Raw genomic sequence first — 72,089 nt, 5'->3', positions numbered from 1 at the left:
ACAAAGCAGTTGCTTCTACCATAAAGCTATTAACAATTCCGTTCATTCTGCAGATTCAGTAATGTAACTGTGTCGATTTTTCTACCAATTAGAACCTCTTCCTTTTACTTCAAATGCTAAAATAAACACACATATTACAAACTGTTTCATTACAACCACCATTAAATAGAAAAAAATGTCTGTTCTACATAATTAAGGAACAGACAGGGTACTCAAGGGTAGAAGAGAAAATGTAATCATTTGCATTGGCTTAAATAAAAGATAAAATCAAGCTATTAGAATCATAAAACAGTTGGTCCTATGTGTCTTAGCCAATGTGTGTGAAAGATAATGTTGGAAACTCACATGTTGGTCACGATTTCAGTAATCCTACTTGCGACCAAGATAGTATATGAAAATAAAATCTCAGTAATTTTTTCCTGTGTTCACATAAGGTCGCAAACATTTTTGCGGCTACTTAAAAAGATGTTATAAATTCCTTGAAAGCAGTCAGCAATGAATTATTACAGCACTGTTACCATGTCTTTAACAACAGAACACAAAAGCAGGACAATGATGATGTCATTCAAATAGAATTACGATGGGTACACGTGCATAAAACAACGCAAAACGCTAGTTTTATGAAATTGTTGTGAAAATTTTAGTACAGGAAGCAATTAACTGTTGATGGTGCACTATAAATGATAACTTCAATTAACGTTTCGAATCCACACGAACCACAATAATTGACATAAATCGAAGATTAGTACACTATTATTGCAGATAAAATTCAATTGCTGAAATCCTTTCATGCATATTTTATGTCTTTGAAAAGTCTTTGTACTCATTACAATAATTTTTAAACTTAATTAAGTTACTGATAGTGATAAAAACAACATTTAACTGTATGTTTCGTGTCAACGTAAGCCACAGCCCTCCACTGACTCATTTGTCCTAATAGTGCTATTCCGACATACCCTGTCGGACAGAACCTCTGGTAGTGGTGTTCGAAAATCGTTCGTGGAAACGTTAGTGTCAATGAAATTTTGGACCAGGCATGGAGGTGTGCTCAGATAATGTAATGGGTAAACCACCCGCTAACGATAAGTAGGAAATTGCGTTCGAGTCTGTGGCTTTAGCTACACCTGGGATCGATAAAAATGATTTTCAGTGAAATTCGCCAACAGCCATTCAATGTGACATGGCACAAATCCGCTTTGTGGATTTTATCAACGTAATGTGATAATGAATTTAATGGCTGAAGTCGGTTTCAGGTCTCTGGTCCCGAAGATCACTTGTGCTATCACGTTTCTGTAACCATATGCAATGTAAATATTGATAAATCAAAACATGTCTTTACAGCTCAGTATTTATTTCATAAACAACTGCTACCAACATACATTTAGTTGGTATCCACAGAACTAGGAAGTATTACAGGTTTGCATGATGTACCACAGCTTGATTTCTCTCAATAATTCGTTTAACGAGAGGGAAGTGAGGTCATAAAAACTAAATATAGAAGTATATTTAACAATAGAATTAAGTTGCTTGAAGGCCAGCTCTATTTTCGTTTATACTAGTATTAATGTAAAAGAGTTTTTCTGTTGTATATTAAAATTGTGTGAATCTAAAGGCTTAGCCTAAACGATTCATTGGGTTTCAAAGCACTGTTTATTTGCAACTATACAACACACAGAGACGGGTGATACATGGAAAGATAGATACATCCACCATGTTTTTGATACATTCTACAAATATTCAATATGTGCATCCTTGGTCACCTGACAAATATCCCAATGTTCCACACATACTTTCACTAGCATGTCTCCGCCAACGTCGGTCGCAGCATCAAAACTTTATTCTTAACATAATCCAAGAGGAAGAAATCACATCGCGTGAAATCAGGCTGAACTGTAGCGGGGGGAGGGGGAGGGAGGGGGCATAGCAACAGAGGAACATCACACAGACCAGCGCGCTCTGTCAAGCGATGTGGAAGATCTCTGTTGACAAAGGCATGGACAGTTGTGCTCCACTGAGGTGAAGCTCCGTCCTGTTGATGGATGGAAGTCGAGAAGTCAGCAGTCAGTTGTGGCAACAACCACAACAGCAGCATATCCAGGTGCACGGAATTTGTCGCCATCTGCTCTATGAAGGAAAAGGGGCCACACATCTTTGTCTAAATTGTGGCACAGAGGACATTCACTTCTGGTGAATCCCTTCCCAACTGCACATCGCCATGCAACAACACAGTACACCACATTCTAACATTGTGACAACTCACGTTTCCTGACAGATGGAAAGTCGCCTTGACGCTGAACATCGATGTCCTCGCAGTCGCCATCATCTTCCATAGCTTGCTACATTTGGGTACAAAACTACATTTGGCAGGCATAATCATCTAGGGTCAGCTGTTGTAACAGTTGCAAATGGAAGGGTTTGAAAGGCAAACCACCGCAAAACATTCTAAACGGTTTTCGGCGGAATGCCCAGTTGACAGCTTGCATAAGTGGTTGATTTTTGTGGGCTACACACAAAGCCCTGTTCACACATTCCATCATTTCCTCTGGAACTCACAGTCGCCATATGCTTTTTCCTTTACACAGACAACCAGTATCACGAAACTGGCGAAACCAACGCAAAATGCACTGGTGACCAGGTGTAGCTTTTCTACTCGTATATTTGCGTATGAATACACGCTTTTAAACTTGGTGAGTGTTTCTATCTTTTCATGTATCGTCTATCTTTGTATGCCATATACTTGTCAGTAAACAGTGCTTTGAAACCTAATGAATCATTTAGGCTGACTCCGTATTTAATGTGGTAGTGACCATACCAGAGACGACTATAATTTTTACACAGATGTCTGCGATCTTAGCAAAATAAAATCGGGGAAATTTTTGCGAATCTTAAAACGACTGGGAATTTGTGTATAAAATGTCTCATCTTAAAGGCATATTTACGCTGATTCAAAAAATGGTGATAGATTTTGCGAGGCTGTAATATTTCCAAAGATAATTTAGTATTAAGTTTATATTTTAGTAATATTGACTCCGTTGATGTGTTTCGAATATAGTTGTATTTGTACAGCTGTCCATGCAGCTTCAACGCGATACCACAGTTCATCGAGAGTAGTGACTGGCGTATTGTGACGAGCCAATTGCTCGGCCACCATTGACCAGACGTTTCTAATTGTTGAGAGATCTGGAGAATGTGCTCGCCAGGGCAGCAGTCGAACATTTTCAGTATCCAGAAAGGCCCGTACAGGACCTGCAACATGCGGTGGTGCACTATCCTGCTGAAATGTAGGGTTTCGCAGGAATCGAATGAAGGGTAGAGTCACGGGTCGTAACACATCTGAAATGTAACGTCCACTGTTCAAAGTGCTGTCATTGCGAACAAGAGGTGACCGAGACGTGTAACCAATGGCACCCCATACCATTACGCCAGGTGATACGCCAGTATGGCGATGACGAATACACGCTTTCTATGTGCGTTCACCGCCATGTCACCAACAGGGATCCGACCATCACGATGCTGTGAACAGAACATGGATTCACCCGAAAAAATGGCGTTTCGCCATTCGTGCACCCAGGTTCGTCTTTGAGTACACAATTGCAGGTGCTCCTGTCTGTGATGCAGCGTCAAGGGTAACCGCAGCCATGGTCTCCGAGATGATAGTCCATACTGCTGAGAACATCGTCGAACTGTTGGTGCAGATGGTTGTTGTCTTGCAAACTTCCCCATCTGTTGACTCAGCCATGCGGATAAGATGCCTGTCATCTCGACTGCTAGTGACACAAGGCCGTTGGGATCCAGCAAGGCGTTCCGTATTACCGTCCTGAACCCACCGATTCCATATTCTGCTAAGAGTCATTGGATCTCGATCAACGCGAGCAGCAATGTCGCGATACGATAAACCGCAATCGCGATAGGCTACAATCCGATCTTTATCGAAGTCAGAAACGTGATGGTACGCATTTCTCCTCCTTACACGAGGCATCAAAACAACGTTTCACCGGGCAACGCCGGTTGAGCTGCTGTTTGTGTATGAGAAATCGGTTGGAAACTTTCCTCATGGCAGCACGTTGTAGGTGCCGCCACCGGCGCCAACTTTGTGAGAATGCTGAAAAGCTAAACATTTGCATATCACAGCATCTTCTTCCTGTCGGTTAAATTTCGCGTCTGTAGCACGTCATCTTCGTGGTGTAGCAATTTTAATGGCCAGTAATGTAACTCCCCTCAGAGAATATTGTTTCTATGTGTTACAACATACTTAATATACATTTTATATCTGGGTATATTTCCGGCACCGCCTTCGACGGACACTTCAACGGGGAAAAGAGGTGTAAGAGTATAGTGGCATCAGAAGTAACATCCACTAAACAGTGAAAAGTTGTTCATCGAGTATAAATTTAGATCTAAATGAACATAAACGATGACTAGTTCTTTTCATTCCAATAACTGAGTAAAACATCTCTAAAGTCTTTAAAAACAATCTATTGGGCGAACTGTTCCTGATAAATCAAACTTGCAAAAATTCTTACACTTAATTAGAGAACTTTCCACAGGTACACACTTACCTGTACATGAACCAGACTCCAAAAGACTGCCACACTATATTCCGATAAATTTCTTTCAGCCCTTCGGCATGTTTGGCTTCTAGATCTTCATGCTCAGCAATACATCGCACCTGCACCTGAAATAATCCGTCTTCTAGGGATGATTCAACTTCCGCGCACTGCTCCTCTAGCTTATATTGTCTGCTACTACAGTCGTCGCTAGCCTTTTGTTACAATGAATCACCATCACTTGAATCCAAACATACAGTCTTCTTACACTTTCTCTACCTTTTGTTCTAGCTTACAACCTCAAGAAATAACACTTCTATTATATTCCTTAGTGAGTGAGCATTTGTTTTAGTTAAGATCATTTTTAAGAACAGTAAACATGGGATACACACTTCGAAACAATTGGTTCATACTTCAGAATAACTGCTCTGAGTCTTATTGTAATGCTAGAAAACATTCGGTGCAAAGTTTCCAAGACTTACTGCAACATAATGTTATTACGTACTCGCACTGCCTACTCTAAGTACCTAGACATCTGACACTGTTTGTGCATCAGTTTTCAATTACAGCTGAGCACTAAACTCAAATACAGACCCACACTTCCCTTCAAAATTATCGATTATTATACAGAGTCCGCCAGAAAAATGAATACACCCTTTGTCAGGTTCTGTCGAGAGATCGATATTGTTGTTCGATTTGAGTCATGAGTATGTTTAGTACGGTCTTTGGCTCAACAGAAGTTAGTACTTTCATCTCGGTATTCAGAAAACACAATGGTTCGGGCACGCTTGACATTCGAGTAACGAAAATGTATTGTGAAGTGGTTTTTCAAGTTTGATAATGCCGTTGAAGTGCAACGTCAATGGAGACGGGAGTTTGAAACAGAACTACCAACCTGCTTAACAATTAAACGTGTCACTGTCAAGTTTTAATTGCATAGGACGATTTGCGATATCCACAAAGGAAGATCAGGAAGACAGCATACAGCTACAAGTCCTGCTTCGGCGGCTCTCGTGTTGGAAACGTTTGTTAATTTTTCACAAAAGTCTGCTACGCAATGTGCACATGAAGTGGGGGTTAGCAGTACTAGTCCAGAATGAGATTTTCACTCTGCAGCGGAGTGTGCGCTCATGTGAAACATCCTGGCAGATTAAAACTGTGTGCCAGGCCGAGACTCGAACTCGGGACCTTTTGCGTTTAACGGGCAAGTCCTCTAGCAACTGAGCTACCCAAGCACGACTCACGCCCCGTCCTCACAGCTTCACTTCTGCCAGTACTTCGTCTCCCACCTTCCAAACTTTACAGAAGCTCTCCTGCGAACATCGCAGAACTAGCACTCCTGAAAGAAAGGATATTGCGGAGACATGGCTTAGCCAGAGCCTGGCAGAAGTGAAGCTGTGAGGATGGGGCGTGAGTCGTGCTTGGGTAGCTCAGTTGGTAGAGCACTTGCCTGAGAAAGGCAAAGGCCCCGAGTTCGAGTCTTGGTGCGGCACACAGTTTTAATCTGCCGGGAAGTTTCATAGCAGTACCAATGTACGAAGAATTCTGAAATCTGCAAAGTGGAAAGTTTACATTCCACGATTACTGCACGCGATTAATGATGACGATCGTGATCGCCGAATGTAATATTGCGAAGGGCATCAGCAAATGGTGATTAATGAGGAACAATTTGTGACAAAGAAGAGTGGAGTGACAAGGCACAATTTAAACTTAATGGAACCGTGAAACGGCATAACAGTTTGTACTGGGCACTGGAAAATCCCCATGTTTATGTGGATAAAACAGTCTATCTACCAGGGGTTCACGTGTGGTGTGGACTATCATCTAGAGGCTTAGCAGGACCCTTTTTCTTTTATGCTACTGACACTGGAAAAGGGTACCTGGAAATGTTATGCACCTCAATTTTGCCGGGTATACGTGCGCTTTATGGAGCTGATGAAGTGGTCTTCTACCAACAGGTCGGTGCACCACCACACTACCACCTAGCTGTACGAGCTTTCCTAGATGACAATTTTCCGGGGCACTGGATTGGACAATGAGGGCCCATTGAGTTCACGGTCGCCAGATCTAACACCTATGGACTTGTGGGAAACTGTGAAAGATAACGTCTATTGACACAAGCAACGCATGCAGGAGGAACTTCGTCAGGGGATTACAGCTACATGTGCAGCGGTTTCCACAGTAAAATTGACTGACGTAGTTGCCGCGACCGCTCATCGTTCTGTTATTGCGTATAGCCGCCAGCGGTGAACATTTTGAACATTTAAAGTAACCATGTGCTAAACTAAAGGTTATACAACATGTGCGATCAATTATTATATGTAAAATAAACACATAAGTAATAATTTTCCTTTCTTACAGTGGGTATACATTTTTCTGGCGGACTCGATATTTTGGGATTTTCCGCAAAGCTCGATAGCAGCTCGGTTTTCGAATCATCGTCATATCATAATTCGGCAGATATTTTTTTTTTTTTTTTTTTTTTTTTTGAACGGAGAAAACCATTTGATTAACAATTACATAAAAAGTCTTAGTTTTTACCTTAGACCTTATTCCGGGCGCGATTTTACATCATCCTTACCCATATCCTCCACGCCGTACTCTGACAGCTTACATACGACTGCAGTGCTATGTACTCTGGCCAGAGAGTTTCGCTTTTGTTCTGAAGCTGCTAGACTTCTGCGATGCCGCTACTCTTCTCTAAAAATCTTGCGTACAAGTACATTAATACCGTGCTTCCAAAAATTAGGTCACTACTCTGAAACTCCAAACAAACAAAAGCCATTATTACTTTATTTTGCAGGGCGCATGTGCTAAAATTATGACATTGCAGGATTTGTCTTTGTTCTTGATAGCAGAAGTATTTGTTCATTAACACGCGGACATATAAGAATTTCAAATTCTTAGCAGAAATATTGGCAACTGTCATCGGTTGATGGCTAAACGTTCGTCCGCTTATGATACTTCCATTTTACCGTTAAAAAATACTTTCTCAAATGCGACTGTGTTTCACGTACAGAATACTGTTTCAGACTCTTGCTACAATTCATAATAAAGAAACTAACATTCCAGTCATTCTGCATTTTCACTTTTCTCCCCCACTCGAGATACAACGTGAATTCTATTGTAGTTGCTTCCAACGTTACGAATTTCCAGAACATAAGAAAAAAAACACGAACCTCATTCTACCAAAATCACGAAGTTAACAATATATAATTATCACAGATAATTCTGTACAAGGAGTAAACAGCTAATTTACGCAACGGAGAGCTCATCTGAATAAAATTACTTCTATGGTACGTAGACTACAATAAATTGTTGTTCCTTCTCCATTGTTAATGAAATCTAAAAAGGCGCTTAGATTAAATATTTATGAATAATTAAAATTTTCCCATACCAAGCGTTATGGTCTTCGAACTTTGACTTGAAGAGATGTAATCAGCTTGAAATTATCCTTTCCATTTGTCATTGGATCTGATCAAATTTCGGGGAATTTTAGATTCGTGAGCAAAATCATTTCAACCTGGATCACAGTACACTGTGATTTTAGTGTGACCGAACGATCTTGCACAATGATTTATCAAAATAGGTGTAATCTCATGCATCTGTACGACCACTCCAATTTAAGTAGATCGCAGTTTTTCCACATATCATCCACAGTTCCGTCATCTACTTCTGAGTTTACAGCTACGTCTACATAACTACTCTGCAGTTCACAGTTTGGTGTCTAGCAGACGATTCATCGAATCACCTTCAAACTATCTCTCTGCCGTTCCACTCTCGAACAGTGTCCGGGGAATACGAATACTTAAAACTTTCCAAGCGAGCTCTGATTTCTCTTACTTCATTACAATGATCATTTCTCCCTATGTAGGCGAGCACCAACTTAGCTGGGGACTGAAATTTCATGAGAAGATCATGCCGCAACGAAAAACGCCTTTCTTTTAATGATTTCCAGGTCAACTCGCCTGTTATATCCGTGACATTGTTTCTCCTATTTCGCGATAACGCAAAACGAGCTACCATTCTTTGAACACTTTCAGCGTATACCGTCAATTTAATCTGCTGCGGATTCCACACCGCGTAGCAGAAGGGGATTGACAAGTGTGATGTTGGTAGTCTCTTTAGCAGACCTGTTGCATCTTCTAAATGTTGTGCCAATAAAGCGCAGTCATTGGTTCACTTAACCCACAACATTATCTATGTCATCGTTCTGGTTTAAGTTAGTAGTAAGTGTAATCCCTTAGATCTCATAACTAATGAGGAGGTTGTTGTTGTTGTGGTCTTCAGTTCTGAGACTGGTTTGATGCAGCTCTTCATGCTGCTCTATCCTGTGCAAGCTTCTTCATCTCCCAGTACCTACTGCAGCCTACATCCTTCTGAATCTGCTTAGTGTATTCATCTCTTGGTCTTCCTCTACGATTTTTACTCTCCACTCTGCCCTCCAATACTAAATTGGTGATCCCTGGATGTCTCAGAACATGTCCTACCAAACGATTCCTTCCTCTAGTCAAATTGTGCCACAAACTCCTCTTCTCCCCAATTCTATTCAATACCTCCTCATTAGTTATGTGATCTACCCATCTAATCTTCAGCATTCTTCTGTAGCACCACATTTCGAAAGCTTCTATTCTCTTCTTGTCCACGTTTCACTTCCATACATAGCTACACTCCATACAAATACTTTCAGAAATGACTTCCTGACACTTAAATCTATACTCGACGTTAATAAATTTTTCTTCTTCAGAAACGCTTTCCTTGCCATTGCCAGTCTACATTTTATATCCTCTCTACTCCGACCATCATCAGTTATTTTGCTCCCCAAATAGCAAAACTCCTCAAATATATTAAGTGTCTCATTTCCTAATCTAATTCCCTCGGCATCACCCGACTTAATTCGAGGTATTGAATAGAATTGGGGAGAAGAGGAGTTTGTGGCACAACTTAACTCGAAGAAGGGATCGGTTGGTAGGACATGTTGTGAGGCATCAAGAGATCACAAATTTAGCATTGGAGGGCAGCGCGGAGGGTAAAAATTGTAGAGGGAGACCAAGAGATGAATACACTAAGCAGATTCAGAAGGATGTAGACTGCAGCACGTACTGGGAAACGAAGCAGCTTGCACAGGATATAGTAGCATGGAGAGCTGCATTAAACCAGTCTCAGGACTGAAGAACACAACAACAACAATATTTGAATCTCGATGGATTTTACAAAGCACGAATGTATTCTCATTTCTGAAAGAGTTTTGATTATTATCTACGACTTTGATTGCGCCAAAAGAGGAAAATCCCAGCCTGTTTTGTTTGAGTGGCGTTATCTGTTGTGTCAGCACATATGCGGCACACAGCCGGGGAACGAATTAGCGCGGCTAACAGATGGCACAGGTGCTTCGTCATCGTTCTCTCCACCTGCACGACTTGCAGTAATGGACGCGGTGTACAACTAGAGTACCGTCTGCAAAACCTACTTTTCGATTGCGCAAGAACATGTAACATAGTTTGCAATAAGCTAGTATCTTGTCAGTTCGACATAATATAGAGGTGCAGAGGAATTTTAACACCCTCAAAACAAATATCACACATACCGAGTTCATTTGTTTGAGATGTTTCTAAAATAATGTTACTTTGCACTTGCAACATTAAACCTGTGGAAGTGTTTCGATGCACTACTACGTCTGAAATTGCTGTGCTGTTCGGCTGACGTTTCGTTATGTCCGCTAAAGCTTCCTAACCGTTTATCGCAAATTCGTGGTTGGATCCTTTGTAAACGGCCGACCTCCTTTCCTACTCTCCACGAATATGCGCACCAAAGTGCTCTGTCACCTAACGACCTCGCCGCCTGCCGGACGTTAAAATATAATCACATTTCTTCTTTAAGTCATGTTCCGATTGCAGATGTTCATGGGGAAATGAGAACGGGTACTCACTTAGCGAGATCTTGACTACCCGACACCAACACGCTACATGTATCAACAGCTGGACCTAGTGTCAAAGGCACAAGGAGAGTTCTGCCGCCTCCTACCCATAATAGGGCAAGAGAAACCAAACTACATCTACATGATTACTCTGCAGTTCACTGTTAAGTTCCTGTCAGAGGGTTCACCGAACCACATTTAAGCTATTTTTCTACCGTTCCACTTTTGAACGGCGTGCGGGAAAAACGAACATTTAAATCTTTCCGTATGAACTCTGATTTTTCTTATTTTATTACGATAATCATTTCTGCCTATTTAGATGGGTACCAACAAAACATTTTCAAACTCTGAGGAGAGAGTTGGAAACTGAAATTTCGTGGGAGGATCCTGCCACAACGAAAAACGACTTTGTTTTAATGATTGCTATTTCGATTCGCGTATCATACCCGTGGCACTCTCTCCCCTGTTTCGCGACAGTACGAAACGAGCTGCCATTGTTTGAACTTTTTCGATGTGCTCCGTCCCTGCTACCCGATGCGGATCCCACGCTGCTCGGCAATACTCCAGAAGACAAGCGTAGTGTTAAGCAGTCTCTTTGGTAGACCTGTTGCATTTCGTAAGTGTTCTGCCAATAATTTGCAGTCTTTGGTTTACTTTCCCCACAACGTTATCTACGTGATCGTTTCAATTTAAGTTATTTGTAACTGTACTCGCTAAGTTACTTCAATTTACAGCCTTTAGATTTGTGTGACTTATCGTGTAACCGGAATTTAACAGATTTCTTTAGCACTCACGTGGATGATTTCACGTTTTCATTATTTAGAGGCAGTAGCCAGTTTCCGCGCTAGCAAAGATCTTGTTTAAATCATTTTGCAATTAGTTTTGACCATTTGATGGGTTGACAAGACTGCAAATGACAGCATCATCTGCAAACAATCTAAGAGAGCTGCTCAGACTGTCTCCTAAATAGTGTATGTAGATCAGGAACAGCAGACGGCCTATAACACTTCTTTGGAAAACAACAGGTATCACTTCTGTTTTACTGGATGATTTTTCGTCATATACCACAAATTGTAACCTTTCTGAGTGCAAATCACAAATCCTGTCGCGTAACTGAGACGATACTCCGTAGGTATGCGGTCTGACAAGAAGTCTTTTCTGAGAAACGGTGTTAAAAGCCCTCTGGAAATCTAAAAATACGAAGTCAATTTGACACCCCATGTCGATAGCACTCATTACATAGTGAGAATAAAGAGCTAGTTGTGTTTCACGTGAACGATGTTTACTGAATCCGTTCTGACTAGCCGGCCGCGATGGTCGAGCGGTTCTAGGCGCTTCAGTCCGGAACCGCGCGACTGCTACAGTCGCGGGTTCGAATCCTGCCTCGGGCATGGATTTGTGTGCTGTCCATAGGTTAGTTCGGTTTAAGGAGTTCTAAGTTCTAGGGGACAGATGACCTCAGATGGTAAGTCCCATAGTGCTCGGAGCCATTTGAACCATTCGTTCTATTTGTCAATAAACCTCTTTCTTCGAGGTAAGTAATAATATTCGAACACAGCATATGTTCCAAAATCCTACTGCAAATCAACGCTGGTGATATGGATCTGCAATTCAATGGATTACTTCCTTTTTTGGGTATTGGTGGGACTTGTGCAACTTACCAGTCTGTGGATACGGAACTTCCTACGAGCGAGCGGTCGTGTGTGATTGCTAAGTATGGAGCTCTTGTGTCAGCGTACTCTGAAAGAAACCTGATTCGTGTAAAATTTGGTTAGCATGCTTTGCGTTCATTAAGTGACTTGAGCAACTTCGCTACACCGACGACATCTACTAAGTTACTCATGTTGGCAGTTGTAGGATGTTTGACATTAGAGCGGATTATTACAACCGTGGATACCCGCGGTCAGCAACACCCGCTGATCACCGTTATCCAGAAATTATGGTTCGTAGCAGGAGACTGCAGTACAACTGCGCACTGCCTGTTTTAGGAAACGGGATGGGCTGTGCAAAGTGTCCATGGTTGATACTATAGCAATGTGTAGTAGCCTAATAACCTGTTATCAGTGTTATTCTACGTGTAACTAATGTTCATAGTGCGTTTTAGCGGCAGAACGCATGCCTTGTACCTTAATTCACATACAGGTTTAGAGTGCAGTATTACGGTAATTCGCCTCCATCTCTTCTGTGGCATCCGCCGAGAGGTCGGATATAGACTTGTCTTCTGTGGGCTCGTGTCAATTTATAGTTTATGTTTTGGGTATTACCAGGATAATACGCCAAATACGTGTGCTAAACCCTCAGTATCAAACGTATTGCAACCCTGGGAAAGCCACTGTGGGGGCTGTCGTATGAATTCCATATTATCATACACACACTGGTTAAATGCTCACCATTCAGGAAGAGTAAGCACATTGCAGAAAATACCGTTCTCTTGCAACACAACTAGTTCTTTATTCTCATGAAGAAATGGGTGCTATCGACAGGGGATCTCAAATTGATAGCATATTTTTAGATAGGTTTTTGACACCGTGCCTCAGAAGAGAATTCTAATCCAATTGCGTACCTATGGAGTACCGTCTCATTTGTGCGAGTGGCTTCGTGATTTTCTGTGAGAATGGTCACGTTTCGCAGTAATCGGTGGAAAGTGCTACAGTAAAACATAAGCAATATCTGGCATTCCCCAAGCTAGTGTTATAGGTCCTTTGTTGTTCCTTATCTACATAAATGATTTAAGAGACAATGTGAGTAGCGCTCTTAGATAGTGTGCACATGAAGTACTCATTTACCGTCCAGTAAAGTCATCAGAAGATCAAAACCAATTGCAAAGTGCTTTAGAGAAGGAATTTGTGTGGTGTGAAAAGTGGCAATTGACACTAAATAATGAAAAGTGTGAGGTCACCCTCACGAGTACCTGCTAAAAGGAATTCGTTACTTTTCGGTTACACGATAAACGACACAAATCTGAAGGCCGTGAATTCAAGTAAATACTTAGGGAGTACAATTACGAATAACTTAAGCTAGAACGATAACATAGACAATGTTGTGGGGAAGGCGAACCAAAGACTGTGATTTACTGATACATCATTTAGAAGATGCAATAGAAGCCTACATCTCACTTGTGCGTTCTGTGCTAGAGTACTGCTGTGCGGTGTGGACATCGAAAAAATTCGAAGGGCAGCTCGTTTTTTACTGTCGCGAAATAGGGGAGAGTGTGTTATGGGTAAGATACACGAACCAGTGGTGGCAATCATTAAAACGAAGGCATTATTTGTTCCGGCGAAATTTTTTTCACGAAATTTAAATTACCAACTTTCTCCTCCGAATGCAAAAACATCTTGTTGACGCCCACCTACATAAGGAGATTATCGCAATGAAACAAGAGGAATCAGAGCTCTCAGGGCAAGATTTTCGTTTTCTTTTTGCCCACGCGCTGTTCGAGAATGGAACGGCAGAGAAGTAGTGTGAAAGTGGTTCGATGTACCCTCTGCCAGGTGCTTAGTTGCCAGTTGCATGGTAGTCACGTGAATATAGACGTAGATTACTATGAGAACCATTTCCGATGAAATTAAGTCCACATCGACTCACTGGTTTTAATCTGTAGATCAACTTACTAGGAGCTGCGAGAAAGCCTCGTTTCTTCTCGTTCGCCTACGGTAGCCGTTAAAAACTGGTTTTAGAATTGAAAAACCCGTCAAATACTAAATCCGTTATAATAATAAATGAAAAGCACCAGTTTGCTTTTGTTCTACAATATTACTTTTATTGCTAACCGGTTCTCGGCTTACAAGGCCATCTTCAGACATTTACTTGTAAGCCGAAAACCGGTTAGCAATAAAAGTAATATTGTAGAACAAAAGCAAACTGGTGCTTTTCATTTATTATTATAATGTTGTTATACCAAGAACCGACGGAAGATTCTGTTAATATGACTAAATCCGTTCTATAATCGTGTTCTTAGTGGCAAAGAATCTCAAAGCTAAAGATACCAATTGCGAAATTTGTACTGTATACTTACGGAATCTCGTCGTCAACGGCTTCCTTAACAAGGCACAGCCTACTGCCTTTACCCAACTGTTTTTCTATTCCGCTTGTAGTTCAGGATCTAGGTGAATTCTACGACTTGTCATTCTCATGAGGTGTTGTCTCCAATTTTCATGATACTTTTGAATCTTTTTAGTGCTGAAAATATATAATTCTGTCCAGATGTCTTCATTTATACATAACTATGTCTCTTCACGTGCAGCCCTTCGTCCTCCCGAGGCGGAATTCTATTGTATTTTTTCTTAATTTTTTGGTAACGCCGTTTTCGCTTCCGTAGGATAAGACAGGAGCCGCCATCACTTCATAAATTTCTTGGTGATCTCTTATTGTAGTTTATGGCTCATACTCTGCTAACTGTACCACTGGGAACTTGAAATCTGTTATTTTCAATATTGGAGTCAAAATCAAAACGTAAGTTGCAGCCCATGTAAGAGAGTCGAGAGACTTGTTCTGAAACTGAATTATCTAAAACAGTTTTTGATCTGACTGTATATTTCCCTTGCATTGCCAATACTTTCGTTTTATTACCATGAATTTTAAATTGCTTGCATATTTCTTTCAGCTGGTATACTGATCATTGTACGTCTTTCTCATTGTTGTGAATGATAACGATAACATCAGCAAACAGAAGAACATTTGTGATCTTAATTCCCTTGTTTGTATTACATTTTCATTTACAAAGAGTGAAGTCACTATATATATCAGAATGAATAGTAGATGTCACGTCCTTTCTTACATCTTCGTTAATACCTATTTCTTCTAATACATACCTACCTATGTTTGTTACAAAGCGTGTATTTTTAAAGACTTTTCACTACCTCTGTTAGGTGATAAAGGTTATCCACATTCAGGGGCAATCTTCCTTTGGCTATCATGACTGACGTGGTCGAAAGTCTGCTCAAGTCCAAAATGGCCATATGTGTTTCTCGATTAACATCACTGTGTTTTTCTAAAATCTTCTTAATTACAAAATGAATGTACGATATGATATAAATCAATTTCGTTTCCCAGAAATAACAGCTTCTGTAATATTTTTCTTGTGGTCATTAACTATCGTTGAGTATAGCTAGTAGCCAGAGTTCAGAAGAATGACGCCACGATAGTTTCAGTAGATATGTTGTGCATCATTGCTGTCCTTTGTGTAGGAGTGATAACACGGATGTTCACGGCGCTGACAGAAGTTGAAGGTGGGCTGTGCTATTTGCCATGACGATTTTCTGGAAGTTTTGGCCCTAAATGTGAATGAAGTTACGAATTTGATAAATGTATTCAGTCTCCGTAATATCGATAAAATCATATTCTTTGTAAGACTGTGTTTGACACCGGCGATGTCGGTCAGAGAAGTTAACTTTGCTTTGTCAGAGTACGTCGGATAACAGCAGTAGCAGAGTGTGTTGAACAGTCTGGCAAAGTATTTGATTTGAAAAGGATGGAAGCTGGTCTGCTGTGTTGTGGAGGCAGCATTATTCAAAAAGGATTTTGTAATAATATGTTTTAAGGAAAGATAGTGAGAAAATGAAATTATATTGATGAAAGAATGATAAAAGTCAACTTTTAAGGTAATTTAGTTTTTTATATTTGTAACTGTGTAGCTTCTTGTTGCTAGAACATTGCGTATGGTTGAAGTTTGCTGTAGAAATTTTGTAACAGAGCATATGGTCCTGTCTTATAGTTGAAACAAGTGTCAGGGGAGGCAATAGTACACAGGGGAGTTATTAAGAAATATTTTGCTAACTTGTCTAGACGTGAGGACCTTACGAGAAGGTGTATTGTTGTTGTAGCTTAATGAAGCAGAGCTAAACTTGTAGCCTTTCTTCTCATTTAACAGTAGTTAAGATTAATTTCCCATTTTCATTTATGCTACGGTCGCAGGTTCGAATCCTGCCTCGGGCGTGGATGTGTGTGATGTCCTTAGGTTAGTTAGGTTTAAGTAGTTCTAAGTTCTAGGGGACTGATGACCACAGATGTTAAGTCCCATAGTGCTCAGAGCCATTTGAACCATTTTCATTTACTTGCTCAATCGCATTGCACATCGCGAACTGTGTATTGACAAGCGGTTATGAAAAATGGCAATATACTATCTTGCACTGCACATAGCAAGTACGATTAATGAAATTTGATTTTTAACAGTCACACCATTATTCCTAGTAGCAACAAGTTGCGGAGCAGATGAGTGTTCGGTGCCCACAGGTAGGCCAATAAATTTAAGTACCACCAAAGTTCATGTTCCAATGTAAGGCACGGTGTTTGCCAGAGTGTATTTGTGAAAATAATATCAGTATCACTTCAGAAGTTTTGCACCAGTAAAAGATCTTGTGAATTTTCATGCAGTTTTATCAGAAAGTCTGATGCATTAATTTTTATGTTAATTTGCTGTTTAATTACAATAACAGTACCAGTACAGTGATTTTTTGTAAGACTAACGATAAAGATTAGTAATATTCAGGGCCAACATTTTTAAATGAGTAATTTTGTTTTGGACTGAGATGGCGTATGTAAATTTCATTGAAAACGGATTGCCCTCTCACAGACCAATTGTTTGATGTACGGGCTAGTGTGTATCTTGCATCGTGTAGCGAGATCCTGAAATTTCCCTTTAAAAATAAATTTTCACATAGTTACGAGCTTCACATTGACGAACACAAGGTTGAAAAAATAAGTTGCTTCCAAAAGTGAGCGTCCGTTTTCCGTGACCAACGAAATGATGAGGAAAACTATCCAAACAATTCGTGGTAACCGTCTTTTCAGGATGTATCATTAGTTGGACAACTACTTGCATGGTTCTCGGATTGTAAGTAATTTGGTACCAATAGTTCTGTGCTCGTTGGGTTAACAGTCATGTGATAGAATTATATTCAGAGGGAGTTAAGTAACTCATGAAGAGATATGATAAATCCTTAAATCTGACTGGTGATTATGTAGAGAAGCAATGCAAACACCTATAGTAAATCCCCACTAATTCCTTCCCTTCCCGACAAAAAAATAAATAAATAAAAAATTGAAACGTATGTGAATTCCTAAGGGACCAAACTGCTGAGGTCATCGGTCCCTAGACTTACACATTGCTTAAACTATCTTACACCACACACACGCATGCGGGAGGACCCGAACCTCCGCGGTAGGGGCCGCGCAATCCGTGACATGGCGCCTCAAACCGCGCGGCCACTCCGCGCTGCTTCCCTTCCCCTCCTATTCACCTGTAGGCCGGAAAGGTTCCGGATGGTAAAACCATGAAAACATTGGTATAGGTTTAAATGTTGATGCGCCACTTAATAATCGTTCTTCTGTTTACACTCTTGAAATAGCTAACTAATTCGTATGAGCATGAAGATTTATTACGTAACTGTCTACAGATGTCCATTCTGAGTGGAGATTTAATTAACACTCAATCTTTTTCCAAACATGTTTAAACATCTGATGACTCGTGACTTCATCTACTCCGAGGCTCCCCTTAAATCCAAGCGCCGTGCCCCGCTCAAGAAGTGCCTCAAACGAACAACAATGCAACACAAAACAAATGTTTGACGATATAAAAATGTCCTTTGCATTAAAATTACTCTGTCATGTATTTTTTAAACATCATTAACACTATTATAATATTCGCTGTAGAAACTTTTTTTTATCATTTATATACGGCGACGAGGGTTCTAACTAATAAAAAAATTAATTCTTTTTAATTTTACTATTCACGCTTAAATATTGTACATGGTGGGAGATTATTATTACTTTTATATAGCTATAACAATGAAATCCTACACGAAGCTGAAATGCGATCGTACTGCACCTTTTGTTCATAAATTGTTATCAAGAATACTTTCTTTCGTATGAAATGCTAATGACATAAAACACTGTAATACTCCATAATTTACAACGTAAAAAGTCTTAAACTTAAGAAAAGAGGGGCCACTGCCTACAGAAACTTCATAAGCCTAATGATTACGCGACTAATCCAGAATTAAATTTCGCAAAAAAATTCTGTATCTTCACAGGCTGACAATGAATAACATACGTATCTGTGTTGCGTACAGGGACACAACAATTTAGAAACCTGCTCAGTTTGCTTTCTCAAGCTTACATAATGAGTTACGCTAAATTCTATCTCTTTGATCGCTTAAAAGGGTATTAAAATGCGGTAGTGTATACATCAAGTTTGTTAAATGTTTGAATTTGCTTTGCAAACTTCAACGCATTTAATCCAGTCGCACATTTTTGTGATATCATTACATATCTTCTGAACTCTGGCTACTAGCTATACTCAACGATAGTTAATGACCACAAGACAAATATTACAGACTAAAAATACACGCTTTGTAACAAACATAGGTAGGGATTTATTAGAAGAAATAGTTATTAACGAAGGTGAAAGAAAAGGACGCGGCAATCTGCTATTCAGTCTGTTATTTACAGTGACTTCACTCTTTGTAAATGAAAATGTAATATAAACAAAGGAATTAAGATTACAAATGTTCTTCTGTTTGCTGATGATATCATTATCATTCAGAAGAATGAGAAAGACGCATAATCTTACGTTTCAACTTAACTACTACGTCCACGGTTTGTTAGGTTCATTATTACATCTGCAGATAACTATTTTAGAAAACATTTATGTGATCCCGACTTTCTACAATTCGGACTAGGACTGGCCCCAATTATACAAGTTTCGCTGTAGTTTTAAGACTTTTCTACTATTTAGTAGATACAATTTCAATATTTCATTTATATCTGTAGCCACTTTCTGGGTTACTCTCGTATTATGTAAACACCAAGCATGGTCTGGAGCACGCCAGAAATCACTGAGGTACGAATTACCAAGCAAAACTTGGTTTAATCTGAATAGAGTTGAAATTCCAGACGTATTTCCCGAAACAAATGGGAAAAGTTCGCACCCGCTGGACATGGCTTCGGCTGTGGACAGATCAGAAGACACGTTGTGAACACGTGGCTCACGCTTCGCCTTGAGCTTTCAGTATATCATTATAATGCGGGTTCGAGTCAGCACGGATGACAGAAAAACTAGAACTGTCCAAATCACGGAAGTTTTTACCGGAATCTACTGTTTGCTGTATTAACAAAGCATTTGAAGGCACGCCGTATTACTTACATCCTTATTCACCGGAAAGTGGCAACATGCTTGCAGAATTACACTTGAGACACACCGCAGTTCCTACCACATGCTGCCAGTTCTCTTGCGGGAAATTGTCGTCCAGTTCGTTCTATTTCTGTCTTTCAGTCAGTTTTTCTTGACGACGGTTTTCGTTTTCCGGAGAGTCTGAACACCGGTACGTTGAAACGGATTCTGTCCCGCATACTGCAAAAGCAGATGGTCGTATTTTAGTTCGTCTATCGCCTCGTTTTCGCTCGCTTCCTCTATCAAAAAACACTTGTCACTATTGCGTTGTCACTTGGTTGCTCAGATTCCGGTTCATTGGCATCTCTATTTAACCAGCAGCGGATGTTCCGTCATCTTAACAGCCAGAAATTTGTATTCTAAACGAATATATTCTTCCTAATCATAACAAAATACCTTAAGGCTAGTTCTATATTTGTTCAAAAATTGCGGATGATTCTCAAGCCCGATTATCCACAGCCAGATAATCGGGAGCTTGTCTTGCAACACACTTTCTCAGTGTAAAATACGACACCATGCTGACCCTTTTCGTGATTGTTTCTTACACTGATCTTAGACTACATTCAGTTTTTATTTATTTATTTATTTATTGTTTACACACACGTCTATTTGTAGTTAACTGTGTTCAATCACGTACAGTGAGGTGACAAAAGTCATGGGATAGCGAGCTGTACATATATACAGGATGAGTCACCTAACGTTACCGCTGGATGTATTTCGTAAACCACATCAAATACTGACGAACCGATTCCACAGACCGAACGTGAGGAGAGGGGCTAGTGTAATTGTTTAATACAAACCATACAAAAATGCACGGAAGTATGATTTTTAACACAAACCTACGTTTTTTTAAATGGAACCCCGTTAGTTTTGTTAGCACATCTGAACATATAAACAAATACGTAATCAGTGCCGTTTGTTGCATTGTAAAATGTTAATTACATCCGGAGATATTGTAACCTAAAGTTGACGCTTGAGTACCACTCCTCCGCTGTTCGATCGTGTGTATCGGAGAGCACTGCAACATACATCGCGTTTCTACAGAATGATCTGCCAACGTTGCTCGAAAATGTCCCACTGGAAACGCGTCGACGTATGTGGTATCAGCATGATGGTGCACCTGCACATTCCGCAATTAACACTAGGCTGACCCTTGACAGGATGTTCGACGGGCGTTTCATAGGACGTGGAGGACGCATAAATTGGCCAGCCCATTCTCCTGATCTTACACCTCTGGACTTCTTTCTGTGGGGTACGTTGAAGGAGAATGTGTACCGTGATGTGCCTACAACCCCAGAGGATATGAAACAACGTATTGTCGCAGCCTGCGGCGACATTACACCAGATGTACCGTGGCGTGTACGACATTCATGACGCCAGAGATTGGAATTGTGTGCAGCAAATGACGGCCACCACATTGAACATCTATTGGCCTGACATGTCGGGACACACTCTATTCCACTCCGTAATTGAACACGGAAACCACGTGTGTATGTGTACCTCACCCCTCATGGTAATGTACATGTGCGTCAGTGAAAAAGACCAATAAAAAGGTGTTAGCATGTGGACGTAATGTGCTGTTCTAGTCTCTTCTGTACCTAAGGTCCATCACCGTTCCCTTTGGATCCCTACGTAATTCGGCGCTCTCCGATACACACGATCGAACAGCGGAGGAGTGGTACTCAAGCGTCAACTTTAGGTTACAATATCTCCGGATGTAATTAACATTTTACAATGCAACAAACGGCACTGATTACGTATTTGTTTATATGTTCAGATGTGCTAACAAAACTAACGGGGTTCCATTTAAAAAAACGTAGGTTTGTGTAAAAAAACGTACTTCCGTGCATTTCTGTATGGTTTGTATTAAACAATTACACTAGCCCCTCTCCTCACATTCGGTCTGTGGAATCGGTTCGTCAGTATTTGATGTGGTTTACGAAATTATCCAGCGGTAACCTTAGGTGACTCACCCTGTATATGTTCATATCCGTGTGAATCCCATAGGGGGATAGGACGACATATACAGACGGCGGTAGTATCGTGTACACAAGGTATAAAAGGGCAGTGCAATGATGGAGCTGTCATTTATACTCAGATGGTTCATGTGGAAAGGATTCCGGCTTGATTATGACCACGCGATGGGAATTAAAAGGCGTTGAAACCGAAATCGTCGTTAGAGCTAGACACATGGGGCATCGATAGGGATTTCAGTATTCCTAGATCCACAGTTTCAAGAATGTGGCGATATGACCAAATTTCAGTTATCACCCGTCAGCACAGACAACGCAGTGGCCTTCACGTAACGACCGAGAGCAGCTGCATTCGTGTGGAGCTTTCAGTGCTAACAGATAACCAGCACTACGTGAAATAACCACAGACATCAATGTGGCAAGTACGACAAACATGTCTGTTAGGACAGTGAGGCGAAATTTGGCGTTAATAGGCCATGGCAGCAGACAACCGACGCTTGTGCCTTTGCTAACAGCACGACAATGTTTCCAATAGCTCTGAGCACTATGGGACTTAACTTCTGAGGTCATCAGTCTCATAGAACTTATAACTACTTAAACCTAACTAACCTAAGGACATCACACACATCCATGCCCGAGGCAGGATTCGAACCTGCGGCCGTAGCACGACAATGCCTGCAGCACCTCTCCTGGGCTCGTGACCATATCGGCAAGACGGCTGGAGAAGCGTGACCTGGTCGTACGAGTCCAGATTTCAGTTGGTGAGAGCTGCCGGTAGGATTCAAGTGTCGCGCAGAGTGCATGAAGCCCTGAATTCAAGTCGTGAACAAGGTACGTGCAAGTTGGTGGTGGTTCCATAATGGTGTGGGCTGTGTTTACATTGAACTGAAACGGACATTGACTTGGAACGGTTACGTTCGCCTACCTAGAGACCATTTTCAGCCATTCATGAAGTTTGTGTTCCCAAACAACGATGGAATTTTTATGGACGACAATGCGCCATGCCACCGGGCCACAGTTGTTCGCGATTGGTCTGAAGAATATTCTGGACAATTCAATCGTATGATTTGGCGACCCAGATCGCCCGACATGAATCGCATCGAACATTAATGGGATATAAGCAAGAGCTCGGTTCGTGCACAAAATCCTGCACCAGCAACACCTTCAGCATTCTGGACGGCTATAGAGGCGGCATGGCGCAGTATTTCTGCAGGGGACTTCCAACGGCTTATTGAGTCCGTGCCACGATGAGTTGCCGGCCGGCAATAGGAGGTCCTACACCGTATTGAAAGGTATCCTGTGACTTTTGTCACCTCAGTGCAAATCCCGCTGACTTTAGTGTAATTATTGTCTATGAATAAAAGTATCATTTCTGTTCGTCTCATTGCGTATTTCTTTCATTTACCATCCGTACTGTACTGTAGCAACACTTTGTGAAGAGTTGCCCCAGAATTTGGCGAGAGTACGAGGTGCATTCAAGTTCTAAGGCCTCTGATTTTTTTTCTCCGGACTGGAAAGAGATAGAAACATGCGCATTGTTTTAAAATGAGGCCGCGTTCATTGTCAATATGTCCCAGAGATGGCAGCACCGTATGGCAGATGGAATTTTACCGCCAGTGGCGAGAATGAGAACTGTTTTAAATACTTAAAATGGCGGCGTTTTCCTTACTTGAACAGCGTGCAATCATTCGTTTTCTGAATTTGCGTGGTGTGAAACCAATTGAAATTCATCGACAGTTGAAGGAGACATGTGGTGATGGAGTTATGGATGTGTCGAAAGTGCGTTCGTGAGTGCGACAGTTTAATGAAGGCAGAACATCGTGTGACAACAAACTGAAACAACCTCGGGCTTGCACAAGCCGGTCTGATGACATGATCGCGAAAGTGGACAGAATTGTTTTGGGGGATCGCCGAATGACTGTTGATCAGATCGCCTCCAGAGTTGGCATTTCTGTGGGTTCTGTACACACAATCCTGCATGACGACCTGAAAATGCGAAAAGTGTCATCCAGGTGGGTGCCACGAATGCTGACGGACGACCACACGGCTGCCCGTGTGGCATGTTGCCAAGCAATGTTGACGCGCAACGACAGCACGAATGGGACTTTCTTTTTGTCGGTAGTGACAATGGATGAGACGTGGATGCCATTTTTCAATCCAGAAACAAAGCGCCAGTCAGCTCAATGGAAGCACACAGATTCACCGCCACCAAAAAAATTTCGGGTAACCGCCAGTGCTGAAAAAATGATGGTGTCCATGTTCTGGGACAGCGAGGGCATAATCCTTACCCATTGCGTTCCAAAGGGCACTACGGTAATAGGTGCATCCTACGAAAATGTTTTGAAGAACAAATTCCTTCCTGCACTGCAACAAAAACGTCCAGGAAGGGATGCGCGTGTGCTGTTTCACCGAGACAACGCACCCGCACATCGAGCTAACGTTACGCAACAGTTTCTTCGTGATAACAACTTTGAAGTGATGTCTCATGCTCCCTACTCACCTGACCTGGCTCCTAGTGACTTTTGGCTTTTTCCAACAATGAAAGACACTCTCCGTGGCCGCACATTCACCAGCCGTGCTGCCATTGCCTCAGCGATTTTCCAGTAGTCAAAACAGACTCCTAAAGAAGCCTTCGCCGCTGCCATGGAATCATGGCGTCAGCGTTGTGAAAAATATGTACGTCTGTAGGGCGATTACGTCGAGAAGTAACGCCAGTTTTATCGATTTCCGGTGAATAGTTAATTAGAAAACAAATCGGAGGCCTTAGAACTTGAATGCACCTCGTACATTTGTAGAGAGAACTAGCTATTAATTTACACAACAAACGGATGTTAAATTGCAAGACAGTGGTGGAATTTGCATCTCATCGCCTCTCAGACCCACAGTGATTCAGCACCGTGAGTCTGACGACCTTCCATCTGGGACCCAATACAGATAGCGATGACAACGCGCCAAGGCCTCGCGGCGCGGCCCCGTTATATAAGCGGCGTGCAGCGACCGCGCTTGCAGTAGGACACCGGCAGCCATGGTGAAGGCGCGCAAGATCGTGATCGCCCGCGTGTTCCAGGGAGAGCCGCGGCTCCAAGACTTCCGCATCGAGGAGGAGGACCTGCCGGCTCTCCGCGATGGCCAGATACTCGCCGAGGCAGTCTACATCAGCGTCGATCCCTACCAGAGGGCGTACAAGAACATGCACCACGTCGGCAACACCATGATCGGCTCGCAGGTGAAGTTGCTGTCATATGCCTCCGTTGCTAACCAATTCTAATTAACTCGCACTAATTACTGTCCTGACAGAAGAACACCATTGCGAATGACAAAATTATTACAGGTACGCCATATTGAAGAACACAAGTCCACACACACACGCTCACAAATAACATCACTGACTTTCCATTGGCACCCCCTGTTTCTGTTCACCACCGATGCAAAAATAAAATAAAAACGATTTGCTGTGCTGAAGTCAATGAATCAATTTACTTTTGGGTAATGACAGATGATAAAACTTTGCAAAAAATGTCGTACATGAACGAGTTCAATTTTTTGAAAGATAAAAGCCTTTTCAGGCGTTTTGACAGACACTCGTATTTCACTTTTTTTTTTTTTTTTTATTACTTGATTTAAGTTTGGAAATTTGTGGTAAGCTCCTACGCGACCAAATTTCTGAGGCCATCGGTCCCTAGGCTTACAAACTACTTAATCTAACTTAACCTAACCTACGCTAAGGACAAACACAAACACCCATGCCCGAGGAAGGACTCAAACCTTCGACGGGGGCAGCGGCGCGAACCGTGGCAGATTTAAGTTGCTTACAGGCGATGATGAATGAGAATAATATTATCACATGCTTATTTCTAATAAGTAACAAAGCTGAAGTAATCAGATCGATACGGAAACTGCTTTGTGAGTTGGTATTAATCTCAAATGATAACATTATGAATAATTAGTTTGTTGGTGTACGCCTTTTTTTATTTACTTGATCATAAAATGATAGACATAAATCTATCGTTAACTGAATGCGATTTTGCCGTGGTCCTTTAGTTACGCTCAATTTTATATTCTCCTTCTTCTGTCCTTCAAGGCTGAGTCGTTTGTGCCTCTTCCGGCTTCACCTTTTACTGCCACCTCTTTCTGGGCCATCGTACGTCCCTTCTTCCTCTTGGCTGGTACAGCGTGGCCACTCATTCTTTGTTGGTGATGTTAGCATACAGTTTTATTTTGTTCAGTCTTTTCATTAGCGTTATAAATATTTAGTTCGTTCCTAACAACTTCATTTCTTATGCGGTCTTCACTGGGAACAACTCTCACTTCCCTAAAAAAAATCTCATTTCTGATGCTTGTGGTTTGCTTTTATCTCGTTTTTAAGGATCCATGACTCTCTTCCCTACAACAGTACACGATCAATTCATATGTCGTTAAGTAAACCATCAGTCTCACTGTATAAGAAAGTTGCCATTACTGTTTTACTGTAAAAGTCATCTTGTTGTGAACTGCTACTTATCACACACATTAATTCGACATTTACACATGTTTATGGTCTATAAGAAATATCCAAATTCCGTGTGTTTAGAAAAATAGGAATAGTCTGACTTGTATTTATGTTATTCTTGATATTGTTGACAACTGGCAAGTGTGTTATACGACCTTAAGTCAACAGTTACTTTATGTAATACCAATCGCTGTGACTAACTGACACTAGTTCAATCACTCCTTGTCCATCGACATATTTCATAAGCTTTATGTAACAAGAAAAATTTAATTTCTCTGAACCGACATCTTGCATTTTCCTAGAAGACGTGTTGTCAACAGAATCATATCACTCTTTTGAATACATAGCAGTTGAAAAGAGTACAGCAGGCCTTCGGTTCAAGGTTTAGTTTCTTCTAACTTACACTACAGCTTTCAGCCGCTTGTGCAAACGCAGAAGAGTATTAATTGATGTGATATCTACGTATAAAAAGCATTGTTAGATCACTAATTCACCTGAAGACGAATGGAACGACAGGTATCAATGACCTGGGGGGGGGGGGATATTTTTGGGTTCTGGAGAAATGTAGGATCATACGAGAAAATTTATCTGGGCAGATAGATTCAAAAACGGCAAAACAATATTTATAGCATTTCTATATTTAGAAAAAAACAATGACATTGTTGACTGGGATACACTCTTTGGAATTAAAAAGTTATAGAAAATAAAACACGGGGAGGAAAATGTATTTAGATTGCACAGTAACCAGACTGCAGCTGCCAAGAAGAATACGAAAAGGAAATCAGTAACTGCCTCTCCATCATATTACAGTCAGTACACTGAACAAGCAATGAAGGAAACTCAGGAGAAATTCGGAAAGCAAATTAAAGTTGAAGCAGAACAAATAAAAACGCGTCAGTTCTCTTGACAGCATTGCAGTTCTACCAAACAGTGCAAAAAACTTGGAAGATTATTTGAACAAATGGATAGTGTCTTCAAAAGAAGTTGTAAGATGAATATCAACAATAGCAAAGCAAAGGTAACGAAGTGTAGTGGAATTAAATCAGGCGATGATGAGGGAATTAGATTATGAAACAAGATACTAGAAGTAGTAGACGACTTTTACTATTTGGACAGCAAAATAAATTACGATGGCAGAAGTAACGAGAATATGAAATGTATACTAGCAGTAGCAATGAAATCTTTTCTAAAAATAAGAAATAGGGAGTGGAAACAGTTGTCGGGTGTGAGGTCGAATGTCGTTGTGAATTTCGACAATATTTCATCAAACGCAACCGAATGACATCTTCAGATGCGACTAATACATTGCTGAATAATGAATGTTATCACTGTCATAACTCAGCAGTGAGTTCGACGCACCTGCAGATGTCGATCAGCTGCGTCAATGAAACATTGTGCCTATTTCACAACGACAGTCGACCTCTCTTCCGACAACCTTTCCTACTAATCCGTCGGGTAAGCCTCAAGCAAAGCAAGAAAAACGTTAATACCGTGTACAAATTTGAAAGTCAGAATGTCTTCCACGACAGTATTTGCTGGATTGTAGTAACCTTATCTGTAATCGATTCGTGTAGAATAAACAGAGCAGACATGAATAGAATAATGTCGGATGTTACGGAGAATGCTTAACATTAGATGAGTAGACTGGATAACTGATGAAGAGAAACTGAATCGTGTTGAGCAGAAAAAAGTGCATGAGCAAAACTTAACTGTAAGATTGGATCATGAGGCATCAAGCAATAGTCAGTTTGGTAATTCGGAGAAGTGTGTTGCTACAAATTGTAGAGGGCGGCCAGTGTTCGGCTATGGAGTTTCATGCGGACAAAGCTTGCATTAGGTATGCAGAGATGATGAGAGTTAATCAGAAGGTCTAACAGATACAGACGCATCAAATCAGTCTTTGGAATGAAGACCCCGAAACAGCATATCATTAAATATTACTGTGTTGGCAGACTATATTTTACCATACACTACAGTGTGACGTTAATATTACGAATGTAAATCGATGGAAAGCACTGTGTGATAACTATTGAACTGTATGAAATGAAATCGTCATTACTTCTGAACGGTTTGCGTTAGCACGTTCAAACTGTACGGTTGGCCGCAGGGCACGGTGGGAATTAGTACTCAGATGCATGGTTTGGTTTAGCGAAGAAGCGCACTTTCATTTGGATGGGTTCGTCAATAAGGAACATTGGCGCATTTGGGGAACTGAGAATCCACAATGCGCGATCGAGAAGTCTCTTCACCCTCAACAGTTGACTGTGCGATATTCCTTGATGCCAAGGTGACTACCGAACAGTACGTGAAGGTTTTGGAGATGATTTCGTCCCCATTACCCAAAGTGACCCTGATTTAGACAAGATGTGGGTCATGCAAGACAGAGCTCGATCCCATCGAAGAAGGAGAGTGTTTGACGTCCTCGAGGAGCAGTTTGGGGACCGCATTCTGCCTTTGGGATGTATAGGGGCCACTGGCATGAGCCTCGATTGGCCGCCATATTCTCGGGATCTGAATACATGCGATTCCTTTTTGTGGGGCTATATTAAAGACAAGGTGTATAGCAATAACCCCAAAACTATTGCTGAGCTGAAAACAGCTATTCCAGAGGCCATCGACAAGATCAATGTTCCGACACTTCAGCAGGTCATGCAGAATTTCGCTATTCGTCTGTGCCGCATCAACGCCAATGAAGGCAGTCTTATCGAACATGTCATAACCTATATCCGAATATATGTAGTAACGTTTAAATGTTGAATAAGGTGTGTGCACGCTGTAGTTTGTAACTAAATTACGTTTTTTCATATAGTTCAATAATTCTCACGCTGTAATTCCTTTCTGTTATGCAGTCTGCAGTAGATCTTTCTCGAGCGCTTTGTAGAGGACTTGGGTGGCAAGAAATCAACAAGTGATTGAGAACTCTGAAGAAACTTTCAAACGCCAAGATCGCTAGTAAAGCTGATACAATGTCCGGAACATATAAAATGATCAATAAGTCACGCCTAAGACAGTAACAAATTATCAGCATTTGGCTGTGATTTCAGTTACATTCAGACTGCGTGCCACCTGTTTTATAGCATCCACACTATCATGAAACTCACAGGTTATTATATAAGTCACAAGTAACAACTAAAAGCAAGGTTATTCTACTAAAAGAGGCATTATAACTTTCAACGTCATACGCCATCTGTTGACCGACGTTCGTACTTCGTTCTGAGAGTCTTGTGTCTCAGGCTATCGATGTATAAACTGTCTATGGTCGAAGAAGTGGTCCACGTATTCTAAACACAAACTCGAACTGTAGTGCATGGCAAATTGTGTTATTCTCAACATCCACCATTAATATATTCACACTTGTTTCAATACTAAAAAATTGAAAGCCTGAGGAAGAATACATTTAATCCATACTTGCTATAGACTGTTTCGTTGGGGCAAAATTTTCTCTGTGCACAGTCGTGTCCAGTTCTCAAGTAACTTTTGTTTATCGTGTAGTAAAACTTATGTAGTAGTCCTGTCCATTATCTGAGAAACGTTTTCTGACTTTACCTTGCAGTTTTAGATTTTTTGATGAAAAGTGCGATAAACGTAGCAAATTGGGTGAACGTAAACATCAGGCTACACTGTAGGTCAATCTTTTACCACAACTTTTATTTGCCATTTTCATTCGTTAGCTCCGCCAATTCACAAGCAAACTATCGCCTTCCAACCTAATCCAAACATCAGGCTACACTAGAGATCAGTCTGTCTCAGTCTGTCATTACAACCAAGATTTTGTGGAGTTCTAATATCACACTCTAGCCTGTCAGCAACAACTGAGGATGAATGGTTCTAAATACGAGTATTAACAATATCATATCACCTAACATTTTGTCTCGTCGGTTATCGAAAACGCTAACGTTAGGTCTAAACAAGTAATCGCCTTTACAAGCGAGAACATATGGCTTCCGTCACGTTGTTACAATCCACCTGGCTAGGTATACCAGTTAGCAACGCACTTGTCAGTGACTGTTAGTCCTTACAAGTTACTAATCACAATGTAATAGGTCAGACGATAGCAACAGAAATATTTTAATGTTGGTGGATTGTGGAGGGATGTGTTTTGGTCTTCAGTCCTGAGACTGGTTTGATGCAGCTCACCATGCTACTCTATCGTGTGCAAGCTTCTTCGTCTCCCAGTACCTACTGCAACCTACATCCTCCTGAATCTGCTTAGTGTATTCATCTCTTGGTGTCACTCTACGATATTTACCCTCCACGCTACCCTCCAATACTAAATTGGTGATGCCTTGATGCCTCAGAACATGTCCTGCCAACCGATCCCTTCTTCTAGTCAAGTTGTGCCACAAACTCATCTTCTCCCCAATTCTATTCAATACCTCCTCATTAGTTATGTGATCTACCCATCTAATCTTCAGCATTCTTCTGTAGCACCACATTTCGAAATCTTCTATTCTCTTCTTGTCTAAACTATTTATCGTCCACTCCACGTTTCACTTCCATTGTGGAGGGATACAGGTTGTGAATTCGCAAAACCGTAACAAAACACTACTAAAAATACCAGTTATTGCAATTAACAGAAATCACAAAGAGAAGTGTGTTAATCTCTGCCCACAGGTGGCCCGCATCGTGGAGAGCCGTGCGGCGGGCTTCCCAGTGGGGCGGTACGTGGTCGGCTACTGGGGGTGGCGCGACCGCACCGTGGCCGACGTGGGGCCGGATGCGCCCTACTTCATGTCGCCGGTCATGCTGGTGCCAGACCTGGGGGAGCTGCCCCTCTCCCTCTCTCTGGGGGTGCTGGGCATGCCCGGAATCACGGCCTACTTTGGACTGCTGGAGATCTGCAAGCCTAAGGAGGGAGAGGTCGCCGTAGTCAGTGGGGCAGCAGGTGCTGTGGGGTCCATAGTCGGGCAGATAGCGCGCCTCAAGGGGTGCAAAGTAATTGGTTTCGCGGGATCAGACGCTAAGGTAAGACACCGCTTCCATTTGGGATTCCTGCACATATGACGCTGTTGTGTGCGTTCTGTAAGACCTTTTGTTGATGTTCATCTTATATTCTCCCTTCAAGACACTGTCCATTCCGTTCAACTGCTCTTCCAAGTCCTTTGCTGTCTCTGACAAAATTACAATGTCATCGGCGAACCTTAAAGTTTTTATTTCTTCTCCATGGATTTTAATACCTACTCCGATTTTTTCTTTTGTTTCCTTTACTGCTTGCTCAATATACAAATTGAATAACATGTGGGAGAGGCCATAACGGGCGGAATTAGCAGCACACCAACCGCTGGAATGGAAGCCATGCTGGATATGCCTCCACTTCACCTTTGGGTTAAGATGGAGGCAGCAGCTGGGGCATACAGACTTAAAACTGGACAAAACTGGGTCTCATTCAGATATCCAGAATCACACACTAACGTAGTGAGTGAGGTAAATATAGGTATGGCCAGGGAAATGCCCGCCGACTATATAATAACTCCGAACTGCTTCGACAAGCCTTACAACATAATAATTGGAAGTAGGGAGCAGTGGAAGAAAACAGTTCGACACCATACGAGGGACATTGTTTGGTTCACCGATGGGTCGAAAACAGATCAAGGCGTCGGGGCAGGGCTGTACGGGGTTCTACCAAGACTGGAGAGCAGCATCTCCCTAGGGAAGCTGGCCTCTGTATTCCAAGCCGAAATTACTGCAATTAGGGCATGTGAGGAGGAGAATATGAGTAGGTGCTACAATGACCGTAGCATCTACATCTATTCAGACAGCCAGGCAGCCCTGAAATCATTGGCAGCTCCTGCAACAAGATCTAAGATTGTTGCAGATTGCCACAGGGTTTTGGTGGAGCTAGGGGGAAGCAATAGAGTGTACCTAGTGTGGGGTCCCTGGCCACTCAGGGATCTGTGGCAATGAACAAGCCGATAGATTGGCTAGGATGGGGGCAACAACTCCATTTATTGGACTGGAACCTGTATTGAAAATCACCAAGGCTTTGGTCAAATTAGAACTACTGAAGTGGCTTAGGAAACAGCACGTAGGATATTGGACCAAGGTCCATAAACAAAAACATGGTAAGATAATGATGCCCAAGCCATGTTTTAAAGGAAGTTCTGTAATCCTGGGATTGAACAGGAAAGAGATCAAACTCATGACTGGACTGATGACCGGCCATGGGAACCTCAAAAAACACCTACACACAATGAGTATAATGGAAGAGGACCCTAAATGTAGGATCTGTGATGAGGGTGAAGAAACTGCATCACACCTAATCTTTGAATGCATGGCATTAGAGAGTAAAAGATACAGAATCTTCGGGACAACTAGACCTGAAGAAATTGTGTCTAGCAAAAAACCGGTAGAGGGACTCTTTGCACTATTTAAGGGCACTGGTTGGCTTTACTAGATAGACAGGGAGCGGTACCGCACGATAAACCTAGTTTCGGTGCGGGCAGTGGCGGGTTAGACCTAAGCTGTTTTAGCTCTCCTGTTAAAATCAATCAATCAATCTTCTTTCGTTTCGGTTCTTGAGGAAGAATGGGATGGCGTTTCTTCACAAACACACACCTCACTAAAAGTGTCCCTAGGAGGTTTCAAGCTGTCATAAAGGCGGAGGGTGGACACCTCCAATATTAATGTCCATTAATAGGTATCTGGATGCTTTTGATCAGATGTTTAAGGTCGCACCTCCATTCAACGAGATTATGTTGGCTATTTTCAAAAAATTGTATGATGTGTCACTCGTACAAAAGCATATTGTTTGGTTGGCCGGTATAAAGAGAGCTTGAGAGATGAAGTGTCGTATTTGTATTACTATCGGTGAATATACATATGAAAAATAAGAAAAAGAGAATGAAACTGGCCATGCGTTCACAGCCTCCACTCTTCTCTGGAGACGTCTCAAGGATAGATGTTGATGAGCAGTACTCACGTGTCTTCACTCCGTACTGTACTGATGAACCATAAACCGTTTGCACTCAGTCTCTCAAGCACAACAGCTAATTTTAAAGCTCGAAATCTCATTCTTCACGAATATTCTAACCACTTACTATCTGGTCGAGTCTTGGCGCATTATCATTGTTTCCAGGCCACAGTGTAACACTGACCCGCTAAGGACAGTAGAAAAAAATGACTAGTTATGTTTCATTAACGATAATTACGTAAGTAAATTCAGAAAAATTACACTCTGTGGTTGTTTCAAAACCCCGACAGACAGTTCATTGTACGTACTCATCGCAGGCTTGACTTATGTCACAGTACTCGTACTTCTGCTGTGTCTGTGTGTTCTTGCACTGCAAACGTCTACTGTAAACGGGAGATCTTATGTTTATTACTGTCTTTCTTTGAAATTAAAATATCGACAAAAATATACAAAATAGAAATGTAATACAGAACGGGGAAGCATGCAGCGACGCAATATTTTTTCTGCATTAATCATCTGATCTCATCGCCACCTATACGAAATTTTTGGGGGTAATATAAACAAAAGTGGTTAGTTACAAGGATGTACCGGAATCTGTTGTTAGCTATTGAATAGAGCGTCGAGTAACAAATCCAGAAGTTGTCATCTTGAGGTTGAAGCTCTTCTGTCTGTGTTCGTTTACAAACAAATAATAGATGTATACAGAGCTCTCTATAATGGAAGTGTGTTCCCCGCCCTCAAAGAACTATCGGACAACACCGACCTATAAGCTCCTCCTCCCCCCACCCCTTTCCCTTACACACACATCTTTTTAAAGAAAATACATAGAAATAAATGAAAATAAAATAAATAATTAGATAAAAAACTAAGTAAATAAATAAAACACACACCCATTCACACACACAAAAACACACACACACACACACACACACACACACACACATACACACACACACATGCATGCACACACACAAATCTTCCAAATAGAACTAGTTAATGTTAGGTAGACCATAACATCCCAGGCGTAAAATTTCGAAGTAAATAACTTTTCCACATTAAGATCTATATGGTGGCAAAAGACAAGCCGCGAAAGAAAACAAGTGCAATAAAAAAAAAACATAAAAACCCAGGAAAACCACTGCATATAAACAATACTTTGTGTTTCAAATTTGTAAATACTGTCTTCAAAACCCAAATTTATATGTTTACAAGTACATAGTAAAGAGCAATATTTCCTGTTTAATAGAAATAAAATAAAGGCCCACTGATGATTCTCAATATTCAGCGAAACATATGTGGTAAACAGAAGAAAAGGTAAAACTGGGTGTTTATGAAGGTGGACCCCCTCCAAAAACTAATCTATTCAGAAGTTAATAAAGGAAGAATGTAGTTGAAATAATAAGACACTAAACAACGCAGTTTTACCATTCCAGTAAAAATGAAAAGCAAGGCAAAAACTATTGTATGATAAACATATGCCACCATAATCAGATATCATATAAAGCTGCAGAGGAGAAGTGCTAATTATGACCTATTTGTAGCAAAAATTGTGTCGTTCATCTGGAATGATTTGGAAAAACGAGTGAAAATCCGAATCAGGAGCCGGCCGAAGTGGCCGTGCGGTTAAAGGCACTGCAGTCTGGAACCGCAAGACCGCTGCGGTCGCAGGTTCGAATCCTGCCTCGGGCATGGATGTTTGTGATGTCCTTAGGTTAGTTAGGATTAACTAGTTCTAAGTTCTAGGGGACTAATGACCTCAGCAGTTGAGTCCCATAGTGCTCAGAGCCAGCCAGCCGAATCAGGAGTGGATGTCATTATAGTAATTAGCTGTAACTTATTTACACAATGTGAAAACGTCCTCTTGTAGCAATATAACTGGCCTCTCTTCCGCAGGTGAAGTGGCTGAAAGAGGAGTTGGGATTCCATCACGCATTTAACTACAAGACGAATGACGTCACAGAGGCGCTGAAGCAGGTGGCACCTGACGGCGTCGACGTGTACTTCGACAACGTGGGCGGCGAGATGAGCAGCGCAATCATCAACAGCATGCGAGAGTACGGTCGCATCTCCGTGTGCGGCGCGATATCTGGATACAACGAGTCTAATCTCCCGAAGGCTACCATCATCCAGCACGCAGCCATATTCAAGCAGCTCCGCATGGAGGGATTCATGTACATCCGATGGCACGACCGCTGGGGAGAGGGCATCGGACAGCTGATGCAGTGGATCAGGGAGGGGAAAATCAAGTACCACGAGACTGTTACCGACGGCTTCCAGAACACTCCCAAAGCCTTTGTTGGCATGCTGCAAGGAGAGAACCTAGGGAAAGCTGTTGTTAAAGTCTGAAGCGTGAAGCATACTTCCGTACTAGATTTGGGTGCATGAGCGGGGCCAAAGACAATTTGTTACAGTATTTTGTGCAGTGAATTACAAAGTGTAGCTGGATGACTGGGACAGAATATTCTTTCAGAATTTGTTTGTGCTTTCACTTTTGTAAACTAAAAAGAAATAAATTTTATAGAAAACCTTTTGTGTGTTGTGTCCATTATTTAACTCCACAGTCAGATTATATGTCCCAGCACGTAGTTGTCGCAAAAACAACATAACTTAAGTGCTACACACCAACAACTATAAGAGCATGAAACGATAGAAAATATTCATGTAGCTGGTTAATGTTTGTGTTCTTAAGTAATAGAACCCAAATATGAAGTCCTCGACAGAGAGTGTTCATCAGAGACAAGGGTACCGTCAGGAGTGCCCCAGGGTAGTGTGATAGGACCGTTATTATTTTCTATACACATAAGTGATGTGGCGGACAGGGTGGGGAGCAATTTACAGTTGTTTGCTGATTATACAGTGTGTAAGGTAAGTTGCCGTGGTCGAAACACTATAGAATGAAACAAGATGACTTACAAAAATTTCTACTAGGTGTGATGAATGGCAGCTAGCTCTGAATGTAGATAAATGTAAGTTAATACGAAGGAGTAGGAAGAACAAACCTGTAATGTTCGGATGCAGCGTTAGCAGTGTCCATCTTGACACTGTGACATCTTTTAAATACCTGGGCGTAACTTGCAAAGCGATATGAAATGGAACGCACATATGAGGATTGTGGTAGGAAAGGATAATGGTCGACTTCAGCTTAGTGGGAGAATTGTGGTGAAGTGTTAATGCGACCTATTCTTGAGTACTGCTAGCGTGTTTGGGATTCCCACCAGGCCGAATCAAAGTCAGGCCGCTAGATGTGTTACTGGTGGGCTCGAACAACACGCAAGTTCTATGGATGTGCTTTGGGAACTCAAGTCGGAATCCCTGGAGGGAAGGCGACGTTCTTTTCGGGGAACACTATTGAAAAAATTTAGAGAACCGGTATTTGAAGCTGTATGAATGCAGAGTCTCGCGGTGATAACATTGAATAAAATGTTCTCGGGTTCCCAACCGTGTCAATTGCTTAAAACTACACGAGCTTTCGGCCAAGCACTCCTTGGCCATTGTCAAGTGTTATGACTGCCAGTGGGCTGTTGGTGTGCCCTTATATACGCTAGCTGCCGGCTGTGACGTCACTGGTGCCCGTGACATTGCCATATATGGGCATGTTTTGAGTCGGCGTTCGATGTGCCCTCTTCAAGAGCGCGATCGCTGGATCCCACGCAGTGCTGAGCTGCAAGCCACCGTCTCTATTCAGGGTGTTTGTGGTAATTTTTATTTCAGTAGCTTCCTTTATTAAACTGTCCCAGAAGCCGTTAGTGCGAGCCACGACAGAGGTATCGCCAAATTTTATGTGGTGACCGTTTTTTAACGCATGCTCAGCTAATGCAGATTTCTCTGGATAGCGTAGGCGATAATACCTCTCTTGTTCTTTCCTGCGTTGTTCCACAGTGCGCACTGTTTGTCCGATGTACTTCTGGCCACACTCACAAGGTATTCCGTAGACTCCAGGTGTTCTGAGACCTACAGCGCCTTTAACTGGTCTCAGTAATTTGCTGATTTTCGTTGGAGGCCTGAAGATTGATTTGATCTTGTGTCTTTTCGTCATGCCAGCTTTGCATTATTACTAGAAAGGATTCACAACACAAGGCAACAGCTGGATGCAAATGGACGTCCTATTATGGCCTTGCACCTGCAGTTATCAAAAACACTCACAGCTTTGGACTGGGAATGGGTCGACGCTGCTACGGTATCTCAACAGACGTCAGCACAGAAACGAACTACAGAGAAGCAGAAAGGAAAGTTCGGCCGCCTTTCGCAAAAACAACGTGGTGCGGACCACAGATCTTCAGAACGCACCGTCATCAACTTGACGGCGAGAGATATAGACGCGGGTGCAATGTCGGCACTTAAGAAAGGACTTAATTTCGCACCTTCCCCGAGGGACATTCCTGTCTGTGAAGTAATAAGCGGTGTTGAACAGGCAGTCCACAATCTCCCACATGAAACAGCGGACGAAATACGGCGAGAACCCAGCTTTATACTGACAAAGGCGAAGTTACGAGCATCCAACATGACCAGGGCTGAGCGCAACGGCCTTCGAGCACTACGTAATGATGAAAGCATTGTGGTACTTCCCGCTGACAAGGGCAATGCCGCCGTAATTATGGAGTTCGAGGACTATGATACGAAGATCTGTGCGCTACTGATCGACGATACTTATCGGAAGCACCCTGTAGAGAACTACAGATATAAATGAAATATTGAAATTGTTCAGCCAATTTAGTAGAAAAGTCTTAAAACTACAGCGAAACCTGTATAATTGGGGCCAGTCCTAGTCCGAATTATAGAAAGTCGGAATCACATAAATGTTTTCTAAAATAGTTATCTGCAGCTGTAATAATGAATCTAACAAACCGTGGACGTAGTAGTTAAGTTGAAATGTAACATTATGCGTCTTTCTCATTCTTCTGAATGATAACGATATCATCAGCAAACAGATGAACATTTGTAATCTTAATTCCTTTGTTTATATTACATTTTCATTTACAAAGAGTGAAGTCACTGTAAATAACAGAATGAATAGCAGAGTGCCACGTCCTTTTCTTTCTCCTTCGTTAATAACTATTTCTTCTAATAAATTCCTACCTATGTTTGTTACAAAGCGTGTATTTTTAGTCTGTAATATTTGTCTTGTGGTCATTAACTATCGTTGAGTATAGCTAGTAGCCAGAGTTCAGAAGATATGTAATGATATCACAAAAATGTGCGACTGGATTAAATGCGTTGAAGTTTGCAATGCAAATTCAAACATTTAACAAACTTGATGAATACACTACCTCATTTTAATACCCTTTTAAGCGATCAAAGAGATAGAATTTAGCGTAACTCATTATGTAAGCTTGAGAAAGCAAACTGAGCAGGTTTCTAAATTGTTGTGTCCCTGTACGCAACACAGTTACGTATGTTATCCGTTGTCGGCCTGTGAAGATACAGAATTTTTTGCAAAATGTAATTCTGGATTAGTCGCGTAATCATTAGGCGTATGAAGTTTCTGTAGCCTGTGGCCCCTCTTTTCTTAAGTTTAAGACTTTTTACGTAGTAAATTATGGAATATTACAGTGTTTTATGTCATTAGTATTTCATACGAAAGAAAGTATTCTTGATAACCATTTATGAACAAAAGGTGCAGTACGACTGCATTTCAGCTTCGTGTAGGATTTCATTGTTATAGCTATATAAAAGTAATCATAATCTCCCACCACGTACAATATTTAAGCGTGAATAGTAAAATTACAAAAAAACAAATTTTTTATTAGTTAGAACCCTCATCGCCGTATATAAATGAAAAAAAAAAAAAACGTTTCTGCAGCAAATATTATAATAACGTTAATGATGTTTAAAAAATACATGAAAGAGTCATTTTAATGCAAAGGACATTTTTATATGGTCAAACATTTGTTTAGTGTTATATTGTTGTTGGTTTGAGGCACTTCTTGAGCGGGGCACGGCGCTTAGATTTAAGGGGAGCCTCGGAGTAGATGAAGTCACGAGTCATCGGATGTTTAAACATGTTTGGAAAAAGATTGAGTGTGAATTAAATCTCCGCTCAGAAGGCACATCTGTAGACAGTTACGTAATAAATCTTCATGCTCATACGAATTAGTTAGCTATTTCAAGAGTGTAAACAGAAGAACGATTATTAAATGACACATCAACATTTAAACCTATACCAATGTTTTCATGGTTTTACCATCCGGAACCTTTCCGGCCTACAGGTGAATAGGAGGGGAAGGGAAGCAGCGCGGAGTGGCCGCGCGGTTTGAGGCGCCATGTCACAGATTGCGCGGCCCCTACCGCGGAGGTTCGGGTCCTACCGCATGGGTGTGTGTGGTGTAAGACAGTTTAAGCAATGTGTAAGTCTAGGGACCGATGACCTCAGCAGTTTGGTCCCTTAGGAATTCACATACGTTTCAATTTTTTATTTATTTATTTTTTTGTCGGGAAGGGAAGGAATTAGTGGGGATTTACTATAGATGTTCGCATTACTTCTCTACATAATCACCAGTCAGATTTAAGCATTTATCATATCTCTTCATGAGTTACTTAATTCCCTCTGAATATAATTCTACCACATGACTGTTAACCCAACGAGCACAGAACTGTTGGCAACAAACTACTTACAAATCGAGAAACATGCAAATAGTTGTCCAACAAATGATACATCCTGAAAAGACGGTTACCACGAATTGTTTGGATAGTTTTCCTCATCATTTCGTTGGTCACGGAAAACTGACGATCACTTTTGGAAGCTACTTATTTTTTGAACCTCGTGTTCGTCAATGTGAAGTTCGTAACTATGTGAAAATTTATTTTTAAAGGGAAATTTCAGGATCTCACGCTACACGATGCAACATACACACTAGCCCGTACATCAAACAATTGATCTGTGAGAGGGCATTCCGTTTTCAATGAAATTTACATACGCCATCTCAGTGCAAAACAAAATTACTCAGTTAAAAATGTTGGCCCTGAATATTACTAATCTTTATCGTTAGTCTTACAAAAAATCACTGTACTGGAACTGTTATTGTAATTAAACAGCAAATTAACAAAAAAATTAACGCATCTGACTTTCTGATAAAACTGCATGAAAATTCACAAGATCTTTTACTGGTGCAACACTTCTGAAGTGATACTGATATTATTTTCACAAATACACTCTGCCAAACACTGTGCCTCACATTGGAACATGAACTTTGGTGGTACTTAAATTTATTGGCCTACCTGTGGGCACTGAACGCTCATCTGCTCCGCAACTTGTTGCTACCAGGAATAATGATGTGACTGTTAAAAATCAAATTTAATTAATCGTACTTGCTATGTGCAGTGCAAGATAGTATATTACCATTTTTCATAACCGCTTGTCAGTGCACAGTTCGCGATGTGCAATGCGATTGAGCAAGTAAATGAAAATGGTTCAAATGGCTCTGAGCACTATGGGACTTAACATCTGTGGTCATCAGTCCCCTAGAACTTAGAACTACTTAAACCTAACTAACCTAAGGACATCACACACATCCACGCCCGAGGCAGGATTCGAACCTGCGACCGTAGCATAAATGAAAATGGGAAACTAATCTTAACTAGTGTTAAATGAGAAGAAAGGCTACAAGTTTACTGTGCTTCATTAAGTTACAACAACAATACACCTTCTCGTAAGGTCCTCACGTCTAGACAAGTTAGCAAAATATTTCTTAATAACTCCCCTGTGTACTATTGCCTCCCCTGACACTTGTTTCAACTATAAGACAGGACCATATACTCCATTACAAAATTTCTACAGCAAACTTCAACCATACGCAATGTTCTAGCAACAAGAAGCTACACAGTTACAAATACAAAAAACTAAATTACCTTAAAAGTTGACTTTTATCATTCTTTCATCAATATAATTTCATTTACTCACTATCTTTCCTTAAAACATATTATTACAAAATCCTTTTTGAATAATGCGAAAACGGCGTTACCAGAAAATTAAGGAAAAATGCAATAGAATTCCGCCTCGGGAGGACGAAGGGCTGCACGTGAAGAGACATAGTTATGTATAAATGAAGATATCTGAACAGAATTATATATTTTCAGCACTAAAAAGATTCAAAAGTATCATGAAAATTGGAGACCTCATGAGAATGACAAGTCGTAGAATTCACCTAGATCCTGAACTACAAGCGGAATAGAAAAACAGTTGGGTAAAGGCAGTAGGCTGTGCCTTGTAAGGAAGACGATGACGACGAGATTCCGTAAGTATACAGTACAAATTTCGCAATTGGTATCTTTAGCTTTGAGATTCTTTGCCACTAAGAACACGATTATAGAACGGATTTAGTCATATTAACAGAATCTTCCGTCGGTTCTTGGTATAACAACATTATAATAATAAATGAAAAGCACCAGTTTGCTTTTGTTCTACAGTACTACTTTTATTGCTAACCGGTTTTCGGCTTACAAGTAAATGTCTGAAGATGGCCTTGTGAGCCGAGAACCGGTTAGCAATAAAAGTAATATTGTAGAACAAAAGCAAACTGGTGCTTTTCATTTATTATTATAACGGATTTAGTATTTGACGGTTTTTTCTATTCTAAAACCAGTTTTTAACGGCTACCGTAGGCGAACGAGAAGAAACGAGGCTTTCTCGCAGCTCCTAGTAAGTTGATCTACAGATTAAAACCGATTTCATTGGAAATGGTTCTCATAGTAATATACGTCTATATTCACGTGACTACCATGCAACTGGCAACTAAGCACCTGGCAGAGGGTACATCGAACCACTTTCACACTATTTCTCTGCCGTTCCATTCTCGAACAGCGCGTGGGCAAAAAGAAAACGAAAATCTTGCCGTGAGAGCTCTGATTCCTCTTGTTTCATTGCGATAATCTCCTTATGTAGGTGGGCGTCAACAAGATGTTTTTGCATTCGGAGGAAAAAGTTGGTGATTTAAATTTCGTGGAAAAATCTCGCCGGAATAAATAATGCCTTCGTTTTAAAGATTGCCACCACTGGTTCGTGTATCTTACCCATAACACACTCTCCCCTATTTCGCGACAGTAAAAAACGAGCTGCCATTCGAATATTTTCGATGTCCACACCGCACAGCAGTACTCTAGCACAGAACGGACAAGTGAGGTGTAGGCTTCTATTGCACCTTCTAAATGATGTATCAGTAAATCACAGTCTTTGGTTCGCCTTCCCCACAACATTGTCTATGTGATCGTTCCAGTTTAAGTTGTTCGTAATTGTACTCCCTAAGTATTTACTTGAATTCACGGCCTTCAGATTTGTGTCATTTATCGTGCAACCGAAAAGTAACGAATTCCTTTTAGCAGGTACTCGTGAGGTTGACCTCACCCTTTTCATTATTTAGTGTCAATTGCCACTTTTCACACCATAGAAATTCCTTCTCTAAAGCACTTTGCAATTGGTTTTGATCTTCTGATGACTTTACTGGACGGTAAATGAGTACTTCATGTGCACACAATCTAAGAGCGCTACTCACATTGTCTCTTAAATCTTTTATGTAGATTAGGAACAACAAAGGACCTATAACACTAGCTTGGGGAATGGCTGATATTGCTTATGTTTTACTGTATAACTTTCCGTCGATTACTGCGAAACGTGACCTTTCTCACAGAAAACCACGAAGCCACTCGCACAACTGAGACGGTACTCATCAGGTACGCAATTGGATTAGAATTCTCTTCTGAGGCACGGTGTCAAAAACCTATCTAAAAATATGCTATCAATTTGAGATCCCCTGTCGATAGCACCCATTTCTTCATGAGAATAAAGAACTAGTTGTGTTGCACATGAACGGTATTTTCTGCAATGTGCTTACTTTTCCTGAATGCTGAGCATTTAACCAGCGTATGTATGATAATATGGAATTCATACGACAGCCCCCACAGTGGCTTGCCCAGGGTTGCAATACGTTTGCTACTGAGGTTTTAGCACATGTATTTGGAGTATTATCCTGGTAATACCCAAAACATAAACTATAAATAGACACGAGCCCACAGAAGACAAGTCTATATCCGACCTCTCGGCGGATGCCACAGAAGACATGGAGGAGAATTACCGTAATACTGCACTCTAAACCTGTATATGAATTAAGGTACAAGACATGCGTTCTGCCGCTAAAACGCACTATGAACATTAGTTACACGTAGAATAACACTGATAACAGGTTATTAGGCTACTACACATTGCTATAGTATCAACCATGGACACATTGCACAGCCCATCCTGTTGTTGACCGCGAGTAACCACGGTTGTAATAATCCGCTCTAATGTCAAACATCCCACAACTGCCAACATGAGTAACTTAGTAGATGTCGGTGTAGCGAAGTTGCTCAAGTCACTTAATGAACGCAAAGCATGCTAACCAAATTGTACACGAATCAGGTTCCTTTCAGAGTACGCTAACACCTGAGCTCCATACTTAGCAATCACACACGACCGCTCGCTCGTAGGAAGTTCCGTATCCACAGACTGGTAAGTTGCACAAGTCCCACCAATACCCAAAAAAGGAAGTAATCCATTGAATTGCAGATCCATATCACCAACGTTGATTTGCAGTAGGATTTTGGAACATATGCTGTGTTCGAGCATTATTACTTACCTCGAAGAAAGAGGTTTATTGACAAATAGAACGAATGGTTCAAATGGCTCCGAGCACTATGGGACTTAACATCTGAGGTCATCAGTCCCCTAGAACTTAGAACTACTTAAACCTAACTAACCTAAGGACAGCACACAAATCCATGCCCGAGGCAGGATTCGAACCTGCGACCGTAGCAGTCTCTTGGTTCCAGACTGTAGCGCCTAGAACCGCACGGCCACTATGGCCGGCTGAGGATGACACGGCTGCCGGTCGGTACTGTTGGGCCTTCATGGACTGTTCAGGGGGAGTTACTTTTGTGTATGATCGGAAATTCATTTTAGAGGATCGTTAATGTAGCTTGCAATAAATTGTGTATATTATGTTCTCCCCAGTGTTTTTCAGGAGTTCGTATTACTATAATACTTCGTGCAAACGATGTAATGACAATGTGTTACTTGCACTTTTCCCAGCGGATAGAATAGTTCATCATCTTGCATGGGAGCGTCTGGGATATTATTATTTCTTCTTACGGTATTGCGGGTGATAAACTTTCAACCCTGCTGAAGGGCATATGTAATGTGGGACGCTGACAGCCTATAGGATGAACTGGTACCCTTCGAAAACGTACTCAGTGAAAATGGAGGCACTAACCGTCAAATTTATAGGATTCTACAAGCGAGAACGTCAGACCAACCAAAGAAAAAGCAAGAAGAAAGAGATGGAAAAATCTACGGCTTTTCTGCCGTTTGTGGGAAATGTTTTTACCCAAACTGCCAGAATAATGATAAAGTACATAAAGTACGTGTGATCTTCTTGCCACGGGCCAAGACAGCATCTCTTCTGAGATCTGTGAAAAATGGTCTACTTTCAATAAAAGCGGGCAAAAATAAAATGCCTTGTCGTTGTGGTAAGAGGTACGTAGGACAAACAATACGCATAACGGGAGAGCGGTGCACAGGTCAACAGCGACACACTAGCGTTCTGCAGCGGCTCAACGTTGTACTCGCACTGGCCATTCAGTGGACTACGGGGACGTAGAGGTACAGGCCACAGCCTCATCCTATCGGTACTCAGTATGCTGCGCAAACACGATTAGCAGACAGCCTACTCAACCGAGAGGAGAGTTCCCAGTTCGACAAATCATGGAAACCCTTTATTTCACGTCTGCGCCGCTGGAGGAATATAGTTCTGAGTCTCTACTGCCAGGCATTCCAACAAATGCAGCCCATTTTAATAATCATGCTCACCATTAGTGAGCTCTGTGGATTTGCTGACTCTGCTTTATTTCGCTCTTACTAGGGTACCGCGCCAATTCGTCACCACCGATTTCTACCGAATTCGCTGCACATTCAGGGCTAGGCTAGGAATGAAAGTGACAGTAGTGGACGTTCCAGATTGTCACGCGTTTGGAAAAAAACAGAATTTTTAGGCGGGTCGGGCGAGACATGAGCCCTTTGTGTTAGCGTAGTTTTCAGGGGGCAGTTAGAGCAGCGGGAAGAGTACAGAACGGCAATCTGAGGATCCTGGCATCGATTCCCTGTCCGGTAACTACTTTTTATTTTCAATTTCTACGTTACTTACACCGGAAGCAAATCGAGATAACGCTCAGTATAGTGTATTTGATGTGATGAAACCCTACGCGCAGGAGAACCAATTTCTTCTATTGAATGACTCGTGGGGAGGGAATCAAACTCACAACTATACGACGAGGATTTGTGAAAAGTAATTCCCCACCCCCCTTCTCCTCCAAATGGACTCTGCTAGAGCCACCCTGCGATGTCCAATTTTATCGTCTGCTAAAACATTTGACCAAAGAGCATCAAAACTCCTCTTATCTCGTCCAGAGAAAAAAAAATCACGTTCTGAGCAGACTGCTTCAAAATACATTCCGCTGTACGTCACTAGCTATTCTCAAGAATATTTGGCGAAATGATGCGCTACGTGTGGTTTGCCGACGAACTACGCGATGAGAGACAACCTTTTATGAATGTAAGCCGAGTATCTTTTTATAGCAACTGTAAAAGAACAATGTAACGGCTTTATAAGGAGTGCAAGACGCCGAGAAAATTGCTGATTTCCCTGTTTTTACGATGAACGTTAGTCCAGCATGTGTAAATCATCAACTGCAAAAAAAAAAATAAGTGTCTAATTTTATATACGAACTTTTCGTGCACGCCTTACAACCCCTTTTGGAAATTTAATTGCAATCCCACACTTTCCTTTGCCCTTTGTTCTATGAAAATATCAACAAATACAATACAGTGAGCATTATTTCGGTTGATGAGTTCTCCTCGTACGACACAAAATTAATCGTAGGTGATTTTAATGCGAAGACAGTGAAGGAAGAAGCATTCCGGCCTACAATTGGGAAAGAAAGTTTGCATAACATTTCGAATGATAATGGCACAAGAGTGGTTAATTTTGCTGTTTCAAAAGACATGATTGCTGAGAGCACATATATCAGAAGGAAGGACATTCATAAAGCATTTTGGGTCTCTCTGGATGGACACACCCGAAACCAAATTGATAATTTTCTTGTAGATCGGAGTTGGCACACTAGTAAAGAAAATGTTAGGACTTTCAGGGCAGCAGACTGCGATTCTGATCATTTCCTTGTAGGTGCCAAAGTTCACCAACGGCTATCTACAGCAACATCAAGGTGTCACAATGCAGAACTTGTTAGGTTCGACACTGACAAGCTAAATGATGAAAACCTTAGAAGAAGGTACATGATAGAAATTTCAAATAGGTTTGATGCTCTCAGGACACACGAAGATCAAGACGAGGATGTAAATAAACAGTGGATCTCTGTGAGGAATAATATCAAAGAGGCACCGAAGGTCACAATAGGTACAATTAAGAACAGGGGGAAATCGTGGTTTGGTGAGGAATGCAAGAAATTGGTAGAGGAAAGGAGAAAAGCGCGATTAGATTGGAATAGAATGGGAGACAAAAAACGAGAGGACTTCTTGAACATGAGAAGGGAAGTTGGTCGTAGGCTACGGGCAAATAAGAGGGATTATTTGAACAATCAAGTTAAAAAAATGGAAACAAACAGTGAAACAAAAAACATTAGGGAACTTTACCTAGACATAAATGGTTATAGGAAGGGGTTCAAGGCTAAGACAACTGCACTTCAAGAGGATGCCGGGGGAATACTGACAGACCCCAGTGCTATATTAAGTAAATGGAACGCGTATTTTGAGCATGTATTAAATGTACACCAGGAAGCAGGAAATGAGCAGGCGTACGAAATACATACAGCAGAGATGCAATCAACAAATTGAGAAACCGTAAAACACCAGGATCAGATTGCATAACTGCAGAATTAGCACAAATGGGGGACAGAAATTGGTGGAAGTAGTTCACAAAGTGATAACTAAAGTATGGAACTCAGAGATGATACCTGAAGAGTGGCAGGAGTTGATTCTGATCCCAATTTTTAAGAAGGGCGACAAAACGGATTGTAGTAATTATAGAGGGATTTCGCTATTACTATTATCTTCCAAAATTTTCTCGAATATTCTGCTAAGCAGGCTTACACCACATGCAGCTGAAATTGTGGGGGATTACCAAGCTGGCTTTCGGAGGAACAGATCAACTATAGACCAAATATTCACACTGCGTCAAATTTTTGGAAAAGAAGTGGGAATACAATTAACGATTTCATAATCTTTGCACAGATTTTACAAAAGCATATGATTCAGCATTGCAATCAAAATTGTACAGAATTCTTTTGGAACTTGGAATACCAAAGAAATATGTTAGAAGGGAGTTTAAAAAAGACAAAAGGTAGAGTACGCGTGGGGAAATTGGAGTCAGAAGAATTTTGTAATAAAGGACGGACTTAAGCAAGGAGATGCCCTGTCTTCGCTACTTTTTAATTTAGTCCTAGAATATATTGTACGAATGGTAGCAGATAATTCAGAGGGTGTGGAGTTAAATGGAAATATTAAGATATTAGGGTATGCAGATGATCTAAACATCATTAGCGATAGGGAAGAATTTGTTACAGCAAATTCGAATGCGTTAATCAAGGCTAGTGAAGATGTAGGTCTAAGGATAAGTGAAGACAAAACTAAATACCTGGCTACTACTAGAATGCCAACAGCAGTAGACCAGGAAATGTTAAGAGTGGGAGACATGCAGTTTGAAAAAGTGAACACATTTATGTATCTAGGCGTGGCTTCGAGAAATGAGATTGAATCCGAACTGAAGAAGAAATTACGGACGGGAAATGCGTGCTACTTCTCACTGAATAAATTAATTTCATCACGGATACCGTCTAGGAATTTAAAGATTAGAATATACAAAACTATTATTCTACCAGTTATGTTGTATGGGTGTGAGACTTGGTCTCTCACTGTGCAAAATGAAAAGCCGTTTCGGGTATTTGAAAACAAAATTTTTAAGGAAAATTTTCGGAGCAAAAAGGGATGACATTAGCGGAGAGTGACGAAAACTGCGTAACTAAGAGGTTTACGAACTCTATTCAAGCCCTGACATAATCAGTATTATTAAATCACGTAGGCTGCGATGGGCGGGTCACGTAGCTTGAGTGGATGAGGGCAGGTCAGCGAGCAGAGTACTGGTAGGGCACTTAGAGGGAAAACGTACTGTGGGGAGACCGAGGCGTAGATGGAAGGACAATGTAAAGGCTGATTTGAGGAGCCTAGGTACTGAAGCGGAATGGAAGGAAATAGCCCAAGACAGGGACAGATGGCGAAAATACGTTGCTGCGGTAACGGACCCTCGAGTGTGTGAGTGTGTGTTTGTTTAGGTTTATTTGCAGTATAAGGAACATAAAAACTAAAAATAAAAATAAGTTCCTACACAGAGATACGATCCCACGGCCCTCGGCTGACTGTTCAGTACTCTTTTCCGCTGCGCCAACTGCTGCGGAGAAAGTACGATAACATAAACAGCTCGTGTCTCTCCCGATCCGCGCCAAAAATGCTACTCTTTTCTAAGCGTTTGGCCATCTGTAGCACCCACATATGTCACTTCCATTTTTGGCCGAGCCCTGCATGTACCATAAATTTGAGCGAAAACGGTGATGACGGAGAGGCGCGGTCCCTTTGTGAGACTCATGAAGTTTTATCCATGACTTGACACTCTTGTTGTTAGCATAGTCATCTCAGTCGTACTCGTGATCCTACTCCACGTGTTAAGTCAAGTGGATTATATTCTGACAGCGACTCACCTTGAAGATGGCTATCAGTCGTGGCCATCAGCTACAGTTATCAGCCACGATATCAGACGGTGAATTAACACTATTCCGAATACGCTCGAAAGATGGTGGAATAAGATGTACGGATCAAGGTAGTAATTACTATTTTATCAGTTTTGCCTATTGATTGTTGTTTTCGAGGCAATTTATACACTGCCAGTCTTCGATATGAAAGCTTGATAAAGCTGGAAAATACCCGGAAGAATATTGTTAACAGAATGTTTTGCAAGCTAAACTTACGATATTCTAAAAAACACGTTTTAATAACATACACATTTATTTAGCTTTTGAGCTATTCGAACACAGTCTCAATGACACTAGGTAACAGATACATCAATATACATCCAGGTATAGTGAAAAGATAATAGTTATAAACATAAATCTGTGGGACACAACTAATTCTACTTTCATATTCCAGTATGAAAATAATAAAAAAAAAGTTTAGCTTTTGGGTCATCGGAACAGCGTGTCAATAACAATAGATAACAGATACCTCAGAGTACATCCAGACGTTATTAAAATCAATAGTTATAAATATAAAACTATGGGTCACACTAATTCTACTTTCATATTCCAGCATGAAAATCATAAAGAAAAGTTTAGTAGCATATACTGGTAGATGTAAAGCTATGGACGTGGGTCGTGAGTCGTGCCTGGATGTCTCAGTGTGAAGCGCATTCGCCGGCAAGCCACCTAGGTTCGCCGCGCGGTTTGAGGCGCCATGTCACGGACTGCGCGGCCCCTCCCGCAGGAAGTTCAAGTCCTCCCTCGGGCATGGGTGTGTGTGTTATTCTTGGCATAAGTTAGTTTAAGTAGTGTGTAAGTCTAGGGACCGATGACCTCAGTAGTTAAGTCTCTTAGGAATACACACACACATTTGAACATTTGAACGCTTAGGTTAACCCTATCTGGCACACAGTTTTAATCTGCCGGGATGTTTCAGTAGTAATAACAATAATAATAATAATAATACACTACTGGTCAGTAGAATTGCTACACCACGAAGATGACGTGCTAAGACGCGAAATTTAACCGACAGGAAGAACATGCTGTGATATTCAAATGATTAGCTTTTCAGAGCATTCACACAAGGTTGGCGCCGTTGGCGGCACCTACAACGTGCTGACATGAGGTAAGTTTCCAACCGATTTCTCATACACAAACAGCAGTTGTCCGGCGTTGCCTCGTGAAACGTTGTAGTGATGCCTCGTGTAAGGTGGAGAAATGCGTACCATCACGTTTAAGACTTTGATAAAGGTCGGATTGTAGCATATCGCGATTGCGGATTATCGTATCGCGACATAGCTGCTCGCGTTGATCGAGATCCAATGACTGTTAGCAGAATATTGAATCAGTGGGTTCAGGACGGTAATATGGAACGCCTTGCTGGATCCCAACGGCCTCGTATCACTAGCAGTCGAGATGACAGGCATCTTATCCGCATGGCTGTAACGGATCGTGCAGCCACGTCTCGATCTCTGAGGCAACAGATGGGGACATTTGCAAGACAACAACCATATGCACGAACAGTTCGCCGACGTTTGCAGCAGCATGGACTATCAGCTCGGAGACCACGGGTGCGGTGTGACAGGTGATGAAACATGGCTCCATCATTTTTCACCAGAGACGAAGAGGCAATCAATGGAGTGGCATCATGCAAATTTACCCAAGAAAAAAAATTCAAAACCACACCTACTGGAAAAGTTATGGCTACGGCGTTTTTCGATTCCGAAGGACTGTTGCTTGTGGACGTCATGCCAAATGGAACCACCATAAATTCTGATGCATATGTGACGATACTGAAGAAACTTCAAGTTCGACTGAGTCGTGTTCGACCACATCGGCAAAGGCAGGATATTTTGCTGTTGCACGACAATGCACGGCCACATGTCAGTCACAAAACCATGGAAGCGATCACAAAACTTGGATGGACAACACTGAAACACCCGCCTTACAATCCTGACCTGGCTCCATGTGACCATCATCTCTTTGGGAAACTGAAAGACTTCGTGGAACAAGGTTTCAAGATGATGACTCCCCTGTGCACGCTGCCAAACAGTGGCTCCAACAGGGTGGTCCAGAATTTTACCGTGCGGGTATAATGGCGCTGGTCCAAGATGGCGTAAGGCAGTTGAGAGGGGTGGGAATTATGTGGAGAAATGAAAATATTGTTCCTAAGGATGTATCTACACACTGTAAAACTTTCAAACATGTAGAATAAAAGATGGGTTTAAAAAAATAGGGTGCATTTCTTTTCGAGCGACCCTCATATTATTTCCAGCTCCATCGACTACAACGATGCCGCAAAAGCAATCAAACACAACTTCTACGGTGAAAGTACAATAAGGATGAGCATTATTCAAATGAGAGTGCCGCGAGGGGTAGCCGCGTGGCCAGGGGCACTTTGTCACGGTTCGCGTGGCTACCCCTGTTGGAGGTTCGATTACTCCCTCGGGCATGGGTGTGTGTGTTTTCCTTAGCGTAATTTAGTTTAAGCTAGATCAAGTAGTGTGTAAGCTGAGGAACGGATGATCTCAGTAGTTTGGTCCGGTAGCACTTACCACAAATTTCCAAATTTCGAAATGAGAGTCCGAAGTGACAGTAACAACATTTCGTTTTGTTTTGAACATTGTCCAACCTTCTCGATTTATGGGAAGATATCAAATTGTTTTATGTAATTTTCGCAAACAGTGTTCGTATTAAAAATTAAACGGTGACAGTTATGTAAAAACAAGGAGCTATGGACAATATGCAGAACTGTCAGACAAGAGTGTGACTAGTGTTTTATTCCACAATCTCCCGATGTCAATGATATTTCGTATCGAGCATCTGTTCCTATCGTAATTCACGTAAAGAGTATAATCTTGGTTCAAATGGCTCTGAGCACTATGGGACTTAACTTCTCAGGTCATCAGTCCCCTAGAGCTTAGAACTACTTAAACCTAACTGACCTAAGGACATCACACACACCCATGCCCGAGGCAGGATTCGAACTTGGTCCAGTACGGTCGCGCGGTTCCAGACTGTAGCGCCTAGAACCGCTCGGCCACTCCGGCCGGCTGAGTATAGTCTGTTGTGCAAATTCCATAACAGTCTTCTAACTTGGAAAACGTCGCACTAACTGCTCGAATATTCATCATTCTTTAAAGAAAATTAGTGCAAATTAAGAAAAGCAAAATTTACTTCCCAACACATACACAACGAAATTATTTAATTTGAAATCACTGCACGACAGTATACTCTTTTCGTAAATCTTGCTGAGTTTACAAATGTTTATGTTTAGCAGTGAAACTGGGCATAAATCGCTATGCAGAATCGACTGTAACATAAGTAGTTGTTGTGGTCTTCAATCCGAAGACTGGCTTCATGCAGCTCTCGTCTCTAGTCTATCCTGTGCAAAGCTCTCCACCTTTGAATAACAATTGCAACTTACATCGATTTGATCCTGTTTTCTGTATTCGTCTCTTGGTCAAACTCTGCAATGTTTACTCCCCCACCCCATGCACACACACTTCCCTCCAACAGCAAGTTGACAATTCATTGATGCCTAAGAATGTGTCCTAACAGCCGATCCCTTCTTTTAGTGGTGTTGTGCCATAAAGTTCTTTTCTCTCCTGTTCGATTCAGTATTTCTCATTAATTACATGGTGCAACTATCTCTTTTCGAGCATTCTTCTTTAGCACTACATTTCAAAAGTAGTCTGAAGTGCTTAATGTCCACTCTCCGCTTCTCTCCAAGGTTTCACTCAAGACAAGTACCTTACGAAAGAACTTCCGAAAACTAATATTTATGATTTATGTTAACAAATTCCTCTTCTTTTAGAAATGCTTTCCTTGCTGTAGCCAGTTGGTATTTCATATTCCCTCTACTTCAACCATCGGCAGTTCCTTTACGCCCAAATATTAACAATTAAGAACTACTTTCAGTGTCTCATTTCCCAACCTAATTCCCTCACATCCTCCTGTTTAGTCCAAATGCATTCCATTTCTCTTGTTTCACTTATGTTGATGCTCATCTTGTAATCTCTTTTGAAGGGACTATCCACTCCTTTCAGCTGCTCCTCGAAGTCCTTTGCTATCATTGACAGAATTACAATGTCATCGCCAAAGTTCAAAGTTAAGATTTCTTCTTCCTGAATTTTAATTCCCTTTTCAAAATTCTCCTAGGCTTCCTGTGCTGCTTGCGCAATGAACAAATTGAATAACACCGGAGATACGCTACAACCCTGCCCCACTCCCTTTTCAACCATTGCTTCCCTTTCATGTCCTTAGGCTCAAATAACCACAATCTGGTTTCTGTAAAAGCTGTATACGATCTTTAGTTCCCTGTATTTCATTCCTGCTACCTTTAGAACTTAAAAGAATGTATTCAAGCCAACACTGTCAGAAGACATCTGTAAAACTACAAATAATTTAAACGTAGGTTTGCGTTTCTCTAAGCTATCTTCTAAGATAAATCTTAAGCCATCGTCCCACGGGATGTGAAAATGCATGCGGCCGAGGAGCTGGTGACGTCACAGTATGGAATTCTACGTCCCACTACACTGCGTAGCGTGAAATAACGTATGTGGCATGTCGGATTTTTGAATGGTGGAGGAGAATGTGGCCAGTGAGGTGCGACCTATTTTTATGTTACAAGCACAGCATGGAGGTGCCATACTGTATGGCGGTAAACATGGTATGTGTTCAGTTTTCTTTCTCGTAGACTACGTTGTACGAATATAAGCTGTTTCAAAGCCTCAGCGAATTGTGGATACCTCGAAAATGCGTCGTTTTGGCTACGATTTGTTATAATAAAATGACTACGAACGTATAGCATTTCAATGCTACGACAGAATGATGATTTATCAAAATCGAGTATTTTTGGTATGATTTACATATTAAGTTTCAAATAATGACATTTATAGATACAGTGTCTAGATAGTGCGTATCGTATACGCTTGCTAAGTTGGGGCTGTAGCATAGTTGATAACATCGTGCACTCAGAGTGATGATGGGTGATGTTGCAGGTTCTAGTTGTCCACTACCTCCTACCAAAATATCTTTTCGCCCTATGTTTCCTTAAAGGTTCTACGTCTTTAAGTCTTTTTCTTTCGTTTGATAGATAAATTATCTCAAAAGCGATGTTATTTCGTATAAATGATCTATTTTCTGCAGTTATTATTGGAAAGGCCAACGACTGGGATGATTCCCTGGTGAACAGAAATCTGAACGTGACTGCCGGTGTGTGTCTGAAAGTAGACACAAGTTCCACTCTGGAAGTTTTTACTGTTAAGAAACTTTCTGTAAAATATATATATCAATATCTGGGATTATGACATTCTCATTTTTGTATTTCACCGATAAATATCTTTTTACGATAGTGAGCAGCTTCTCAAAGAATCTCTTCTCCCATTTCAGTGAAATTACGTAACGAATCGTCATCTTGAAACCTATGTGATGAAATTTGTTACTTCAGGGTGTTAGTGGTCAGCGCAGCATAAAAAATATGGGTATTATATATGCGCAAACTGAAATTTCTTTTTCTTTATTGTGGTTTCATCCCCCTGCCCTATATGGGCACAGTCCGCCGCTCTTCAGCCGAGTGACGTTACAATGAAATAAAAATAGGAAACTATACAGAAAAAGGCGGCAAAAGGGGGACATAAAAACATAATAAGTGGAGACAGTTGGAGGTAAAGGATACACTGACATGGGAACGTTCATTTGGTGGGGAGGGGGGGGGCAGCTTAAAAAAAGTACACATAAAATTAAAAGAACACAGTTGGTGAGTCGGGGAGCACTTAAAATACACTGGAGTCACATGCACAAGTTAAAAGTCAGCTACAGTATAAAAACAGACAGAATGAGGGACACTTAAAAGATCACTGTAAGCGATGGGGCACACATGAAGAATACAAACTGCCGGCAGGATCCTGAAGAGGGAGAGGAGGCCAGAGAGGAGGGAAAAAGAGGGGCAAGGGAGGTACAGTGGGGGAGGAGGCTGAAGGGGTGGGAGAAAAAGAAAAAAAGGGGGGATTGGCAGGAGACGGTCGGGGTGGGAGATGGAGTGGGAAGGTAAATGAGGAGGGAGTGCAGAGACACAGAAGGGGCACGGGAAAGGGAGGGGGTCCAGGAGGGAGGAAAACCGCTCAAGGGAAGGGAAGAGGAGGGGAGAGGGAGCATTGAGGAGTAGGATGGGGGAAGGTGGCGCTTTGATAGGAGGGGTGAAGGTCAGTGTGAAGCTCATCATGCAGTAGGAGTAGACGCTGAGATAGGAGGTGCAGGGTGTGGAAATGGAGAGAGGGCGGGACACAACGGAAAAGGCGTGGTGACAGGCTGGGGGTAGAGAGGATAGAAGATACCAGGGGGTGGGGGATCGAGTCAGCAAACGATGTACAGGGTGCAAATATGTTCGAGGAAAAGAAGAAGATGTGGGAAGGGGAGGAGGTCATAGAGGATCCATGTGGGGAACGGAATGACGATACGAAAGGCGAATTGGAGTGTGTGGCGTTCTAGGGGTTGAGGGCTTTATAGAATATGGGAGGAGCGGAAATCCAAGTGACACTGGCATATAAACTGACATTAGACACTGTGCCTTCACTGTATTCAACATAAAAACTAAAATGGGTTGAAAATTCAATTGAGTTAACGAGTAACTTCTACTGTGTGTATCTCCGATCGCTGTACAGCGTTATGTAGTAATCCTCTTTCAGAAATTTGCTGTTCAAGCCACATAAGAACCCAGAATTTCCTTGGCGATTTTATAGACTGTTGTTTGCCAGTTGCTAACAGAGTTTACGCAGTTATTTTAATCGCATCCATTTTCGCACAGAAAGTGTGCGGTCTGCGAGCCAGATAAAGCCGACAGCGGCCGCTAGACAGTGCTGAGGGATCAAAACACGTCTACTAGCTCGTCCCGTGTGCCGATGGCGCCGTCTTTCGTGAGGTTGGATGTCCTGTCCGCATCCACATCAATGTTAGTTATCTTGCCACTTGCGAGGGCAGTTTTAAGGGCAGTGTTGCCTCGCGTGGTCCAAAATTTCCCAGGAACAGTCCGCCTGCTCAACTGGGAGGTTATGTGCTTGCCTCCCATGCAGTGAGCCCAGGTTCGATTCCGGGCCTGGTTGGGGATTTTCTCCATTCGTGGACTTGGTGTTGTATTGTCCCCATCATCATTTCATACTCATCACTGACCCGCAAGTCGCCCAGTGTGGCGTCGACTGAAATAAGACTTGAACTTGGCGGCCGAACTTCTCCAGATGGGGGCTCCCGGCCAATGATGCCGTATGCTCATTTCCATTTTTCCGTGGCACAAGAAGAACTGACCTTCCCCGAGGATGGCTTCTACAACGTATCCCAATCTTCTGTAAATAGACTGAGATGACAAGAGTCATGGTATACCTCCTAATGTTGTGCCACACCTCCTTTTGCCTGGAGTAGTGCAGAAGCTGGACCTGGCATCCACTCAAAAAGTCGTTGAAAGCCCCTTGCAGAAACAATGAGGAACACTGCCTCTGTAGCCGTCTGTAATTGCCAAAGTGTTGCCACTCCAAGATTTTGTGCACCATCTGACATCTGGACTATGTCCGATTAATATCCGTGGGATTCATGTTGTGTGATCTGGGCGGTCAAATCATAGGCTCGAATTGGCCATGACGTTCTTCAAACCAATTGTGAACAGTTGTGATTCTGTGACAGGGTGCAGTGTCATCTACAAAAATTTCGTCGTTGTTTGGGAACATGAAGTCCACGGATGCCTACAAATGGTCTCCAAGTAGCCGAACATAACCATTTCCAGTCAGTGATCACGTAAACGCACCGCACACCATTATGGTCACGAGTCCAGGAGAGTTGCTGCAGGTGATGTCGCACCGTTAGAAAAGACGCTCGTGTCGGTTGTCTGCTGCCATAGCCCATTAACCCCAAATTACACCCCACTATCCTTACGGATAAGTTTTTCGGTTATTTCGCGCAGTGTTGCCTGTCTATTAGCACTGACGACTCTACGCAAAAGTCGCTGTTCTCGGTCGTTAAGTGAAGGCAGTGGGCTAATGCGTTGTCTTCGTTGAGATATAATGCCTGAAATTTGGTATTCTCAGCAGGCTCTTGACGCTGTGGGTTTCGGAATACTGAATTCCTGAACGGTTTCCGAAATGGAATGTTCCAAGCGTCTAGCTCCAACTGCCATTTCGCGTTTTAAAGTCTGTTAATTCGCGTCGTCCGTCCATAATCAGGTCGCAAATCTTCTCACAGGGATCACCTAACTACAAATGACAGCTCCGCCAACGCACTGTCCTTTTATACCTGGAGTACGCCACATTACATCTGTATATCTACATATTCCTGTCCTACGACTTTCATCACTTCCGTGTAATTCGGTCAGTATTCTGCAACTCTGACCTTCAACACTGATAGTTCGATAATATTTACACCTGTCAGCGTGTGCTTCATATGGAATTGGAAGTGTCACATTCCTCCTGAAGCCTGAGGGTAGTTCGCCAGTCTCATAAATGTCGTACACAAGATGGAATAGTTTCGTAACGGCTGCGTCTCCCACGGATCCCAATAATTCGGAGCAAATGTCTACTCCAGGGGCCTTGTTTGGACTTACACGTTTCAATGTTCTGTCAAAGTTTTCTCGCAGTATAATATCTCCTATCTCAGATCCATCTACTTCCTCTTCCCTTTCTATAATATTGTTTCCAAGTTAATTTCTCTCTTAGAACTCCTCTACGCACTCCTTCCATTTTTCAGCTTCCCTTTCTCTGCCTACCACTAGCTTGCTATGTAACATTCATACAGCTGCTTCCCTTTTCTACAAAGGTATCTTAATTCTTCCTATAGGTGGTATCTATCTTTGCTCTATTCGTTCATGCTTCTACAGCTTTGCAATTCTTCTCTTGTCTTTCCTGCTTAACCATTTAGCACATTCTGCATGTCTCACTTTTAGACGTCTACATTCCTTTTCGCCTGCGTTAATTGCTACAGTTTATTATTTTCTTCTTTCTTAAACTAAATTCGGAATCTCCTGTGTTTTCGCAGGATTTTTGCTAAGTCTTGTCTCTTTACATATCAGTTATTCTGTTGCCTTCACTGTTTAATTTTTCATTTGGTACACATTCGTCTTCCGCTCTATTTCCTTTCCCTGGTTTAGTCAAACGTTGGCTAATGCTCCATCTGAAGCTGTCAATAATCTCTGTTTCTTTTAACTTATCCAGATTCCACCTCCTTAGTTTCCTACCTTTCTACAATTTTCATTGACTGTTCATAGCCAATAAAGAAGGCGGAGGAGCGGACAGAGGTTTCAGCCACCCTCTTGCCCTTGCCGTGGGAAACTGTCCCAAAGCGGCGGAAGAATCAGCAATGAGGATGCAGAAGGCAATGAAAACCTCTTCATTAAAAGCAAATAAGGTATGATCAAGCTGATAAAGTGTCATGATGGTCTCTTCGTTGGCAAATGATTTCTGTCCAGTCCCCCATTCCGATCTCCGGGAGGGGACTGCCAAGGTGGAGGTGACCTTAAGGACACATGGAATATCCAACAACGGGATAACATTGTGCGAGTCGGAGCATGGAATGCCAGAAGTCTGAACGTTACAGGAAACGTAGAAAATGTAAAAGGAAAATGCAGAGGCTAAATCAGGATATAGTGGGAGGTCAGGGAAGTGAAATGGGAAGACGATGGAGATATCTGGTTAGACGAATATATGGTAATATCAACAGCAGCAGAGAATTATATAACGGGAGTAGGATTCGTTGTGAACAGGAAACTAGAACAGAGAGTTGGCTGCTGTGGGCAGTTACGCGATACGGTTGTTCTTATCAGATTCGCCAGCATACCAACAGCAACAAATAAAGAAGTACATGAAGATTTGAACGGGTAATTCACTACGTAAAGGGAGATGAAATTCTAATAATCGTGAGTGATTGGAACGCCGTTGTAGGGGAAAGAATAGAAGAAAGACTTACGTGGTGTTATGGGCTTGGCAGAAGGAACGGGAGAGGAGAAAGACTAATTGAGTTTTGCAGTACATTTCGCACTGTAATAGCGAATACTCTGTTCAAGAATCACGAGAGAACTTGCCTTGTCAGACTTGTACTGTGCAGCGTTCTCATATTATCCTTCAATCTGTACATATTTTATAAAGATGACTACGTTATACGCCACAAAGGATCAGTCTTGTGTAAGCCAGGCTACGGAACAGCTGATCGTTTTTGGAACCGCCGGATATATTGCTCTCACGATAATACCCCTTATACTACTGCAAGTAATGAGCTTTTGATCCAGCTACTACTCACGCAACTGGATAATTTTCTATATGACGGTCAACTTGCGAAACTACCGTCCCTACAACCTGGCTTGCTCACGAACTTTAACTGTGATAAGAAAATTTCGTAAGGATACTTGGAGGTATGAAACGGTACGTTACAGGACAGTTTACTTACGATTTTCTTGTAATGTTCAGATATTTACTGAATAATGTCGTTCTCTTTTAGTAACAAAAAACTGATAATAAACTCTAGAGGACCTGTTGACGTCATAAGTATACTAACAAAGCGGAGTTTTGGTCCCTACATTCTCATCCAAATCAGTGAATGTGGAACCTGGGTCACCTGTATAGAATGTAATACCTACATTATTTAACGCACCAAATAAGTCACCACGGACTGTAGCTTAAGAGAGAGCTCGACAGGTATGATAATAAATCGTCAAAGGGAATAACACTGTTTCCCAAGAATGAAGAAACCAATTCCATACTTGCTACATCTGAGCCACGAACGGCAAGAATCTTCAACACATTCGCTTTTGAAGCAAAAGTAATAACATTCACAAAAATATTCGTGTATTAGGTAGTCGACCGAAGTGTAAAAATGGGCGAATCATTAGACTCCATGAGAAATTTTAAGTATCAAGGAGAGTGCGTATGATAATAACAAACATCAATAGAAATAGATGCTTCTCTTGCATGAAATACGTGTTTAATTTCTCTCGCTTAAAGCGGAGTAAGCTCCAAGTATACTCATATTCGAAAGTATTTCTTCGTGAGTAAGCTATAGCTTATGTCTATAAAGCAGTGTTATTGGCTGTTTATACATGTATTTCATGATAATTCATGTCTCTTGGTACACAAAAATATGTTCTTTTCGTTAATTAAGTAGAAAATAATTACAACCAAACATTATGCTTACGACGCATGTGACTGCTTTCTCACCGACTGAGCGCTAGCGTTGCTACAACTGTCAAACGATAACGATTTTCGCACCAGAGTGTGTGGTGACGGTACGTGTGTATTAGACTGTGCTATGTCTTTCTTAATAGCAAAGAACTTGCAGTACAAGAGAAGTCTTTCACAGCAGCGACGATTAACAAATGCTTAGAGCACCTAAGGTATGTGTTTAGAGCCTATGTTTACTGGACATTTTTTCGTGTTTTGGTCGCTACTGCCACCTCTCAAAATACGGAATATTTTTTTTTTTAAATTCGCAATGTTTTATATAGGAGAATGGCGGTGACGCAAGATTGTGAAAATTAAACGATTTTAGTTCGGTAACCTCAAGCGCTGCCCCTTGCCGCCAGAATGTGTCGCACGTTACGCCAGTCACTAAGCTCTTAACGATCAGCGTAGCCTCGACAATGACCGTGCAGAGCAAAACCGGAGTTGCGCAAATAAGCGCGGGGCGCGGAGCTAAACGCGGTGACGTAGCCCACACACGTACGGCGCTAAACAAGGTCGGAAGACCGTATTAAAGGAGCGACCGGGCGGGAGCTCCGACACAGAACGATCAGAACACGCGAGGTCCATGGATTCATGAGGTTGTCTACATACTCGTACACGTCCATCCGCTCGATACAATTTGAAACGAGACTCGTCTGACCAGACAACATGTTTCCAGACATCAATAGTCCAATGTCAGTGTTGACGGACACAGGTGAGGCGTAAAGCTTTGTGTCATGCAGTCATCAAGTGTACACGAGTGGGCCTTCGGCTTTGAAAGCCCACATCGATGATGTTTCATTGAATGGTTCGGACGCTAACACTTATTGATGGCCCAGCATTGAAATCTGCAGCAATTTGCGAAACGGTTGCACTTCTGTCACGTCGAACGATTCTTTTCAGTCCTCGTCGGTCCCGTTCTTGCAGGATCTTTTTCCGGCCGTAGCGCCGTCGGACATTTGATGTGTTACCGAATTCCTGATGTTCACGTTGCACTCGTGAAATGGTCATACGGGAAAATGCCCACTTCGTCGCTACCTCGGACATGCTGTGTCCCATCGCTCGTGCGCCGAGCCGCGCGGTTACAGGTGCCATGTCACGATTCGCGCGGCCCCTCCCACCGGGGGTTCGAGTCCTCCCTCGGGTATGGTGTGTATTTGTGTTGCCCATAGCGTAAATTAGTTTAAGTAGTGTGTAAGTCTAGGGACCGATGACCTCAGCAGTTTTGTCCCTTAGGAATTCACACACATTTTTTCCGTGCGCCGACTGTAACACCACGTTCAAACTCACCTAAATCTTGATAACCTGCAATTGTAGTAACAGTAACCGATCTACCAACTGCGGCAGACACTTGTTGACTTATATAGGCGTTGCCGACCGCAGTTTCGTATTCTCCCTGTTTACATATCTCCTTGAATATGCATCCCCATACCATTTTATTTGGGTTTTCAGTGTATGTATATGCAGATTGAAGCGATGAGTGGAAGTTTGTACCAAGGCCAGGATTCGAACCCGGGCCTCCTGCTCACTAGCCACTACGCCACCCTGGCACAGTGGTTTTGCACAACTGCACAGTCTACCCCAGCACGCTTCTCTCCTCAATTACAATTCCCATTCACGCCTCAACTCACTTGGTATTCTTCCTAAAGTCGAAGAGGATTGTAGAGGCTCGCCAACTGTATTGGAACAGCATCTCGGTGTCAAACGACCTGGGAGAACCTGTCTGAAACCCAGGCATATGTGCTTTAATCAAATAAAACCACAAGGTTCCTAGTCCCAAACATCTATGCTATATATATATGAAGACTGAAGTGCGAATGAAAATTTGTATCAAGGCTTTACTAGGCAGATGCGCTAAGCACTGTGCACAGTGGTTAGTTTCATTTGCCTAGTGAGCAGAAGACCTGGGTTCAAACCCCAGCCTCAGTAGAAAATTTCATTTGTCGCTTGTGTGTTTGACACTTCAAAAGGTCTCTTCTGGAATATTATAGTTTCATATGACAATTGTTTTGGTCACCAAAAAAATACATTTCCTTTATTTTTCACTTCTCATGATGTGTTTCAGATCTTATTCGATACAAGGTATCTTGTCATTTTATAAACATTTCTTCATGATGTAAGACACTGGACTCGCATTCGGGAGGACGACGGTTCAATCCCGCGTCCGGCCATCCTGATTTAGGTTTTCCGTGATTTCCCTAAATCGCTCCAGGCAAATGCCGGGATGGTTCCTTTCAAAGGGCACGGCCGACTTCCTTCCCTAATCCGATGAGACCGATGACCTCGCTGTCTGGTCTCCTTCCCCGAAACAACCAACCAACCATGATGTAAGTGAAGTGATATGAAGGAATGTTCACAAAGTGAGAAGATAATATCTATCGAAGTAAGATCTGATGATGCTGACACCGAAACGCGTCATGAGAAGTGAAAAATAAAGAAAATATGCTTTTGGGAAGTAAGACAAGCGCATTAATTTGTACAAGTTATATTTTTCTCGATTTTCGTCGAAACATGATCATTAAGTGTTGGCTATTCTTTAGCCTGAAGTAGGCATAAGTTTTAACGTTTAAGGTTATTCTAGGCCTGGGCAGTCCAATATCTGTGCTAATGAAAGTCTGTCTATTGCAGCGATATTATTTAAGGCCGTGAATCTCTAACAGAAGAGCATCACAATATATCTTCTGCTAGTGGTGTGACTATTCCAGATATACAAATTAGCACATAAGAACAATAAAGGATAGGTATGTTACAAATAAACAAAGGAGAGAGAGAAATAAATGTTATTATATCATTAAGTCAGAGAGCGCACAAATAACGACAAGCAAAGGTTAGTAGAGATTCGTGCGTCTGTGAAAAGATAATGCGCGAAGCATGAAACAACTGCCAGTGTCATACCTTTGCAAAAGGTCTGGCAGAGAACCTGACAAATATCTGGCCCCATGTAAAATCGCGAAGCATATCTAAGGTTTCATTTATTCCCTTGTTGACCAGTTTTTTCTGTGGCAGTTAAAGATAGCAAAACGAAAGCCAAAGCTTCAAATTCCGCATTCGAGAAATCGATCACGCAGCTGAATCGCACAAACGTAGCGCCATTTGAGCACTGGACAGATGCCTGCGTGGACGACACAGTAATACGTATCTGTGGCGTGTTGGGGAACAGCTGAAAGATTTGAAAGTAAATAAGTCACCAGGTCCGGATGGAATCACAATTCGGATTTACAGCGAGTACTCTAAGGCACTGGCCCCCTACCTAGCTTGCATTTATTGCGATCTCTCGCCAAGAGACTGGAAAAAAGCGCAGGTGACTACTGCACATAATAAGGTAAAAGAACGGATCCGCAAAATTAGAGACCAATATCTCTAACTGCCGTTTGCTGCAGAATTGTTGAGTATATTCTCATCTCGAATATAACACATTTTCTTGAGGCCGAGAAGATAATGCCCACGAATCAGCATAGTTTTAGAAGCATCGCTTGTCCTTTTCTCACGTAATATACTGCGAACTACGGATGAACGCCAAAAGACAGATTCCGTATTTTTAGGTTTCCGGAAAGCATTTGACATGGCGTCCCAGTGCAGGCTATTAACGCAGATACGAGCATATACATTAAATTCATAGATGCGTGAGTGGCTCGAAGGTTTCTTAACTAACAGACAGCGAGCTTTCATCATACCGTTAGCAGTGCCCCAGGGACGTGTGATAAGACCGCTATTGTTCTCAGTATACATAAATGATTTGGCGGCCGCAGTGGGCAGCAATCTGGTGTTGTTTACTGAAGATTGCTGTGGTGTACCGTATGGTGTCGAAACTGAGTGACTGTAGGAGGTTACAAGATAACTTAGGCAAGATTTCTAGTTGGTGTGATGAATGGTAGCTAGCTCTAAATGTGAGAAAATGTAAGTTAATGCGGATGAATAGAAACTCCTAACACGTAATGTTCGGATGCAGCATAAATCATCCTTGACACAGTCACCGCGTTTAAATATCTGGGTGTACCGTTGCAGAGCAATATGAAATGGAACGAGCTGTGATGACTTGGTAAGGAAGGCGAATAATAGCCTCTGGTTCATTGGGTGAATTCTAGGAAAGTATGGCTCATCTGTAAAGGAGGTCGCAAACAGTTTGCTGGTGCAACCTGTTCTTGAATAGCGCTCGAGTATTTGGGATCCACATCAGGTCAGATAGAACGAGGACATTGAAGCAATTCAGAGGCGAGGTGCTATATTTGTTACCAGTATGTTCGAACAACAGGTAAATGTTACGCAGATGCTTGGGGAAATCAAATGGGAATCCTTGGTGGGAAGGAGACGTTCTTTTTGAAGAGCACTATTGAGAAAATTTAGAGAACTGTCATTTGATGCTGACTGCAGAACGATCCTCCTGCCGCCAGCACACACTTCACGTAGGGACCATAATGATCAGATACAAGAAATTAGGGCTCATACGGTAGCATGTAGAGAACCGTTATTCCTTCCCTCTATATGCGAGTGGCACAGGAAATGAAACGATTTGTAGTGGTACAACGTACACTCCACCACGTACTGTACAGTGGCTTGTGGAGTATCTGTGTAGATGTAGATGTTTGTGGTGAGGTGTTTATTCGTTGTTATGCAGTGATATGCAGGTAACAGAATATTATCCTTTGCCCACAGGTGGCCCGTATCGTGGAGAGCCGTGCTGCGGACTTCCCAGTGGGGCGGTACGTGGTCGGCTACTGGGGGTGGCGCGACCGCACCGTGGCCGATGTGGGGCCGGACGCTCCCTACTTCATGTCTCCGGCTATGCTGGTGCCAGACCTGGGGGAGCTGCCCCTCTCCCTCTCTCTGGGGGTGCTGGGCATGCCCGGAATCACGGCCTACTTTGGACTGCTGGAGGTCTGCAAGCCTAAGGAGGGAGAGGTCGCCGTAGTCAGTGGGGCAGCAGGTGCTGTGGGGTCCATAGTCGGGCAGATAGCGCGCCTCAAGGGGTGCAAAGTAATTGGCTTCGCGGGATCAGACGCTAGGGTAAGACACTATCCCATTTTGGTTTCACTACACTGTATTGCAAAGAATGTAACTTCGAGGAAGAGAACATTTACATGAATTCAGACATGGTACCTGATATTCTGTTTAGTTGAATCGAGAATGCCACCAAGCAGACTGGCGAATGCCTAAAACTGGACTGCATCTGTTCTTCCTGCAGTCTCAGATTTCTGCAGAACAAGCAGGTCCTGTCACAAGTAAAACTACTCGAGAGACAAGCCTGAATTTGAGGCAGGTTACTGGAAAATGTCATGAATTTTGTGCCCTGTTCAAATTTTTTTTTAGATTATAAAAAAGACCTTTGATTGTGTCATGTGGGACGAGTAGAGGCATGTGCTCAATGATTTTGGGGTTTCGAAGTACCTAGTATCATTATTGAAAGATCTTTGTAGCAGTCATACTGCAACCATAAAGGTGGATGGTGAATACTCTAAATGCTTAGACGTGACAAATGGAGTCAGTCAAGGTTCTATACCAGGGCCGGCCGCAGCCTGCCACACTTCGTGCTGGCTGCTTTGCAGGCCAAGGCTTGGTCCGGTCCTTCTTGCATTTGATCATTCCTTTCTGGAAGTACCCGGTACAGCACGACATTTCATTTACACCACTGGCCATTAAAATTGCTACACCAAGAAGAAATGCAGATGATAAACGGGAATTCATTGGACAAATATACTATACTGGAACTGACATGTGATTACAGTTTCACGCAATTTGTGTGCATAGATCCTGAGAAATCAGTACCCAGAACAACCACCTCTGGCAGTAATAACAGCCTTGATACGCCTGGGCATTGAGTCAAAAAGAGCTTCGATGGCGTGTACAGGTACAGCTGCCCATGCAACTTCAACACGATACCACAGTTCATCGAGAGTAGTGACTGGCGTATTGTGACGAGCCAGTTGCTCGTCCACCATTGACCAGACATTTTCAATTGGTGAGAGATCTGGAGAATGTGCTGGTCAGGGCAGCAGTCGAACATTTTCTGTATCCAGAAACATGCGGTCGTGCATTATCCTGCTGAAACGTAGGGTTTCGCAGGGATCGAATGAGGGGTAGAGCCATGGGTCGTAACACATCTGAAATGTAACGTCCACTGTTCAAAGTGCCGTCAATGCGAACAAGAGGTGACCGAGACGTGTAACCAATGGCACCCAATACCATCACGCCAGGTAATACGACGGTATGGCGATGACGAATATACGCTTCCAATGTGCGTTCACCACGATGTTGCCAAACACGGATGCGACAATCATGATGATGTAAACAGAACCTGGATTCATCCGAAAAAATGACGTTTTGCCATTCGTGCACCCAGGTTCATCGTCGAGTACACCATCGCAAGCGGTCCTGTCTGTGATGCAGCGTCAAGGGTAACCGCAGCCACAGTCTCCGAGCTGATAGTCCATGCTGCTGCAAACGTCGTCGAACTGTTGGTGCAGATGGTTGTTGTCTTGCAAACGTCCCCATCTGTTGACTCAGGAATCGAGACGTTGCTGCACGATCCGTTACAGTCATGCGGATAAGATGCCTGTCATCTCGGCTGCTAGTGATACGAGGCCGTTGGGATCCAGCACGGCGTTCCGTATTACCCTCCTGAACCCACCGATTCCATATTCTGCTAACAGTCATTGGATCTCGACCAATGCGAGCAGCAATGTCGCGATACGATAAACCGTAATCGCGATAGGCTACAATCCGACCTTTATCAAAGTCGGAACGTGATGGTAAGCATTTCTCCTCCTTACACGAGGCATCACAACAAAGTTTCACCAGGCAACACCGGCCAACTGCTGTTTGTACATGAGAAATCGGTTGGAAACTTTCCTCATGTCATCACGTTGTAGGTGTCGCCACCGGCGCCAACCTTGTGTGAATGCTCTGAAAAGCTAATCATTTGCATATCACAGCATCTTCTTCCTGTCGGATAAATTTCGCGTCTGTAGCACGTCATCTTGGTGGTGTAGCAATTTTAATGGCCAGTAGTGTAGTATTGCAGTGTGTCATAAGCTGGTCGGCACGGCTCTTTACAGCTGGGCAGAATCATGGTGTCAGCGCTGTCTACCGTCCGCTATTTGTTTGTGGTATGACAGACGTTCACAGGTCCAGTGGCTGTTAGCACAAAATAAGCAGTCTAGCAATCCATCGTCACAAGCCTCTAAAAAGGAATGGGGATGACAGAAGATAGGGATTATTATTCCCAATATGTCTTATGCATTTGCATAAGTGATGGGTAAAGCAAATTTGCTGTGAAACTAAACTGAAGAGCCAAAGATACTGGTACACCTGACTAATATCATGTAGGGCGCTCGCAACCACGCAGAAGTGCCGCTAAACGACGTGGCATGGACTCGATTAATGTGTGAGGTAGTGGTGGAGGGAACTGACACTATTAATCCTGCAGGGCTGTCCATAAATCCGTAAGAGTACGAGGGGGTGGAGACCTCTTCTGAACAGCATGTTTCAAGGCATCCCAGATACGCTCATTAACGTTCACGTGTGGGGAGTTTGGTGGCCAGCGGAAATGTTTAAACTCAGAAGAGTGTTCCCGGAGTCACTCTGTTGGACACGTGGTGTATCGCATTGTCCTGCTGGAATTGCCCAAGTCTGTCAGAATGCACAATGGGAATAAATGGATGCAGGTGATCAGACAGGATGCTTACGTACGTGTCACCTGTCAGTGTTGTATATAGACGTATCAGTAGTCCCATATCACTCCAGCTGCAACCACCCCCACCATTACAGAACCTCCACCAGCTTGAAGAGTCCCCTGCTGAAATGCAGCGTCCATGGATTCATGAGGTTGTCTCCATACCCGTACACGTCCATCCGCTCGATACAGTTAGAAACGAGATTCGTCCGACCAGGTAACATGTTTCCAGTCATCGACAGTCCAATGCCGGTATTGACAGGCCCAGGCGAGGCGTAAAGCTCTGTGTCACGCAGTTATCAAAGGTACACGAGTGGGCCTTCGCCTCCGAAAGCCCATATTGATGATGTTCCTTTGAATGATTCGCACGCTAACACTTGTTGATGGCCTAGCACTGAAACCTGCAGCAGTTTGGGGAAGAATTGCACTTCTGTCACGTCGAACGATTCTGTACAGTCGTCGTTGATCCCGTTCTTGCAGGATCTTTTTCCGGCCACAAATATGTCGGAGATTTGATGTTTTACTGAATTCCTGATATTCACGATAGACTCTTGAAATGATCGTAAGGGAAAATTCCCTCTTCATCGCTGCCTCAGAGAGGCCGTTTCCCATCACTCGTGCGGCAACTATAAGACCAGACTCAAATCTTGATAACCTACCATTGTAGCAGCAGTAACCGATCTAAAAGCTGCACCATACACTTCTGTCGTATGTAGGCATTGGCGACCGCAGCGCTGTATTCTGCCTGTTTACATATCTCCCTATTTGAATACGCATGCCCATATCAGTTTCTTGTATATTACAATACCATGCAGAAACAATTTAAAGATTTAGCGAACAATGAAAGAGCGAAAAATCACAACAATCGACAGACGGAATTCACTGTTCTGCTGATCAAGAAGCTTTTTGTGCTACATGAACAGGCATGCCACACCGGTAGAAATGAATGGTACGAGTAGTAAAATTGCTGAAGTCGCTCACATTATTCCACTCTCAGTTGTAGCAGTTTTCGATGGAACTGATCGAAGGTATGGAGACTTTATATATCACTACAAAGTACGTCGATTAAGTCAATACGCTATTGCTGAATTTATGAAAAAGAAGATGAGGATGACGGGGGGGGGGGGGGGGGGGGTTGGAGAGGAGACTTGAAAAGTAGATCATCCAGAAAGGACTGGAGACCTAGTATTTTAAGTGGACTTGACTGCACACTGCCCACAATAAGACATTGCAAGGGAGAAACATCTTTTTTCTGATTTTATGGGAATGCATTCAAAAAGAAGATCGGATTATAGAAGGGACATATTCAGACAAACACAGTCCAATTCCCTAAGCTCGGACCGATGACCACGCTGTCTGGTCTCCTTCCCCAAACCAACCAACCAACCAACCCTAAGCTCGCTGCTGTTAAGGAAAACGCGAGGTTTGAAGAATTCATTGTGCCCATGAAAGAATTACAAGGATAGTGTCCTACGACAGTCTGTCTGTCTTACAGGTGTTCTCGAGGACGTTTGCCGTCTCAGTTGAAAGCGCTCCTGTGCATGCGCAATTAACTGTAACTGACTGACCTGAAAGGTAGTTCCCGTTCTAATGAGAAATATTTTGACATTAAAACTGTCTAGGACGTCTACATTGCTTTCCTCTCGTAGAATTTCCAAGTCTCCATAAAGAGGTTGGAAAAGTGCTACAATATTTCGACCGGCATAATTGTGTGAAAGACATTTTTTCTATTATGAAACTAAGTGAATCATGATTTACAGCAACCTGAGTGCGAAAATCTGTGAATCTGTCGGTGTCTGCCCTTAAGCCGAGATTTTGTACCGCACAAAAATTATATTATGTTTTCAGCGCGTCAAAAATAATTACAAAGCACAAAAACTTGTTTCGTTCGTGATCTCTGTTGTTGGGAAACAAGACAGTCGTTGCCTTTATGGAGACACGTTTGCGGTTGCCTACAGAATCTTGGTTGTAACCAGACGTGCACCTCTCTGTCCGAAGAAAAGCAACGGCTACGAATGTCTTTCTTCAGTGCTCCAAAAACGTGGAAATCGCATGGGGAGAGATTGAGACTGTATGGAGGATGTGCGAGGACTTCCCAGAGAAACTTCTGCAGCCCACTGGAAAAAAAAAAAGGACTTGGCAACTTGCCAAGGGTCAGGCCCACATGTTGCTAAGGTTCTTCGATTTCGCTGCAGAAGTTTCGCTAGGAGACCCTCACACATCCTGTATAGAGTCTAAATCTCTCCCCATGCGATTTCCACCTTTTCGGAGCCCTGAAGAAAGATATTCTTGACTGTCAATTTGCTTCGGATGGAGAGATGCACACCTCAGTATAACCAAGATTCTGTAGGCAATCGCAAACGCTTATCCACGAAAGGAACGACGATTTTGTCTCACTGTGGAGTAAACGTGTTAACAGTTACGTTGATTAATTTTGAAATAATAAACAGTTGATCTACTTTTTCCCATCTGTCTCATTTCTATTTGACTGCTCCTTATTATTCCAGAATGAAAAATAAAGCGCAATTGGAAATAATAATAATAATAATATAGTACAAAAATCTACCACACTTTAGAGGTATTATCTATGGAGATAGAAAGGGGAAGGTGTTGACTGTGGACCTATTAGTAAGAACAGTCCAAACATTCGCCTCGAACGATTTTGAAGTCACCTACAAAGCAAAATGAGTTGGTACTATTTCAATAACCATTTACGAAAATTGAGAACTCACGCTTCTAGCTGCGTAACTGGCCTCTCTTCCGCAGGTGAAGTGGCTGAAAGAGAAGTTGGGATTCCATCACGCATTTAACTACAAGACGAATGACGTCACAGAGGCGCTGAAGCAGGCGGCACCTGACGGCGTCGACGTGTACTTCGACAACGTGGGCGGCGAGATGAGCAGCGCAATCATCAACAGCATGCGAGAGTACGGTCGCATCTCCGTGTGCGGCGCGATATCTGGATACAACGAGTCTAATCTCCCGAAGGCTACCATCATCCAGCACGCAGCCATATTCAAGCAGCTCCGCATGGAGGGATTCATGTACATCCGATGGCACGACCGCTGGGGAGAGGGCATCGGACAGCTGATGCAGTGGATCAGGGAGGGGAAAATCAAGTACCACGAGACTGTTACCGACGGCTTCCAGAACACTCCCAAAGCCTTTGTTGGCATGCTGCAAGGAGAGAACCTAGGGAAAGCTGTTGTTAAAGTCTGAAGCGTGAAGCATACTTCCGTACTAGATTTGGGCGCATGAGCAGGGCCAAAGACAATTTGTTACAGTATTTTGTGCAGTGAATTACAAAAGGTAGCTAGATGACTGGGACAGAATATTCTTTCAGAATTTGTTTGTGCTTTCATTTTTGTAAACTAAAAAGAAATAAATTTTATAGAAAACCTTTTGTGTGTTGTGTCCATTATTTAACTCCACAGTCAGATTACATGTCCCAGCACGTAGTTGTCCCGAAAACAACATAACTTAAGTGCTACACACCAACAACTATAAGAGCATGAAACGATAGAAAATATTCATGTAGCTGGTTAATGTTTGTGTTCTTAAGTAATAGAACCCAAATATGAAGTCCTCGACAGAGAGCGTTCATCAGAGACAAGGGTACCGTCAGGAGTTCCCCAGGGTAGTGTGATAGGACCGTTATTATTTTATATACACATAAGTGATGTGGCGGACAGGGTGGGGAGCAATATACAGTTGTTTGCTGATCATACAGTGTGTAAGGCAAGTTGTCGTGGACGAAACACTATAGAATGAAACAAGATGACTTACAAAAAATTTCTACTTGGTGTGATGAATGGCAGCTAGCTCTGAATGTAGATAAATGTAAGTTAATACGAAGGAGTAGGAAGAACAATCCCGAAATGTTAGGATGCAGCGTTAGCAGTGTCCATCTTGACACTGTGACATCTTTTAAATACCTGGGCGTAACTTGCAAAGTGATATGAAATGGAACACACATATGAGGATTGTGGTAGGAAAGGATAATGGTCGACTTCAGTTTACTGGGAGAATTTTGGTACAGTGTTAATGCGACCTATTCTTGAGTACTGCTAGCGAGTTTGGGATTCCCACCAGGCTGGATCAAAGTCAGGCCGCTAGATGTATTACTGGTGGGCTCGAACAACACGCAAGTTCTATGGATGTGCTTTGGGAACTCAAGTCGAAATCCCTGGAGGGAAGGCGACGTTCTTTTCGGGGAACACTATTGAAAAAATTTAGAGAACCGGTATTTGAAGCTGTATGAATGCAGAGTCTCGCGGTGATAACATTGAATAAAATGTTCTCGGGTTTCCAACCGCGTCAATTGCTTAAAACTACACGAGCTTTCGGCCAAGCACTCCTTGGCCATTGTCAAGTGTTATGACTGCCAGTGGGCTGTTG

General features: G+C 42.2%; 2 protein-coding genes across 2 annotated transcripts; both read left to right on the top strand.

The window, feature by feature from the left end:
- Positions 1-24,628: 24,628 nt before the first annotated feature.
- On the top strand, positions 24,629-35,454 carry LOC124622196 (prostaglandin reductase 1-like). The gene is made up of 3 exons (XM_047147847.1): positions 24,629-24,832; positions 30,710-31,060; positions 34,899-35,454. Exons 1-3 carry the CDS (start codon positions 24,632-24,634, stop codon positions 35,349-35,351), a joined length of 1,005 nt encoding a protein of 334 aa, XP_047003803.1. The 5' UTR covers positions 24,629-24,631; the 3' UTR covers positions 35,352-35,454.
- A 1,659-nt stretch (positions 35,455-37,113) lies between these two features.
- On the top strand, positions 37,114-71,000 carry LOC124623114 (prostaglandin reductase 1-like). The gene is made up of 3 exons (XM_047148904.1): positions 37,114-37,308; positions 64,676-65,026; positions 70,458-71,000. The coding sequence occupies exons 1-3, from the start codon at positions 37,114-37,116 to the stop codon at positions 70,908-70,910; spliced, it is 999 nt and encodes a 332-aa protein (XP_047004860.1). The 3' UTR covers positions 70,911-71,000.
- The last annotated feature ends 1,089 nt before the right edge of the window (positions 71,001-72,089 follow it).

Source organism: Schistocerca americana, chromosome 7 (genome assembly GCF_021461395.2).
Source record: "Schistocerca americana isolate TAMUIC-IGC-003095 chromosome 7, iqSchAmer2.1, whole genome shotgun sequence".
NCBI lineage: Eukaryota > Metazoa > Arthropoda > Insecta > Orthoptera > Acrididae > Schistocerca > Schistocerca americana.
Note: the sequence above shows the minus strand (reverse complement) of the source record. Positions and strands in the feature narration are given on the sequence as shown.

Coding starts and splice junctions, on each gene's coding strand:
- LOC124623114 (XM_047148904.1), top strand. CDS start 37,114: ATGGCCTTGCACCTGCAGTTATCAAAAACACTCACAGCTTTGGACTGG. Junction 37,309..64,675: donor GCACCGTCATCAACTTGACG/GCGAGAGATATA, acceptor CTTTGCCCACAG/GTGGCCCGTATCGTGGAGAG. Junction 65,027..70,457: donor TCGCGGGATCAGACGCTAGG/GTAAGACACTAT, acceptor TCTCTTCCGCAG/GTGAAGTGGCTGAAAGAGAA.
- LOC124622196 (XM_047147847.1), top strand. CDS start 24,632: ATGGTGAAGGCGCGCAAGATCGTGATCGCCCGCGTGTTCCAGGGAGAG. Junction 24,833..30,709: donor ACACCATGATCGGCTCGCAG/GTGAAGTTGCTG, acceptor CTCTGCCCACAG/GTGGCCCGCATCGTGGAGAG. Junction 31,061..34,898: donor TCGCGGGATCAGACGCTAAG/GTAAGACACCGC, acceptor TCTCTTCCGCAG/GTGAAGTGGCTGAAAGAGGA.